The sequence below is a fragment of the Uloborus diversus genome, chromosome 4, assembly GCF_026930045.1.
Source record: "Uloborus diversus isolate 005 chromosome 4, Udiv.v.3.1, whole genome shotgun sequence".
In the NCBI taxonomy this organism is placed as follows: domain Eukaryota; kingdom Metazoa; phylum Arthropoda; class Arachnida; order Araneae; family Uloboridae; genus Uloborus; species Uloborus diversus.
Genome location: NC_072734.1, coordinates 146,144,244 through 146,216,332, shown reverse-complemented (window position 1 = coordinate 146,216,332; position 72,089 = coordinate 146,144,244). Strand labels below are relative to the sequence as shown.

The 72,089-nt window shown below is 32.7% G+C and overlaps 1 protein-coding gene across 1 annotated transcript; it reads left to right on the top strand.

Moving 5' to 3' along the window:
* Positions 1–40,038: 40,038 nt before the first annotated feature.
* On the top strand, positions 40,039–71,667 carry LOC129220906 (PTB domain-containing engulfment adapter protein 1-like). The gene is made up of 10 exons (XM_054855340.1): positions 40,039–40,174; positions 45,676–45,815; positions 48,302–48,369; positions 59,525–59,596; positions 61,817–61,915; positions 62,191–62,328; positions 65,357–65,473; positions 67,706–67,807; positions 69,418–69,558; positions 71,521–71,667. Exons 2-10 carry the CDS (start codon positions 45,752–45,754, stop codon positions 71,665–71,667), a joined length of 948 nt encoding a protein of 315 aa, XP_054711315.1. The 5' UTR covers positions 40,039–40,174; positions 45,676–45,751.
* Positions 71,668–72,089: the final 422 nt, after the last annotated feature.

The following is a 72,089-nucleotide window of genomic DNA, read 5'->3' as shown; positions in this document are numbered from 1 at the left end:
AAGAATATTATCCTTCTCTGCATTGTGTGTGTGTGTGAAAAATTTTCCTGAAATTTTAAGCTGAAAAGTATGTATTATCCAACAAAAGTCAGACTTTGTCGGATATCTTTTCATCCTTAAACTCGCTTATTTTGCACTGAAAAGTCGGTCTCCTTGTAACCCCGAAACATGTGTGTGCAGTAATCTACAATTTTGTGAAATTAAACCTTGTCATTTCTTATTTTATATTTTTTAGATTTATTTATCTAGACTGTCACCACTTTGCATCAAATAGTTTTCTAGTTTTTGATAGTGTCAACGTACGTGTGAAAAATCTCCTTTTTTTTGGCTGATCCAACGCATGAGAAACCAAGACAAGGATGATCTATAGAATACCTCTATGAAAAATGAAACGCTCTGATAATTTTGGCACCTTACACTTCAAAAAGAATGAATCAGGAAATAAAATGTCACTTCTAAATGTCGAGAATTGTAATATCTTTTCATCTGATTTCAAAGCATCAATGCCTTTCATAGTTGTGTAAATGTGAATTCATTCTCATTCGAGAAAAAGAACACTTTGCCTTCTATTAAAGCTTTGCCATGTCTTATCCATGTAAAAGGAAATGGTTATCCCAGTTTTTGAAATTGACTCACCACACCCTTTGAGTTTCATCGCACAGAGGTTAAGAACCATTGCCTCTAAAAGGAGCATACTATAGCTTAAAAGCTCAATTTTATGCAAAAATACTGGCCTTTTATATTATACTAATGGTACCCGCACGGCTTTGACCGTAGTAGAAAATTAAAAGACCTTTTTTTTCGCTTGTATATTTACAAATAATGTATGGTGAATTTCTCACCAATTGGCTTGCCCATGTTACGGTTCCACGTTATGAAAACTTGGTAATTTACTCGTCCGTTTTATGATAATTTTGCTTGGCAAAATGTTCTTAAAATTGGAATAAAAAAAGAACAAAATCGAATTTTCGAGAAATCGCTTCGAGGTGCACACCCCTATGCTACAAACTAATTTTGTGCCAAATTTTATGAAAATCGGTCGAACGGTCTAGGCGCCATGCGTGTAACAGACATCCAGACATACAGAGATACAGATATCCAGACACACAGACTTTCAGCTTTATTATTAGTAAAGAAAACAAAAAAGGTGTATTTCTGCATAAATTGAGTTGTTATTATAATTCTAATAATTATTTATTGTTTTACTTATAATTTATTGTGATGATAGAAGAAAATACTAACTTAGAACAAGTTATTAAGTGATGGACTTAAGATCACTTTTTAAAACAAGAAGTTCCGTCTAGAACTAGACGAGCCTACTTTCCCGTATACCCATACTACTTTCTAGTACCTGATCAATATTCTCAAAAATAGCTAAAATCGCAAATTTTTTCAAACATATTTTTTTTAATATTTTAAGCTGATTTCTAGGAATAAAATATTCCTTACTTTTCTTCAAAAAAAAAAACGAACAAATAAAATAGCAGCACCTTTTAAACAAAGCAGCTAATACACTTCTTTCCATTAAAAAAATTTTTAACAGCTTTTAAAACGAAAAAATAATAATAAGTTCATTAAAATAAATACATCATATAAAAAAAAAATCGTTTCTTTTTCCCCTGTTGCCGAAAATAATTTTTTAAACGAATTAATGCACTTACCAAAATTAAAAAAAAACAATAAAATGTCAACTTAAAGAATTAATTTTCATTGTCAAAAAAAAAAAAAAAAAAGAAAAATCGTCTGCGCATATTTTTCGAGTTTATTCACCGAAAACCAAATACCTAAATTAAAACTTTAGCGTGAAAATAAAAACAAATCATATCAACAATAATTATTTCACAGTTAAAACCACAGCAGCGGAGTCGGAGTCGGAGTCAATCTCATTTTGGGATAAAAGAGTCGGAGTCGAATATCCAAGAATCGGAGTCAGTCATTTGTCCTCCGTGTATAAATGTTTGCCAAAGCTACGAAGTCAGAGTCGAAGTCGGGGAGTCGGAGTCCGATTAATTGTCGGGAACAGGAGTCAGAGTCGGTGTCAGGTCCCCCTAAATTCTCGGAGTCGGAGTCGGGAGTAGGTCGTCAAGAGCTATTTCCAACAAAGTTTGTTTGAAGTAAATCCGCCTTCAAGTACGGAATCTACATTGACTTTCAGTTTCCCCGTAGGCGCTAATGTTAAGGGATTTGAACTGTTCAAAATTGAACGGAAAATTGTTCAAATTAAAAAGATATCTTATATACAAGTTTTTTATCAAAAGCTTTTTCCTACAAAGCTTGTTTGAAGCAAATTCGCCTCACAGTTCGGAATTGCTTTGAATTTTCCCGTAGGCGCTAATGTTAAGTTTTTTTGAACTGTTCAAAATTGAACAAAAAATAGTTCAAATCAAAAAGTGAAATATGGGAATGAGGTGTCCTCGCCGAGATCTTTCGAACAAAAAAAAGTTTGTTCGAATCGGACTATTCATTCAAAAGTTATTAGGGGGGGACAGACAGACAGACCGACAGACAGACAGACAGAGAGACCGACAGACAGACAGACAGACAGACAGACCGACAGACATTTTTCCCCATCTCAATACCCTACTTTCCAATTTTTAATTTTTCAATATTTATTTAATTATTTTATTTATTTTTGACTTTTTTTTGTTTTTTCACGATATTTTTAAGATGCATTAAGCCTTCTTTCATGCTTTTTTCTTCTTTTTCTGACTTTTACTGGGAAAGTAGGCTAAAAATGGTGAACGTGGGGCAAGGTGAAATAGCGAGGCAAAGTGAGATGGTGAAATATTTACTTTGCGTTTAGCGCCACCTATCTGGTAATATTTTACTTACGTAGTAACACATGTAATATATTCCAGTCAAAAAATTATTTTTGCTATTTTTAAATGATAAAGCTCTTGTTATTAATATTTTAAATATTAATTGAGACCTACTAATATTCGGTGCAGTATTTATTTAGTTAATACTAATCTTATTTGTATTTTAAATATTTTGCACAATTAGTCAAGTGTATGCGGGGTTAAGTGGATGGGGCAAAGTTCGTTTTATTTACTCATTCAATCATTTACTAAATCACTTACGTATTCAATTATTAATCAATTTATTTACATTCTTTCAGTTCATAATTCACTTATTTATTCATTCATTTACTTATTTTTTCTACATTACAATTTTATTCTCATTTATTTTCCCTCATATATAAATTAATTAATTTATTTATTTATTAGTTAATTATTTCATAATTTTTCATCTATTCATTCATCATTTTATTTACACATTCATTTGATCAAAAATAGTTTTTATAATCGAATAGAAACTTTTTCATTACAAAGAGATTTCTTTTTTCATTTTTCCCCCATGAAAAAAAAAGTGAAAATTTTCCACTTTTGTTTAAAGACACAAATTTACTACCAAAAGTAATAAATAATACTACTTCAATATGAGTTGAATTATAAAATACATTGTTATTTCTTTGTGTGCTTTTTTTCTTTTTGTTTTATTTTCAAAAAAAATCGGTTTGCTCATTTTGAAAAACTTAAGACATTTGAACTAATTCACTTTGCCCCACATTTCCCTATGTGGTTAAAAAAAAAAACTTTAAATTGATGACTTGAATCGAGGAAATCTTTTAAAACCTTGATTGTTTGCAAAGATGGATTAGTTTCAAAAGCGCGTAAATCCTCAGTTCTATACTGGCTTAAATTCAACATTGAAATTATTGCTACAATTTTATCAGCAATGAATTTTATAGTTACTATTTTTCTCTTCTTTTTAGCCTACTTTTCCAGTAAAATGTCCTGTCCTGAAAATGTCAGAGAAAGAAAAAAAAAAAGCATGAAAGAAGGCTTCATGCATCTTGAAAATATCGCAAAAAACAAAAACAAAAAGTCACAAAAATAAATAGATAAATAAATAAATATTGAAAAACTGGAAAGTAGGGTATTGAGATGGGAGAAAATGTCTGTCGGTCTGTCTGTCTGTTCCCCCCCCCCCCCTCTCCCGATAACTTTTGAGTGAATAATACGATTCGAACAATTTTTTTTTTTTTTTTGGTCGAAAGATTTCGGCGAGGAAACATCATTCCTATATTTCGCTTTTTGATTTGAACTATTTTAAGTTTAATTTTGAACAGTTCAAAAAAACTTAACATTAGCTCCTACGGGGAAATTCAAGGCAAATCCAAACTTAGAGGCGAATTTGCTTCAAACAAACTTTGTAGAAAAAAGCTTTTGATGAAAAACATGTATGTAAAATATCTTTTTGATTTGAACAATTTCCCGTTCAATTTTGAACAGTTCAAATCCCTTAACATTACCGCCTACGGGAAAACTGAAAGTCAATGTAGATTCCGCACTTGAATTAGGATTTACTTCAAAGAAATTTTGTTGGAAATAGCTCTTGACGACAAACTCCCGACTGCGACCCCGAGAATTTTGGGGCACCTGACTCTGACTCCTGTGCTCGACAATTAGTCGGACTGTGACTCCCCGATATCGACTCTGACTTCGTAGCTTTGGAAAAGATTTATATACGGAGGAAAAATGACTGACTCCGATTCTTGGATATTTGACTCCGATTCCGACTCCTTTATTCCAAAATTAATCTGACTCCGTTTCCGCAAACATTGGCAGAGTTGCGGACTCTAAGGGAAATGACCAATTCCAACTCCGAGTCTTTGAATTAAATATCTTCGGTTCCCGAATCTGACTCTTTTATCCCAAAATGAGATTGACTCTGACTCCGACTCCACAGACATGGTTTTAAGCTGTGAAATAATTATTGTTAATAGAATTTGTTTTTGTTTTCACTCTAAAGATTTAATTTATGTATTCAGTTTTCGGCGGATAAACTCGAAGTTCTTTATGTTTCGACATAAAGATATGAGCAGACGATTTTTTTTTTTTTTTTTTTTGACAATGAAAGTTATTTCTTTAAATTGACACTTTATTGTTTTTAAAGATTTGAAAAGTACATTAATTCATTTAAAAAATTATTTTTTATCAACTGGGGAAAAACAAACGATTTTTTTTAATATGGTGTATTTATTTTAATGAGCTGATTACTTTTAAATAGTATTTTTTCTTTTTGAAAGCGGTTAAAGATTTATTTAATTATTATATTTTTAATGGGAAAAAAGGGTTAGCTTCTTTGTTTAAAAGGTGCTGCTATTTTATTTGTTTCATTTATTTATTTTTTACGCATCTAGTTTTTTAGATGAGTGAGGTATATTTTATTCCTAGAAATCAGCTTAAAATATTTAAAAAATATGTTTGAAACAATTTGCGATTTTAGCTATTTTTGAGAATATTGATCAGATACTAGACAGTAGATATGGGTATAAGGGAAAGTAGGCTTTTTTAGTTCTAGATGGAACTTCTTGTTTGTTCTGGAAACCATATAAAAGTTTTTCCCGTCCAAATGACCGTGCAGAGCAAGTGTAACAAGTATAGAAGAAACAAGTATTAGCTACTAATTTGTTGGGCACTCTTGGCTTCCTTAAGAGGTTTTCACCTCCAGTTCAGTCACTTCCTATGCCGGACTGATTAGTGCTAATAAGCACGAAACTGCAGTACTCGGCTGGAATGACTGAGCTGGCGGTGTATTTCATGTATTTCTGTCTTAGCCCCGGCTGTAGGGCAGTAACTTACTGAATATAACTTAGTAGTTACTAGAGTGCCTTGAGAACAGAGTGGCGACAACAGCGGTGTTTTTTCCCCCCGGACAAGCGCGGCCGCAACTTTCGTCCAGTGCGACGAGAGAAAATTTTGACCGTTTGGCGATTTGCCACCAAGTGTGAATCGCTATCGCGGTTTTGGCAGCAGACGTGACTTCAGTTTCTGAAGCCTTTCGCAGAGGCTACTGAGTTTCTCTCCATTCTTTCTTTTCACTTATCCACCAAAAACAAATACATACATAAGATTTCTAAGAAAAACGAACTGAAAATGATAAGCGACATCACCATTTTCTTTACATATTATGTGTGCGTGAATGAAAACAAGGTAAATGACAAATTTCAACTTTCACAAGAGAAACGAATCAGAGAAGAAGACCATTACTATAAAAATTAAAAATTTTAAAAACCCCCGACTGAGTCGCAACTTTAGAATCAAGAGGGAAAATTTAAAATCCTTTCAAAAGCCTTTTATTATTAAAAATCAATGTCACGTATTTTTTTGCTATTGAATAGAAACTGGCAACATATTAAAATATCATTTTAAATCATTGCTTTTAATTTCCTTGTCGGCCAACAATGAATTCGTTTATCAATCGCGTGAATAAAGGCTTAGTAGTTATTAAAATCTGCTTTTAAAAAACGTTATAATTAGAATTCTATGAAATACGGAAGTTCCAAACACATTCTATCAGACGTGGGAAAAAAATTCTCTTTATTTTAGTATTAAATTAAAAAATTTTTAAACTATGTTTTCACTTCAAAAATTGCGAAAAACCTTTTAGACGGGTTTAATTAATATCTTCCTTAATTAATGTCATCCAAAGATGCAACCTTGCTAAGAACACTCTCGATCAGCTCTCTTTTCGAACAAGTTTTTTTTTTTTCAAAATCTTTCCATCCGTTTAGCCGCTAGAGTGCCACTGACAGACACACAGATACACAAATACACAGACACGTCAAACTTATAACCCCCTTCCATTGTTTGTCGGGGGTTAAAAATGAGTCTTCTTGAAAAAAAGAAAAAGCTATGATAATTGTTTTACAACGAGAGAAAATTCGAAAAATAAATAATGAATTTCCACTGCTTATTGTAACGTGCAATAAAAAAAGTTCCTCTTGAAGCAAATTAGGAAACATAATATATCTATAGCTGGGCGGTTCAAGGCAAATCACCCGATTCAAGATCGAAACTTTTGCACTATCTTACTCAACATTTTAAAATCTATTTAGAAGTTCAAGAGAAATTATATGCGAGGATTTCAATGAACTAATTTTCATTCTATAAGCTCATAAATGGCAATCCAATCGAGTAATAAAAATTATCAGAAAAGAAAAATTTCTAACTCGTCTCTTGGCTTTGTTTTTGTGACTAAATTCCCTCTCCCTCCCAGGTACAGATACATGCATACGAAAAAGTTTAATTAATTTCTGATATATCCAATTTTTACGAAAATAAGAATTGTAAAGATCATAACAAACTATTAGCTATAGATAACTGAAATGTACTGTTTTAAAAATGTTGAATTGAGAATTCTTGATAAAATAATTTATTTATAGTTTTCCGCTGTATAAATGCAGACACATTCTAAACAAAATAAACAATTCACTTCGAATGGTTATCGCAACGTATATTTAAAAAAAAAAAAACTTTTATTTCCGAAGAAATTAGAAAAAAATAAAAAGTACATCGTCAGCTGAATGCTACAACTAGATAACTACAAATTTGCGGAAAGTTGAATGTTTTACGAAATGGTGGTTTAATGATACATTAAATTCGTGAAAAGATACTAATTCCTTGAGTTTTTTTTCGAAACAGTATGAAAAATACTGAGTTGAATTTGCGTACTTTAAGATATACCCCACACAATGAATATGAATGATTTAAATTAATTTTAAACTTATTTAATTGTGAACATTTACACCGCGAATTATTGGAATCGAGTTTCATATCCACCCCCCCCCCCCCTTATGGATTCTATGTGGAAACAATAAAAATATGCACCAGTTTCAATTTTCTCTATAATGAATCATAAATAATAAGCAGCTTCATAGAATAAACTTTAAATAGTTTCCATATAATAACTAATATATACTTCTTTTTCTTACAAACAAGATGCATTTTATTCTCAGATAATTATTTCATTTGAGTAAAAATATTACCGTATGAAACCCATTTACAAGCATAACTAACTTCTAAAACCCGAAAATCAAACGCTCCTGAAGCGGAGAATGGTTGCCGCAACGTTAGTGAAGCCAAAAAGCCCGCCAACACTATCGGAATCCGAAATCCCAAGATCAATGCTCTATAATTAAATCAATTTCTCGCTTAGAGTTCCAAAAATGATAAAAATTGATAGCCTATACATTTATGCACTTGAGACATAAGGTGAAATGTCAGTACAAAACTGATTGTTCACAAAAAAGGCGTTTTTCTGAGACACATCCAATCTTCCTATGTTAAGTCTACGAGACTTTCGTCAAGATGCCCTCCGGCGGACAGAGGCGCTTCCCCGGTTCTCAAGGGGGGTGTGCTTGTCGTCACTCTGATCATTCAAGGCACTCTAGTAGTTACTAAGTATTCATTTTGGGTTTTGCAGCAATGATTATAAAGTTTGTCCCACCATCCAAGGACTAATAAAAGCTAATACCAAAGCTTCTAATGTATCCTTTTCTCATAAAATACTCGTAGATGAAAATAGTTGATTTAATATTAATGAGTAATAAATAAAAATTTCTCTCTTTTTTTTCCCTCGAACCTGAACATTTCAAAAAGACATAAAGTGAAAATGGGCCACCTTGGGTGGCTGGTCACTCTACCTGTTTAAAAAATTGGTTCTGCGGCATTTGCCGTTTTGTAAATTCATAACAGAAGGGTTACCAAGGTTGACATCATTAAAAAGTGTAGTAGTATTTGCTTCTTCAGAGTGAAAGATAATAAACTTTATGATAATAAACTTTAATAGATAATAAACTTTATGAGCTATTTTGTAACATACCAGGTATTTTGTACTTTAAAAATTGAATAAAAATATTTTTTTCTGTTGCTTTACTGCTACTCTTCTGAAGTGCAATGACGATGAAATAAAATGCTTATTTAATGAACCGTAAATGTGTGTGCACCATTTTGTACTTGGCCTGCGAGTGCATATTTTTTTTTCTTTTTCTTTTTTGTTATGTAATGTTTTACTGACAGTTTTTCGTTGACTGAGCAGCTGAAATGTCGGAAAAAAAACGATGTTTACTTCATTTTTACTGTGGGATAAGTCAGGAAGCAACAACTTGAAAGCAATTATCCGGGAATCACTTCTTTTATTGACATGCTGAATACATTCCAGATATTAGACTTAAGCATTCACAAAAATGTATTATTGAGGAAGCATGAAATAAAAGCTCTGAAAATAGCTTGGAAAAGGAAAATATCTCATTGTTTTTCGCTTCAAATCAAAGACGGATATTTTAAATTTGAGTTTAAAAAAATGTCGTCTAACTACTAAACTGGACAATATTGTAAAAATTTTTTTTTTCCTTAGCTTCTTGTTTCCGTTATTGCTACCGCAAGGATTTTGCTATTTTATTTTTCATGTTTCGCCTTTCTTTCCAGTGTGATTTCAATTTACCACTGATTCTAAAGTAATTTCAATTGGAACAACCTTTAATTCACCTTTATTATATTCAGATCCTGTTTCTTAGCCATAAATTCATGCTGGATCAAAGATGACTACTTGTAACGGAATAAATAAAAAAAATGTCGTATGAATTTACTGTAAAATCCCTAGATTACAATAGGTTGCTTAGTAGTTTTTAATTTTGCAAAATTTATCATTCCATCAAAATTTAGTATATTAATCGATGGAAACGGAGATTCAGCCATTAAATGTTTTTAGTAATGAGGCTTCTATCATCCCAGTTTTATGTTTTACTGTTTGGCTTAAAGCAATATTAAATTTCCAGAGAATTAAGTTAACCATTTTTGAAGAACTAAATTAATGAGAAAGAAAATAATGAATTTTTCATTAGATGTCTAGGCATGTTTTTGCTTCAACGTATAGAATGCTGCATGCTATGATAGAAATATAAAAACATGTTGCAAAATGAAACCTGTCCCAGGTCCCTAGCTCAATTAAAAAAACTTGTTCAAGAAAACATTTGCCTGTAATCACCCCATTTCTGAGAGTTTTATAGTTCTGTAAATCGGAACCGAGTATCTGGGTAAAACCAGGGCTGGAGTAGGAGTGAAAGTGACTGCGAATTTTAGAGCCTTCAACTCTCCGACTCCTTTACTTCGGAATCAGTCAAACTCCGACTCTGATTCCGACTCCAAAAGCACTGACAGAGTTGCGGACTTTGAGTGAAAATGCCCAACTCATGGAATTTTAACCCATCGACTCCGCCCGACTCCAACTGCTTTACCCCAAAATCAGCCCAATTTCAACTTTTCGACTCCGACTCCGCATCCCTGGGTTAAACTTTATATTTTTTCCAAGTTCCATCTTGCCTAATTTCAATAAAAGCGTCGTGGCGTAGAGTGATCTTTTTCTGCATCGACTGCCATCGAATGATCGATTAAGACTTCATTTTTCTAGATAGTAACTCTTAGCCAACATTTTATGCGGAAAGAAATAAATTCTTGAAGGCTGTTGAAGAAATATGCACTAAGTAAGCTCTAGAAATGACATTAAGAGCCTACATGTGGCAGCTATAAAATGTAGGGCAAAAATGCGATGTTTTTAGGAAATCATTTAAGGATGCTTGGACAGGTGTGTTTGACGTAACGACAGAGTCCAAGGTAAAAAGATGAATGTAAATGTAGTAAATGTGTTGACACACCTTCGTCTTCTAAGATGCAAACATCTATTTGAGGAAACGAATGTATTTTCCTCTGGAAATGAATAACATGCGTAGAAATATGAAAGCTCTGTCATTTTATGAGCTGCACCTATGTGTTTGATCACTTGAAAGGGAACCATTCAGACAACGTTGCTCTTGTGGAATGTTTAATAGCCAAGAACTGCATTACTGAAATATGTTTGATCATTATGACAAATGAGAACCAGAAATAAATTTAGAAATGTAGAGTTGTGTAATGTTTCTTCAAGAACAGATTTCTCTTTTCTCCTTTTTCTTCTCTCTTTACTTTTACGTAGCTTGTCCTCTAAGTCAGGGATTCCCAAACTGGGTACCGCGACCCACTGGCGTGCCACAGGGAGAGGAGAGGGGTGCCGCGTAGTGTCAATGATATCAATATCAATTTAAAGTAACTGAATTGTTTTTTCCCAATTACGTTAATTCGACCTTCAGATAAGCTTCTACACATTTATTTCAGAATTTACAAGTGCTTCATTTTTTTTAGACGGACGCTAGATTGCATTTTTACTTAGAACTGTTAAAAAATACCCTTTAAATGGGGAGGGGAACAATCTTTCCCCTCATAATCTACGTCAGAAGTTATATCCAATAAAGTTTAATTTGAACAAATCTGCCCTTTTCGTTCAGAATTTCCGCATGATGCAAATTTTCCCATTGGAGCTATGTGTAGTTTTTTGAACTGTTCAACATTTGCTGAAAAAATTCTTTCAAATCAAAAAAGGAAACTTCGCAAAAATTGTCAGTTACAGGAGTAGATCCAGGCCGTAGATAAGATCCAACTATTTTTTATTTAAGCTAAAAAGAGTTACCCCAAAAACGTTTCCTATGTCTAATTATTTCCGAACACATTATATGGTATAGTTTTATTTCTTATCCCGCCACAAGGATAGTGTAATAATGGGAAAAAACTAAATGGGTAGCAATCGAAAGAGAATATTCAGAAACATTTTTAACACAAAAATAATCTGCCTTCATGCCGAGATATGAGGTCGTAACGAGAAACAAGGTCCTAAAGTCTGCAGAGATTTTTTAAAAAGCGCCAAATTTAAGGAGTTGGCAGGAAATGGAAAAAGCCCCACGAAAGCAGGACATCCATCTGCAAAGCGTGGGGAAAATGTCTTCCATTACTCAACGAATTTCAGCAGACTTTAAAACCTCATTTTTATGAATTGTTAGGCCCTCAAATTTAGACAATGGATACATGAGAGCAGATAACTTATGCGTCTAAAAACATGCTTTACTATGCTCTTTTGATTACTACTTATTTAGATTTTTTACTTCCTTTTACAAAAAAGGAAGTATTGTATTCGCAAAAAAATTTTCACTCAAAAATCGATCTTAGTTACCATTTTACTCTTTTACTCTACCCCGAATGAATGATGTTTTTTTTTTTTCTGACTCGACCAGACGTGGATAAGTGCCTAAGAACGTATAGACACGCGAAATATCCATTTTGACGATTCCCTAGTTACTTACAACGAGTTTTCTCGTGACGTCTGTATGTACGTATGTGCCGATGTGCGTATGCATGTCGCATAACTCAAGAACGGTATGTCCTAGAAAGTTGAAATTTGATACGTAGACTCCTAGTGGGGGTCTAGTTGTGCACCTCCCCTTTTAGTTGCATTCAAATGTTTCTAAAGGGGTCTTTTGCCTTTTTTTGGGAGGAAATTATTTTTAATTTTGATGTTTACTCAAGTGGTGTTATAATTTGGCGGACACTTGGCAATATATCGCCAGTCTTTTGGTCACTAAGTTTTGTCACCAACTTGGCGTCAAATTTAGCGATTTTTTTTTTAAATCCGATTTCAGTTTGGCCACTGTTGGTGATATTTAGAGAGTAAACTATTGAATCACATTAAAATTGCCAGTAATGAGGAAATGACATTAAATTGGGGTAAAAAAGGAAGTCATGTGATGCACACACACATCAGCTCGTTTCATTACTATACAACAGTTAGGCTTCCTGGTTAGTACTTTGCTTCCTTTTTGTGATACCAAATCAACTCAATTCATCGTCTGTCAATCGTTTGAAGTAATTTCTTTAAATTAGTTTTTGTGTGTATACAGCCTGTATCCCCAATTGTGGCCTGTATCACCAATTGTGGTGCATGAATGTGGACGGCCGATTTGGAGAACTCGCATGTGTCCTTGACGCGTTTTGATCTACGACCTCCGTGATGCTAATATAGAACTTTATACCAAAGCTTTATAGGCTTGCCAGACATCCTGGTTCAACAGGGACAGTCCCGGTTTTCATCCAAAATCCCGGTGTTCCGGTCGGTTTACTTTTCGTCCAGGTAAAAGATAAATTTGATTACAGGTGGCAAAAAGTCTAAAAATAATTAATTGTGCAGGATTACTTAGGATAATTATTTTCATTGTGCAACATTAACTTTAAAATTAATGGATTAGCTAGTGAGGATTTTTGTAACAAAATTAAAACTAAAAAAGACTTTCTAAAAAAAGGTCTTAGTGAATAAAAAGTACATGTTAATATTGTTTAAGTTTTTATTCTTCATTCAAAGCGGTTTTTTTTCTTACCGAAGTAGCTTATAAATATTAAAACGTAAGAAATAAAATGTTTAAATTTATCTGCTTGTGTCATTTATTATATTCCCTTGGTTAGGCTCACAATTAGAAAACATTTGTTTAGCATTAAAAGTAAACTACCCTTTAAAACACTCTAAAAACCAGCTGGGGGGGGGGCATTCCAGTGTCTCGGTTGAGTATTTCAGATATCTAGCAAGCCTACCTGATCCAAAAGGGCGTCAAGACCAAGGACATCCCAATGTTAACAAGCTGTGACCTCAAGATTTTCCTTACCCAGCAAATTGTGCAGATGATTCGGAAAACTTAGAGACTAATGCATTTTTACGATAAAAAAAAATAATAATAATGTTTTTTTTTTTTCTGTGGTGCCTCATCTCCTTCTTACCTTCTTATTAGATAAAACCAGAGCTTAAATTTGATGGGAACTCTTAGGAACTGTGAGCTCTTTTACTTCTTTTCAGTTTCAAGTCAATTTTTTACATTTTAGACAGAATTCAGGCTATTTTAGCATTAAAAACTCTAGGGTTCCTGAACTTCTTTTGCTAAAAATTAAACACTAGATTTTATACAACGATAGTATGGCCGCATGTTCGTTTCGTATCATTAGGTAAAACTCGGAATTTTATTCGGTTAATTGAAAATAACAAAAAATACCCCGTCCAAAAAAAAAAAAAAAAAAAAACACTTTAGTTCGGGGTGTCCATCATGCTCAAGGCTCGGAGTCAAAGACAAAGTTGGATTCTGTGCTCTGAGCGTACGACGCAAGCTTTTGAAAGAAAAGCAGTTGTCATGAAGCTAGTTTTCCATTTAATTTTCCTATTCAGACCTGCAAAATGACTGTATAGAAACATACCATCCGTAAAAATCTGTTCAACGATATTTATTAGCACATAAAACAGCACATAAAGTTAGACTATCTTACATTAAAATGTTCTATCCTTTCAGCTTATGTTTTCATTTTATGTTTGCACAACCTACTACAACATCCAGTTTCCTTTCGTCAAATTCGCTTCTTAATTGCGCTAGTAGTCATCAAAACATGTAGTAAATTGTGCAAAAAAAGAAGACTGAATTTTCATTTCCCTTCCCACGGAGACAAATTAGCATGTTTGTGTTTTGTAAATGAAGCCAGAACCTCCCCGCTTTCTTGCCTACTCTTGACGACGAGGCTGCTTAAATGAGGTCACGTGTCAATGCCAATTTTAATATTATTGTGAATGATGAAACTTCAGTGATGGTCGGTAGCAGAAGATGCACCTGTAGCAGGGCCGTATTTAAGGGGTGGGTTTTTAAGGTTCAAATCCCTTCCGAATTTTTTCAAAACTGTTCCAAAACATGCCTTTTATTATATTTCTTTGCTGAAAAAATATTATTATTATTTCGTTTTTTATTTTTTTATTTATTTCCTAATTTTACTTGAAAAATTCCAGGCATCTATTCTTTTAAGTTTTTTAAAAACACATTGAATATTTAGCAGAGTGAAGCTATGCACACATCAGATTTGTTTCCTTCATTTAATATATTCTGTATCATTTACATTTGCTCATATTAATGCCCTAAAAACAAAACCCTTCGTTTAAATAACCTTTATTAACAAAAATCAGTAGAATATAGAAATGAGATCAAATTTTATTGATGATATAGATTTGAAGAGAAATGCGTCTGGTAAAACCCTCTTTGAAAAAAATGTCTGATTACTGCCCTTACCATTAGTAATTATTATCTCCTGTAACAAGTAATCACTTCACATTTCCTTACATAATAAATTTGATGCCATACATAATGCTTCTGTTTTCTTTTAGATCAGATGTTTTCAACTGGAGAATCGGATGCTCCGAACCTAAAGTTTAGGTTGTGTGTGTGGGGGGGGGGGGGGAGGGCTCAACTCTTACCGAATGAAACTGAATTTTGCCGAACGATTTTGAAAAAAAAAAACACCTTAAACACGCATACATGCAGACCTCCATCAATAATTAGAGACATTAAGTATTATTTAAAAATGTAAAAAATAATTGAAGTATTAAAATATTTTCCCCGACTTTTCCGAATCAACAGTAACAGTTTGCCAAATAAGAAACTTGTTGAGGTCACAGTAACACCAAGATGCCCTTGCCACGGAGCTCTAGGGCTCCCTGAAACTTTGTCACGGGTTCCGCAAGGGATTGCTATTTGCTAAAGCAAATCGATGTCCTAAAGTTACTAGATGAGCTGTGAAACATCTGATGTCATGGATTCAACCAACCTATGAATGCGCAAATTCTTTCCCTTTATATGCAAAAATTAAAATAGAGGAACAGATTGAATGCTGAAGATGACTGGGATCTTGCACATGCCACATAATCGTACAACATGGAAGATGTCAATTTTCTAAAGCCAGGTCAACCTGCGCCTTTGCTCTCAACAGGTCAAAGCCGAACTACTACAACTTCACTCTGATGATATAAACGTAACGTTGGCATAAACTAAGTTGGAAACTGTGTATTCCATATTTTATTTGCTTATATACTTCCGGGTGGTGGAGTTCTTGCTCATGCAGAACACTGTTCAAAGCTTTCTACAGACTGTAAACCATTTATTCTGTCAAAGTATTCCATTTTTAGTGACATATTTTATGTTAGAATATACAACCACTTCAAAGAGGCATTGAACAACATGCAAAAGCCACCAAATAGATATTTCACATTTGGTGACATTTCAATAAAATTTAGTGAATAGTAGAAGTAGTTAGAAATACATTCAACGTTTGGCATGTTTCGCATTTTAAACTTATCAAACTAATTTTTCCGCAGTAATGTAAGACTTATTAGGGGAAAAGGGGGCACATGTGATCATAGTATGTTTTACTAGGATAACGTCAAGCAAAAAATCTCAAAAAATTCTTAAGCGGCACCATCCCTACTATTTAATCGAACTTTCAGAGCAAGGAGCCAGTTTATGTTCCTGTGGTGACAGCTTCTTTGTTTTAAACAGATGCTGATGTACTTTTATTACTGACTACTTTGTGTAAACACATATTTTAAACTAACTAATAATCTAAATTTAATTATTACAAACCATTATAAGAACATTTACGTAAATTTATGTCAATGTTTAAATTTTGTAAGTAAACTACAAATTCTTTATTTTTGAAAATTAGTTCTAAAGCCGGGGCACTTGTGAACGCAACATGTAGGGACACATGTGAAGAGCTCCCACATCCTCTCCGCAAATATAAATATTAATGTAGGCTTATTATAAGTGTTAAAAGAGATGTAGAGATTTATAATTATTGTTTTGCTGCAATCAGTTTGTAAATTTATAGTTAATTATTATTTATTTTTTTATTTTTTATTTTTTTTAATTCGTTAATTGCTAAATAGTTGGCTAAAAATTTAGCGGTACATAATATTTGCACGAAAAATAAAGACAAAATATTTTCCTTTAACTAAAAATAGAAGTTTACAAAAATTTTAAAATTCATCATCATATTCTGTATGAAGCTTAAACGTACTATATATCAAGAATATACTTTACATAATAAAATATTCTTTGTATTGTTTAGTTGCCTTATAAGATTTTTTCTTGTCGATCTATTGATTAGAACATGCTATGAAACTTTAAAATTTGACAGTGAGCAGAAATCTGTAATTCAGAAAAAAAAAATATTTTCTTAATAACAGCTACTGTGCAATTCAAACTGACAGTATAGGTTACAAGCGCTAGAATGTAATTAGTATATACGTAATGCTTCATTATGACGAGTTTTTTGTTGAAATATGATACTCGATGCATTTTTCAATCGTTTTCACAAGTGCCCGAAGCTTGTTCACATCTGTACCTCCATAGCGGCACATATGAACAGTTGAAGACATTTTTAAAAAATTCCATAAAGTAAAGAAATAATTTTTAAAAAAATCTGAAAAAATCCATGGCACAAAGAAAAGACCATTCAATCACGGGGACCCTTTTTCTGTGAGAAATTGAAAATATTTTTTGAGAAATTAAGAAATGAAAAAAAAATGTTCACATGTGCCCCTTTTCCCCCACACCATTAAAACTTAATCAAAATACTGTACACGTCCTGTTTACACAGATAATAAATGTAAAAAAGATATCATTTTCATTTTCATTCAAAATTTTCAATGACTTCCTGCATGTTGTTCCAAGCGATTTCAAACAATCAAAGCTATCAGTTCTAATCTATGTTTTTATTTTTTAACGAGATTAATTTCTGAAGAGAAACGGGATCTCTGTATCTTTTATTTTATTGAATTGATTTCGCATGAAAATATTCTCAAATGTTTTCTATACACGATAGATTTTAAAATTAATTACGGAAAAGGTAGTCAAATTGCTAAAACTTCTGCGCTTCTAGCCACGTAAATGAACTAATTAATACGTATATAAACAATGAATGTCTACATACTTTTGCATGGAAGTGGGCAACTAAAAATAGGCAACTGTATGGTTCTAAAAGATACTAGTTCCATAAATAAGGAGTAGTTAACCTATTTTTCGGAGACAAACCTAACCTGGAAGCATTATGAAGGGTGAAGGCTAGGCAAGTCATAATTACAGCATTACGATGTTGCCAGGTTAGGTTTGCTTCAACCATTTTTTTTCAATCGGGTTTCAATCGAAACTATTTTATTTAAGTTTAAAGTCGCACACATTGAAGTGTGACCGTTTGTGACAGAGGACGCAGTTATATCTGTTAGGAAAAGGTGTGACATTTATTGACAGCACAGGAGCGCCCCGAAGCAAAATTTTTGTGAGGACGAAAATTCCCAATTTGCCGAATGTAACTCCAAATTTTGCAGAATAAGATATGCACACATAAAGATAGCTAATGAAAAAGGACATTCCGGAATTTTAAAAAATAAAAAATATATATATGTGCTTAAATTTGCCGAATCATTAGACAAAATTTTACGGATCAGGAAAATTTTTGGTAGGTTACAGTGACCTAAAGCAACCTCCCATTTGAGTGCTCCTAGACAGCCCCTTAAATAGAAAATAATCCCGATATTTTTGCTCACTGGTTTGTACTTTTAGCTTTTACCTCCTCCATTGCCATAAATTTTGCAGTTTTGAATAAGCATGCGGCAGAATTGAGTTGATAAGCTGCGATCAGATATTTTCAACTCCCTGTAAAGCCCTCAGCCCAGAAAGTAGTGAAAGGAGTGATATTTGGAAGCTGAACAAAGTGCCACACAAGTAGAATTTTTTTAATTTAGGCAGCATGCAACACTTTTTCAAAAACTATACTAAGCGACTAGAAACTCTTCTTTTTCTTCAGGAATCTAATAGTAACACTAATGTGCCATTAGGCGTGTTGAAAACTCAAAAAGGCTACATATGTCCATCAAACCGCAAAATAGTTCACCCTCGGGGTTTTTTTTTTTTTTTTTTTTGCGCCCTTAAGGGGGTCCGGGACACAAAAATCCTCAAATTTTGCAATTTTTTTTTATAATTTGAAAAATTGCTCCGTTTTTTTCTGCTTAAGAGGACGTTTGAATCTTGTTTCTACCTTAAATAGAACGAAAGTTATAGTTATTTTTGTTGCATGCATCTAACGAATGTGTACATAACTTTAAAACTTTAAACGCGTTTTTCTCCATGATGCAATTTTTCCCGATTTCTTGCATTCAAACTCTTATAAGTCAGGAACCGATAGAGATAAAGTAATGAAACTTGAAGCATATCTTTTTCAAGCAATTTACTTTAATTTTTATTCGGCGAATTTGAAAAAAACGTTTATTTCAAAAATTATGATTTTTTTAAAAAAAAGTATCTTCGAATTTTTCGAAATTTTTCTTCAAATATTTTTTATTTTTTATTGAATCAATATTTTTAAAATCGCCGAATAAAAATTAAAGCTTAGATATTTGTGCATACTTTTTTGAAAAAAAATTGAAAATTGACCAACAATATTTTGAGTTATAGCAATTTAAAGCAACCCCATTTTTTTGAAAAAAACTAATTAAATTTAAATAAAAAAATAATTTTTTTTCATATTTATGTTATGATTTTGCTTATTAAGTAAATGATGAATCAGTTCAAAAAATTTCAAAACTCTAAAGTACATAATAAAAAATTTTTCAAAATGTGTCCCGGACCCCCTTAAACCTGCGTGCCTTTGTTTTTTTTTTACCTGCGCCCTCAAACCGAAGCGCTTTCTTTACTTATTTATTTATTTATTTATTTGCGTTCTCAAACCTGTGCTCATTCGTTCTTTTTTTTTTGCCCTCGAACCTGTGCCCCCCCCCCCCCCCCCCCCGATGTGGGCCCTTTGGAAGTCAAGATTGGCGCACACTTGGAGGACCCAATCCACCTCTGTTCCACATCCCAGAAATTAAATTCACTCTTTCTAAAAATCAAAAATTGCGAAAAAATTTCTACCCACACAGGATGTTGATAGTGGATTCTACAACAAGTCCACCGTGCATTTTAATGCTCCAGCCACAAGACCAGGAATCAGTTACAAAAAAGAAATGGCAATTGAAATGCTTAGGCAGTGATGCATAACGAAATACAAATGTTTTCAGCCAAAGCTGCGGTTTTGCAATCGTATAATAAACGTTTCGGAAATGATATGAACAAGAAATGCTTTAGAAAGCAAGGGATTTTCCTTTGTAATTACTCAAACAATGTTTTTTCTTTTTCTCTTACGTTGACGAATCTGAACAAGTGCAGCACTGTTTTAAAAAAAAGGAAAAGCAAACTATTTTCTTTTATTCTATGATTTCAAGATGTCTACTTCAATGATTTGTATCATTTTTGTTTGTTTACAGTGGTTTACTCAGTAAAAATAGATGATATAATAATTATGATTTAATAATCATATATTTTTGACATTCATGTCCTAAAACAATGTTTTAGACGATCTTTAATGGCGCTGTTGTTGGGAGGAGGGGGGAATTTGAATTGAATTTTTTAACATTTTGTTCAGATGAAAAACTTAATCTTTTTCTTTCTGGGAAAAATAAGTTTTCCGTTTTTTCCCCCCTTGTTTTTTTTTGCATTTTTTTTCGAATATATTTTCGGGGGGGGGGGGGGTCTAGAGATTATCTGGCTTAAGTTCAGTGGCGGCGATTCGGGCGGGCGAGGGTGGGCAACCGCCCCTTCACTTTTTATGGGATTTTTTTTTTTTTCTAATGAAGGAACCAAAACTAGAAATTATAAAAACAAAAGCAAAAATTTCAAAATTTTTAGAACATATTTATCTGTTTCGCTTTGTACATCATTTTACAAAACATTCCCCCCCCCCCCCACACATTTTTTATGATAAATTTATTTTATTTTCCAATCAAGAGATCAAAACTAGAAAGAAGAAAAAAAGCAGAAATGACAAAAATTTTAGAACGTAATTATTTGTTTTAATTTGTACATCTTGTTTACAAAACATTATTTAGCACAAGCAGTAACTTTTAGTTTATGTATTCATTGTTCAGATATTTGTAAATCAATTGTTTTATTTAAACAAGCCATATTTCGTTTAATAAAGTTCTCACCAAGTGTTTGTGACATCTCAAAATACTTCGCGAAAAATAATGCAAGTCTAATTCATGTCTAAGTTTCTTCGAAGTTATTGTGTACATAATTCATCAAAATCTTAAGAAAAACGTGAGTTAAGTTCTGATATTTACATCAATTTCTATTTATCTGCTCTCAAGTCTAGAGCGCTTCCAAAATTTTGTACTTTTTGAGCAATCACATTGCTTATTGCTCTCATTTGACTGTTTTGAATTCCTATGATTTTGTTTTTCTCCCGCCTCCCTCTGCAGCACCACCGTCGACCGTCCTCACGATGCTGCTCCTCTTGCGAAAACCGTCTCCAGGTTGCATCCATATCCTACACACACACGCATACATACACACACCTACAAACTCACACACCTATACACACTCACACCTACACACACACATGCCCCCACACACATACACACACACATTCACACTCTCTTACACACACACACACCTTCACGTACACACACATACACATACACACATTCCTGCCTGCACACAGACACAAACACACACGCCTACATACACACACACCCGTGACTGCGAAAAACATAATTTGAATTCCAAATGTCAAAATTCAACTTAATTTTTAATTTTTTCTAATTTTTTTCATTTTTTGCTGCCATTTTTTTTTCATTTTTTCCAATCCTTTTTTTGCCCCCCCCCCCCTTCCTTTTGAGCCCCAATCGCTGCCTCTGCTTGCAGCCATCTCTTGGGCTGCTTATTCACCAATCTTGTTGCCAAGCCAACGAGTACAGGACCAGTAGAGACGAGTTATTCATCATTCTACAAGTATATAGGTACCAATAGCGTGCGTAGATTTCGGTGCGTACCCCCTCCACCTCCCAAAAAAATTTATAAGTGTGCCCCCAACATTAGAATTTTTTAACATGGTGTTTCTTCCGAGTGTGGGCCCTCATACCTCTTGCACCCTCCTCTCAGCTCCATACCTCTTGTGGGGGGGTGGGGGTGCTATGTACGCCACTGGTATGAACTATCGAACCAACTGGCAACAATCTTGAACAAATTTATATCAGGGCAGAAAACGAAACTTGTGTGCTTCAATGCCAGATCGAGTATTATTTTCTAACCGTGCTAGAGGTGGTCCAACCGTTATTAATGTATTCATGTTATTGAGATTTTCTCGATTATAAAAAAATCTTTTTGCTTTGGAATTTTAATCATTTACTTATTCTGACAGCGCTATCGCAAGCGCAACTTTTATTCCGTTTCCCCCTCCCCCTTTTTATCTTTTTTCTTTTGCCGAGGAGTGTAAAGTAAATGTTGATTTCCCAAAAAAACTGATTTATTTTAAAATGCATAAATTTACATGGGAATATGCTTAATGGGTGGATTAAACCACATTAAAAAAAAAAACTTTTTACATGATTTTTCTATACTACTAGAAAGTTGCCCGCCAAGGTATGAAGGGAGAAAATTGCTTCTACATTTGAATGAAGCCATTGCCTGTTTGGTGATATTTTGATAGCTGAAATTGTAACCCTAACTCCAGTGGATTAACCCTAAACTCTAGTAAGTATCGTTCATTGTTGACCATTTTTTCCTTTCTTCATTCCCCTGAAATGACAGTCTTACCAATAAAACAGTTAAGTTGCCGGATCGAGTTCAGCCTTTTCACAATAATGCATTTCCCTGCATGTTAAAGATTACCAAAACATATTATCAAACTATCATGCCGTGGTGCGAGTTTCATTGTTGAAGCACGCGGTCTACTCCATCATCGGCTATTATTTATATGAGGATAATTCAATAACCATTGAATGGCAATGACATTAGTTGGATATAAATGCTTTTTCGAATAGAAGAGAAATTTTTATCTGAAAGCGGATTCAAAAGTTAAGACAATAAAGCCGGAAAACCCATCTCACAAATGCGCTGCAGTAAAAAAAATTCTCTTCCCACATACCGAACCATATATTGTGAATTCTGATAACGATATCGGTTTTGAATGAAAAATGCCGAAAGATTAAGCCTTTTCTTGCATATCTTTTTTTGATAATGAGATGAAAACTGATAATGTTCACACCTTCTCTGTTAGTGATAACTATGTAAACAGGTCTGCCCTTTCTCAGATTAAGATATCTTTCATTTCAGCCTCGTGTATCTCCAAATATCGTTTGCTGACTTTTTTTTTTCTCCTCTGTACAAAATGAACGATAAATAATTTCAAAACTTTTTGTCGTAGTCATTGTCATTGTCTTTTGTCATTGTTTTAACAAATACGAATGATCAATGACGCAAATTGCATCACAGTTAGGGGGATCTTTCAAGCTGCTCATAAGGTGGTAAATGGGTAAGAAATCTTGTTCCGTTTTAAATTAATTTTATTTTAACAGATCTTAAAATATTTTTCGTCAGCATTTGTCTCAACATCGATATTAAGGTTGTTGTGATGAATTTAAATAACTAATATTATTTCTGGCAAAAATTCCATTTTTTATGTATTTTATGTACTGTATTAAGCTGTCAAAAACTCTAGCTTTGCGACTCACTTTTGAGAACTCTTTATATTAAAACATAGAGTATGCAACTATGTTAGGGTGAATTTTTTAATACAAAGATCGGGAATTACAGTGAATATTGAAAAAATTTCAAACGCTCAGGAATTGTAACAAAAAACATTTTACAGTATCGTATAAAAAAGGATCGCAAATGTTTACCGAGTGACTTGCTCACTAATTTTAGTGTAGTCACTACGTTTTAATAAAAGTAATGAACTTCTTTTTCTCTTCCCTTCTTCGTTTACCTCTTGTACGTGCACAAAAGGATTATTTTGATAATATGAACTAAATTGTAAAAATCAATTCAGTATTTATTGATTTGTTGATGCTCTCGAGTTTCAAATATAAAAATAAATAAATAGCACTCCTTTTTTGGCGGAAAGAAAAAGCCTCAACACCAATTTTAATTTCGAAACGTGCCTTTCCCCCTTCTTTCTGATGAAAAACAGAACTAAAAGGTTTAAATATGGAATATACGAATAAAAATAACGAATTTGGGGTCGTGAAAGTGATTCGTTTCTCGTTTGAACATTTCAAAGAGAACTTTCGAAAGTTGTTTTTTGTAAATAGAAAGATGGATTTAGAAGCTTCAATGAAGAATAAGGAGAGAGTAAAAATAATCATCAGTTTCAAAAGCGTAAATTCATTTTTTGCAACTTTTCTTAGATTCGACCGAAAATAAAAATGTGACAACAGTTGAACCAATTTTCGCATCCAACACGAAAGTGGAGCGTATTTTTTTATCGTGATATTAGGGCAGGCGAAAGAAAAACTTTCGCTGAATTAGTTCACCCTCAACTTTTTATCTTTAATACTTCTTACAGTTATACAGATATCAAAGGCATCAAAGTATCACTGAAAATAAAGAGCATCTTAAAGTTGCATAGTTATGTTCTTAAACCTGTACAGTCAAAGTATATAAGTATTAATAAGTTTGAAAAATAGCTGTTAAGTTTTAAGAAAAGGTTGCACAATAATTGAGTTTATTTGAAGATTATTTACTCTTTTCTCAAAATGAATAAAGAAAAATAAATGCTTTATTCATTTATTTTTTTTAATGTCCGTACCGTCATTTAGGATAATTTTGATCCCAAATTTCCGTTATTTTTAAATGCCTTACTTATATTTTAATGATGTTACCCTTACCTATTTCCATTAAACTGAAGAAAAGATTCTAAAGCATAGCATGATTTTGAAAAGGTGAGGAAAAAAAACTATTTTAATGGAATTACTGTCCTTATTCAGCGTCATCTTGCCACTTGGGTGCCTTTGAGCCCTTTTACTTGAGTAACTTTAGGAAATCTGATATGAAATAAATTACTCTAATAAAAGAAGTTGAATGACAAAAACAAAATTCCCAAAGGTTGAAAAATTCCCAACTTTTATTTCTAGGATTTATCTCTACTATCTCCACTAATAATAAAGCTGAAAGTCTCCCTGTCTGTCCGGATCTCCGTCTGGATCTCTGTGACGCGCATAGCACCTTGACCGTTCAGCCAATTTTCATGAAATTTGACACAGAAGTAGTTTGCAGCATGGGGGTGTGCACCTTGAAGCGATTTTTCAAAAATTCGATTTTGTTCTTTTTCTATTCCAATTTTAAGAACATTTTACCGAACAAAATATCATAACGTGGAACATAGGCGAGCAAATGAACATAGCAAATTGGCGAGAAATTCATCATCCAATTTTTGTAAATATACAAACTAACCAAGTAACCTTTTAATTTTCTACTGCGGGCAAAGTCATGCGGGCATCACTAGTTATATATAAAATGTTACAACGTAGGAAAAGAGATTTCAGAAACTTAATATAAGCATTCAAGAGTAGCTTCCTAACAGTAACTTCAGAGTTATTGGCGTTTAAAATTAGCTGTCCACAGAGTTGCCAATTTATTTTGTAGCTCAAAAGTAGGAAACTAACATTATAACCTTTTCCAGAGAGTACAGCAATAAGCTTCAACATTTTTTTTTCTGAGCAATCACGATTGCTAATTGTTTTCACTTGACCGTCCTTAGCGTTGTGGTTCCTTTTTCAACCCCACCGTCCTTTGCAGGCGCGACTTCTCCCGACAGCCGCTTCTCCTGGTCGGTGGCGTTCATGTCTTACACACACGCACGCTCATACGCACACGCACGCTCATACACATACACACTCACACACATACACACACGCACGCTCATACACACATACACGTTCACACACATGCACACACGAGCCTTTACACACATACATACACGCCAACGTGCATACACACAGGTCTACGCACACACACAAGCCTACATATACACATATACAACTACATACACGTAACTACTCAAGAGGAGGGGCAGGCATGAAGGGACAGTAGCTGTTTCTAGAAACAAGTGAGTAGGGTAGTAACCAATGAGTAGGGTCCAGTCGCAACTCGTGATTGCGAAAAACAAAATTTGAATTCAAAATTTCAGAGTTAAAATTATCATTATTACTATTATTATTATTAATAATATTATTATTATTTATTTATTTATTTTATTTATTTATTTATTTATTTTGAGCAAGCACATTGCTTATTGTTCTCACTTGACTGTTTTGATGTCCTATGATTTTATTTCCCCCCCCCCTGCCTCCCTCTGCAGCACCACCGACGACAGGCCCCTCCCGATGCTGCTCCTCTAGCGAAAACCGTCTCCAGGTTCGTCCATATCCTACATACACACGCATACATATACATAAACACACACACACACATACACACACTCATGCCAGCACACAGGCACAAACACACGCATATACACACACACATGCATGCACACAGACACAAAAACACGCATACATACACACACTCATGCCCACATACTCATGCCTGCACACAGACACAAACACACACACGCATACATACACACACACACACACACACACCTCTGCACAAACACACACCCTTTCCAAAACACACACTTATTTTATTTATTTATTTATTTATTGAGCAATCAGAATTACTTGATGTTTTACGAGGCCTATGTCCTACCCTTTTTGAGGTTCGCGTGCTGGCGCCTCACCTGGGCGTCACCGGTAACGGTGACTCCTCCGGTTCTTCGCCCTCATCCATATCCCCAGAAATCAACTTTATTAATACTCGACCCTTTCGACTTCACACAATCTTCTTAGACCAAATCAGCATATCCAACTCACAACATCCAGCATCCAGCACACAACATCTAGCGTCCAGTCTCCGGCGTTAATTTGAATTGTCACATCTTTGAATTCAAATTTGTTTTTCGCAATCACGAATTGCGATAGGATCCATTTATAGCAACAAGAAACCCAACGAGTAAGTTCCTATCGCCATTCATGATTGCGGAAAACATAAGTTGAATTCAAGATGTCAAAATTCAAATTGATGCCGGGGGTTGGCTGCTTGATGTAGTGTGCTGGAATATAGACTTTTTTTTTTTTCTTTGAAGTCAAAGGTACCAAAAGATATGATAAAGATCTGTGCCAAGTTAACCCTTTGGTTAAAAGAACCGAAAAATCCTGCTTGCATGGAACGAAAAGTCACTCATTAGAGATATTTTCGAATCACGATGAGACAATTCCCTATGCCAGAGAAAAAATCGAATCACTGCATTGAGAAATTTCGACCTTCCCCTTAACAGATGGGGAGAGTCATTCAAAGGAGATATTACTCAACCGCAGGTTGCAGTGAAAACGGGTATTGTCAAAAAACCCTACTCCTTGCTTGAAGCCGGTTCTTTTCACTTTCTATTTAAACTAACCCTAAACAATTGTAAGCTTTATCCCACTGCAACTTACGTTTCGTTTCTTGTTTCATCTAAAAATAAAATATTGATTTCAAAACCTGCATAGCCAGAAAAAAATTTCACCGGCCTTCTTTTCTATCGCAAAAAATTAAAAATTCTAAGTTTTTTGCCCTCTCCACTGGCGCGACTCTGTTCTAAGAGATAAGAATTGTGAGGATTATAAAACTGGAGCATCCTTTAATTTACATAAGTAAGTAATCTTGTTAGTTTTTCTCATGCTGTCATGCGCCCCGAATTTAATTATTTGGGAGGGTGAAAATTCTCAATTTGCCGAATTTAACTCCAAATTTTACCGAATGATAAAATAGTAATATGCACACACAAGTACATCGAATGTAAAGGAACATTTGGGAATTTATAAATTGCAACATTGAAATTATGTCTCCAAAGGTGCCGAATCATCAGACAAAATTGCTGAATGAGGAATTTTTTGGAAGGTCACAGTGACCTCTCGTGACCTACCAGCAGGAACTGCAGGCAGGAATGTTTTTAAAACCGAGCTTCTTAAAGAAACAAATGAATGATACAGCTTTTAAAGAATACCTCAACGTCTCATCTTGTGTAGTAAGTTTATATTAGAGATGAAAATTTCATTCCCAATTGAGAAGAGTATATACAAACACTCTAAAAACAACAATTTCAAAACTCACAAAAAAGTACTCAAATTTGAACATATCGCAGAGTTAAAATGACCGACTATGTAGTATTCAAATTTGAAACATTCAAATACTTGAAATACACCGCCAGCTCAGTCATTTCCAGCCGAGGACTGCAGTTTCGTGCTTATTAGCACTCATCAACCCGGCATAGGAAAGTGACTGAACTGAGACCGGAGATGGAAAAATTTCATGTATTTCTGTTTTAGCCCTGGCTAATGGGCGGTAGTTTATTGAATATATTCAAATACTCATCAAATACTCAAATCAACATGTGCTCATTTTTGAGTAAGTAATCATTTCAAAATTGAGTATTAACCGAATTATATAGTCATTTTTGAGCATGAAACAATTTAGCACACAATTTGAAAACATTAGGACTCATATTTGAAACAAAAGGTTTTAAGAGAATTCGAAAGTATGAATGTACTCATTTTTGAAGAGTTCATTTTTCTCTGTGAAGCGAACGCCAATGAATCAACTTTCGCTTCACCAACATCATAGAACTGCTCGTAAGGTCTAAGTTACGATCCAGTAAAAAAGAAAAAACTATTGTTTTTGTCCAAAGAATCCATTCTGGTCAGAGACGATAGAATAATCCATTAAGCAAGGTTGACCTTCACCGTTTTTGAATTCCACTTGCATTTAAGAAAGGATTATTACACAAGCGCATTCATTCACGGCACAGCGGGCTGATGAATTCCCTTCATTAGAAACACAAAATAAGTAAGTAGATGTGCTTCCGTTGAGAGGTAGCGTCAAGTTTCTTCTGCGCCCACAGATATTATTCTAATGAAGATTCGTGGTGTCATTTCTCGATTTTCTTTGCTTCCTTTGAGTTCAATGAGTTTGAAAATGACGAACATGAATGACACGGCGAACTGATTTGGGGACTGGGAGGGGAGGGGGGGGGGGGTCAATCACAAAAGAAAATGTTGAATGCAAGGAATCCAGCTTCTGGTCTTGGTGGATCATTATTAAAATATGAGCACAGAAATCGGAAGCGGTGGGGGTCATGTGTGTGCAGGGTTTCCTTGAAATGAAGTAGAGGCGGGAGGAATTGAGTCGCCCCGAACTTAACTTATTTGGAGGCAGAAAATTATTCGGCAAATCAAAAGTTTTCAATGATTTGCCCTCGCCACGGGCAGCAAATTTACCATATTTCTGTGTTGTTTTCGTTGAAACTCGATGTAAAACGTGAAGAAAGGAGCGTATGGGCGACAGTTTAAAGATTTGCCTCCGGCTTAGAAAGGTCGAAGATCCGGTGCTGTGTTTACGCAATGTTTTGGTATGAGCAAAAAGTTCCAAAAATAATGAAATATTACCCGTCGTAAACTGTATTTTTCAACAACAGTATTATTCAACTTTACTATGCGTTTTTTTTTTTTTTTTTTGAAACCTTTCAAGGATTTTTGAAGTGAAAACTTCTTTTGGCTCGTTGAGCATCTTTGAGGTGGGGGAAAATCATTCATTTGGCGACACCGTCACCTCACCGACATTTGGAACACAGCGCATGCGCGGCTTCTCTCAGTTCCGAGGGAGGAGAGCTCAGCGACCCAATTGACAAGGGGCCCGCCTTGGCTCTCGGCGGCCCTGAAGGGTTAGCAAGACTACGGAACTGGTATGTCAGCCTTTGGAGGAGGCCCAGTTTGAATTGAAGTAGTGCATAATAGAGTAAAATCAGATAAATGGGAGGGGATGACAAAACTGACATGAGCCCAGCCTGATCTCTCTGCTGTCAGTTGAGATTAATTGCCTCCCTTCCTCTCTCCGGTCCTGAAAACTTATGATGTTAAATTTTTGTTGTTTTCTGATAAAATTTGCAATGCGAATACACCCTTTGCTGCCTCCCCGCCGGAAAAATTTCAAATGAGGGCCTTTGGCGTGTCGCAGTTCATCCCGCTATGACAGCACCCTCGATGCACCGCATTTTTCGTTGCATCTTTTTCGAATGATATCGAAACAAAAACATTCCTTCGCAGTTCTACGAGGAGAAACTGTCTGAGCGCGTGTCATAAATTGCTTTTCCTGAAAAGAATACAACAAAGCTCGACTTTTGTTTTTTAACTAGAGGACAAAGGGGATTGATTTACGAATAGAGCCATTTCTTTTTCTTGTCAGCGGGACGAGAAAATACAACGGGCAATGTGATGACATGGCTGTTCGCTCTTTTGGGTCAAGGCGGATGAAGTATAACATTTACTTTCAATTGTATTTATTTGATCCAGCTGTTTTTACACAACATTTTTAAACATCACTATAAAAACCCAGTGTTTGCAAAGAGGGGTTTGATATTCAAACCTTTTTATAGCTTGGCATATTTTAGATACATTATGTATTTGGTTTACATATTAAAAAAAAAAAAAAACAGCCCAGAACAAAGCAGCCATAACCAAGAGGCAAGGGCATCCCGAACTTAATTTTGAAGTGGGCGAAAATTCTCAACTTGCTGAATGGAACTCCAAGTTTTGACGAATGATGATAATTTTGGCGAATGGAACTCCAAATTTTGCCGAATAATGATAATTTTGGCGAATGGAACTTCAAATTTTGCAGAAGGTTGATAATGTTTCCGAATCGGCGGACAAAATTTGCCAAATAAGGAAATTTTAAAGAGGCCACAGTGACCTCCCGTGGTCTTGTGACCTTCCGTCGGGGCAGTGGCTTAGCAACATCAAAACTGAGTGTGGACAACTGAATTTTGCGAGACCCCTGATTATAACTAAAAATTACATTTATTGGTGCGGAAAATAATTTTATTCATTTATTTACTTTGTATGCCAATACAGGAAATGCTTAAGCTTGTAAGGGCTTGAAAGGAACTTAAATCTCCAATGTTGACCCATAATTAACATCTTTCTTTGCTTCTCGAAAAACAAAAATTAATTTCTTAAGATCCATTCTACAATCTTATCTCTGCAGTCGTACGTTTCGAGTTTTTAAATATTTTATTTAAAAACTCGAAATTTTCCTCATCTAGATCGATCATAAGTGAAAGAACCAATGGCTGGCTGTTAGTTACTAGATTATTATGCATTAGCACGACAAAACTTACACTAATGAAATGTTCTGCTTTTAGTCTAACTAAAGTAATCTTTAATTATTGTATCTTAATCTAGTTAGCCGCTTTAGCAAATAAAAATAATACAGCAGACAGCCTATCCTGACCCCAAGACACTTTTCAATTAAAATGCCTCAACCTCAAAGCCGAATACGTGTTCAATGAATAATTTAAATAGTAGGGTAGATCGGAGCACGTTTACGCATGGGGCACATTTACGCAGTGCCCTTTTTACTTTCTTCTATATTTAATATATAGAAGAAAGTATTGGATTCGGGCAAATTTTCGAATTTCGAATTTTGACGGATTCGAACGTTTTGAGGTGTGCTGAGTTCATTTCGACTATTTTTGGAAAATGTCTGTCTGTCTGTGTGTGTGTGTGTGTGTGTATGTATGTATGTGTGTGTGTATGTATGTGTGTCACGTCTGTGTGTGACCAGTTTTTTGTGGCCGCTCTACAACAAAAACTACCGCATGAAATCGAACGAAATTTGGTACACATATGTGCCCCTATGTGAACTTGTGCCCATTAGTTTTTGGCGCGAATTCCTCCAAGGGGGGTGGAGCAATGGGACGTTTTTCGAGTTACGCGTGCTTGCTATTCCTCAGGAAGTAACTGGCGGAATCAAACAAAATTTGGTCCATATGTTGGTATTAACAGGAACAGGTGCTGATTCAATTTTGGTGTCAATAACTCAAACGGGGGTTGAGCTATAGAACGTTTTTTGTCGTCAATTGTGACTGCTGTATCTCAAGAAATAATGAACGGAATGAAAGAAAAATTTATCGGCAAGTAGCCCTTAGTGGGTATAAGAACTGATTTTATTTTTGTGTCAACAGCTAAAAAGGGGGTAGCGCAATCACCCGTTCTTTTTTTCCATTTTGAGTGCCCTATCTCAAGAAGTAATGCTACGTTCTGGTTGAAATTTGGAATATATGTGAATCCATATGTAAACAGGCTTTGGTTCAATTTTGACGCCGATCGCTCCAAGAGGTGTTGATTTTTTTTTTTTTTTTTTTTGCGAATAAAAAAAATATTTTTATTAATGCAACAATAAGAAAGATAAATCGTAATAGATTGTCGTCTGCGTATTTCTCGTGATTTTAATTGTATGAAAATGATAGGAAATATTATCTCAATGATTTAAAATTTTTAACTGTTGCCATCTTATGTTTGTTAACAAATAAAATATTTGTAATTAATTCAAGCAAGGCTTTTAAAATAACTTTCAATTTTCGCTCTTTGCTTTGCTTTTTCAATAATTCAGACATTGGGATAGTCGTCAAGTTTTTGCATGTGTAATTTTGTTTCTGTTAGGAATATTGCTTCCTCGTCAAGCATGGGGAGGGATCAGAAAAAAAAATATATAGAAGAAAGTTTCGTGATGGCCACAACATACTAGTTGGAAAATGTCTGTCTGTCTGTGTGTGTGTGTGTATGTGTGTGTGTATGTATGTGTGTCACGTCTGTGTGTGACCAGTTTTTTGTGGCCGCTCTACAACAAAAACTACCGCATGAAATCGAACGAAATTTAGTACACATATGTGCCCCTATGTGAACTTGTGCCCATTAGTTTTTGGCGCGAATTCCTCCAAGGGGGGTGGAGCAATGGGACGTTTTTCGAGTTACGCGTGCTTGCTATTCCTCAGGAAGTAACTGGCGAAATCAAACAAAATTTGGTCCATATGTTGGTATTAACAGGAACAGGTGCTGATTCAATTTTGGTGTCAATAACTCAAACGGGGGTTGAGCTATAGAACGTTTTTTGTCGTCAATTGTGACTGCTGTATCTCAAGAAATAATGAACGGAATGAAAGAAAAATTTATCGGCAAGTAGCCCTTAGTGGGTATAAGAACTGATTTTATTTTTGTGTCAACAGCTAAAAAGGGGGTAGCGCAATCACCCGTTCTTTTTTTCCATTTTGAGTGCCCTATCTCAAGAAGTAATGCTACGTTCTGGTTGAAATTTGGAATATATGTGAATCCATATGTAAACAGGCTTTGGTTCAATTTTGACGCCGATCGCTCCAAGAGGTGTTGATTTTTTTTTTTTTTTTTTTGCGAATAAAAATAGTTTTATTAATGCAACAATAAGAAAGATAAATCGTAATAGATCGTCTCGTATTTCTCGTGATTTTAATTGTATGGAAATGATCGGAAATATTATCTCAATGATTTAAAATTTTTAACTGTTGCCATCTTATGTTTGTTAATAAATAAAATATTTGTAATTAATTCAAGTAAGGCTTTTAAAGTAACTTTCAATTTTCGCTCTTTGTTTTGTTTTTACAATAATTCAGACATTGGGATGGTCGTCAAGTTTTTGCATGTGTCATTTTGTTTTTGTTAGGAATATTGCTTCCTCGTCAAGCATGGGGAGGGATCAGAAAAAGGAAAAATATAGAAGAAAGTTTCGTGATGGCCACAACATACTAGTTTCAAAACGAATTATAACTGGAGGGTCAACAGTCATAACAGATTGATGCTATGCTTGCATAAGTTTTTAAGCATCAGTCGAGCTTCGGTCTAGCATGCAGAAATAATAATCTGTTTTTTACCAAGTTGGGTAAGTTTTGTGTTGAACGCTTTGGAAGAGCATTTTGTGAATAAATAATAGTTAAAAAAGAACAAACACATAAAAATTAGCAGAATTTTAACCTTTATTGAGATTTGTACTTGTATGAACTGAAGTGTTATAATTTTTTTTTTTTCACGTTAAATCCAAACTTGGCAAGTTTATGCGTCGACGTCGGAGCACCTTCACGCACGTTCTTACGGTGTTTTTACTTCCAAACGTGACCTGACGCTTTTTTCGCTCCGAACTGTCTCAAACCTTTTTAGTACTTTCAGGCTCTTTAGTTTTAAAAATAGCCATTTATTTTTTAATTGAGTTACAGATTTGTATCTTGTAGGTTACAATCATGTAGTGCTGTCTTCATGCCCATTCAGCTTTTACTTTACACACTATTCAGTCTGCAATAAATGTGCTTTATTTTAACGATATTAAGACATTAATTCGCGCAAGAATCTAGTCTAGTCAATATGAATAGAAAAGGGGAGCCCCATCTAGCTCTGAACCCTGCCCGACTGGCACTCAGAAATAAAGACTAAAGGCAATTTATTGTTTTGAAAATAAAGTTTGTAAAGAATAAAAAGCATCTAGGGAAACTTTTTCAGGTGTATACGCAGGTTAAAATTTGACTCAACTTAATATATAAGAATTCAACCAGTGCAAATGAGAGGCCATGTCGGCCTAGCCGAATGCTAAGGGCCGACCCTTGGAAGAGTCCGAGTGTCCGAGTCGGAATCGGAATTATTTAATTTTGTTTTATGTAGGGAGGGGGCCCGGCGACCAAATTTGACTAGGGAATTCGTATTGGTTCTCGCCAACCCTGAATTTAAACATAATATAATCATTGAAAAAAATGATCTTTTCGAGCGTAAAATTGAGGATTTTCTCATAAACTGCAACGTTATACGTTTGTGAGGAATGGTGCGTTGCATCCTACCGCATAAATGCTAAAGGAGATTAAAAACACGGCATAGGATATATCGTATTTACCCCGAATTATCCGGCCTGCCGCAAAATTCGGGGGTCACCAAATTTTCAATAACACTTGCCTGGTCCTTTCCAACATGCCGGAAAAATCGAGGTTAGGAAATAAAAATTAATACTGTAAAAATATATGTTCAGCTTAAAAATGAGTATAAGTTTCTATACATAATCTTATTAGTATTAATAAACAGCTTAATTTTGTAAAAAATATTTAATAACAATGTCATTTGTTATTTTAGCAAGCAAAATATTGTTTAATAACAAATAATTTTATAAAAATCAAATTAAAGCTAAGTAAGCAAACATTTAAGCAGTAAGTTACCCCCCCCCCCCCATAAACCAATGCTAAAGAATTTACCATAGCTGTTCAATAAATAAAAATTAAACTTATCTCTCTAAAGGGAACCTAAAATAATTTGACAAGAAACATCCAACGTTGTTTAGCACAAATAAACAGATTACAGAATACACGTGTTTCAGGGTTTCAAGGAACCCTTTTTCAATTCAAAGGTGTGAACTTCTAGATGTAAAAGCATCAAGTAAAAGCCTGTAGAGTAGCAGTCGAATTATTATTGAAAAGTTTTTATATAATAATAATATAATTCAATAATAATTAGATGCAGCAGTAACGATGATTGTTTCTGAATTGATTACTTTATTGGCAAATAATTAAATCCATTAATAACAAGCACACAGATTTTTTTTTTTTTTTTTTTTTTGAAAGAAGGTTACTTTCGGTATTTATTTATTTTTTTCCTTATTGTGGTTTGCTTTCTGATTGGAACTGAATGGGGAAATTTACTTGTTTCGTTGCAAAATAAACCTCAAACTATCCGGCATGCCGGAAAATTCGAATTTCCCGGCATGCTGGTCCTCCTCGCTATTCTCTGGCATGCTGGATAATGCGGCGTAATACGGTATTGTAAAATAGTACAAATGTGTTAAAAGGAGAGTTAATTTATAAAAGAAAGAGAAAAGAATGTTACAGAAGAAAATTACAGGGTTGACTGCAATTTTCACAGATCGACCACGTACTAAAACTAGCCGTCCGGGAGTGTCTTTAGAACAGTGGCAGATTTACAGATTGGGGGGGGGGGCGTCTATCACAGAACAATGAAAACACTTATCCTTTGCATTTTTATATCCCCGTGACATGGTAAATCCGCCACTGGAGTAGACGATCGTCTTTTTTTCGACGGCCAACTTTCAAAGTTATGATGACAAAATGACTCGATTCTTTTTTTTTTTTAGAAGAGTGGCAAACTTTCTAAAATAACCCAGGTGATTGAAATGCCATGGATCTTGGCACTTATTCTCATAAAATATTCCAGTGATTTTAACTCAGACAGAGTAAATTTTCACTCCTTCCCAGTTTCGAAAACGCACTTTTCTTACAGAAGTAAATTTAATTCCTTTTGCGAAGCGATTATTTTCACTCCTTTTGGTAAGTTACTTTCACTTTTTTAAGACTCAATCGATGTACTAAATGAGTAGTAGCATTCCGTTTTGAAAAGCCGATATTTTTTTTTTAGACCAAAATGGGATCTTTTCAGAAATTTCAAAAGTATTTTTTTCTGAAAGAGCATGCTTTAAAACATAGGATCTGACCACTTTTTAAATAATTCGACTAAGTTTAATATTTAAAAATATATATTTTAATCGGTGCGCATTTATCATTCTGCAGATGACATCAAAAATGATGAAATTACATTCACTGATGCCATTCGCAGATAACAGTATTCAATTTGGTTCTTTACTCACATGTGTTGCCAACGGCAACAATATGGTTGATGGCAAGCGTAGAGCGCAATATTTAATTCGCTTCTTGATTATCGTAACGTGGAAAGGCGATAGACAGATGCGCCAAAGTACATCATGTGTGACGTCATAAAAACCACGCCTTATTTTCAAAATCGGACATTGTAAAAAATTAATTAAAAACTAATCGTTGGGAATATGAAAGTTTTTTTCGCTCTGTATGTGTGTGTTTTTTTTTTTTTTTTTTTTCTGCTTATTCTATCAATTTCAGCGACTAAAAGTAGTACTTTTGAGTAGAGGAAACAACCCCATTGGTAGAATGATTTCACTCTCATTCGGAGAAACTTTTTTTAAAACGTATTTCCAGAAAAAGGTGCCAATTTTAAAAATATAAATTGGTTTATAATATATTTTTTTTCTTTTTCTTAAAAAACATTTCCTGTGTACTTGGATCTAAAACTGTTTTTAAAAATTTTACTTTATTTAAAATAAAATACTTCAATTTTTAACACAAGAAAAAAATCTTATGACATAAACACATAACATTTAGTAATCTTATAGTAAATAATAATTGGTACGGAGTTATTGATATTATGTTATTTTTTACAAAAGGAAAAAAATGTCAGAACTTACATAAAAAAACACATAATAATTACTTTTTTTAATGTCATGCATCTCTGAATCTATAGACTGGAATAAAATGAAATAAGAAACACATACGGTTCAAAATAAATAGACTTAAAACTTTGAAACGATATATATTCCTGGTGTGCCTTTAACATTAATATTTTAAAAATTACATCAATCCAAATTAATAAAAAACAATAATGATACGTATGAAAGTTGGTTACACACATAAACATATTTGATTGATTTAAAAATACAATAGTACACACACACACACGCACAAAAAAAAAAGGAAAGAAAAAGAAACAAAGAAAGAAATACTAAAAATAATTTTTGCTCCAATTATTCAATTTTCGTTCTTCAAAAGCAAATCTTGATGGTTTGAAGCGAAATTACTAGACTATTTAAATTAATTAAAACACGTTTTGCGTGAATCTTCCAGTACTTTACTTTAAAATATATCACGGGACCTCATCGTTGCTTTTAAGAAATGAATGCTTCACTCTCTCTCTCTCTCTCTCTCTACGTTTTATCTATTCTCAATTGACATTATCACAGTAAAAAATTTCATTACAAAAAACAGAGCTGACTTTCTTATTGCCCTTCGGCAAACGGGCTAAATATTTATTTTAGTTCTCGCTCAACAATAGGTTAAAATAAGTATTAATCATTTGGGAGATGTAACCTTCCACTGTTTAAAGTAATTAATCAATTAACAAAAACATTTCCGATTCAATCCATCGCGCTTCGAGAAACCATGCTTGCCACAACTTAATTACACACAAAAAATTTGATCAAAATCAGTCCAGCCGTTTAAAAGCCGCACAGTGACAAATGTCCGCACAGAACATTTTTATATATTAAGATAGATGGTACAATAAGCAGATGACAAAACAGTTGTGACATGTAGACATAACTCCTTTATTATGTTAGGCAAGGGTACATATTACTTTTCATACGGTCTACTGACAGGAGGACAATGACCAGATTCGAACTGTGAGGGGGGAGACTATTTCATTAAGCTCTTGATACGTTTAGTTATATCACTTTATCGGTATATATCCATAGGCAACAAGCTCAAGATAGATTAAATATTTTAATTTTCAAAAACACATTGAAAATACACAAAAAACAAGTCCTGACCGCATTTGTAGAATGGGGTCGTTTCCAAAATTTTAAAAGTATTTTTTTTCTGAAAGAGCATGCTTTTAAGCATGCTAGGATCTGACCATTTTTTTAAATAATTTGTTTAAGTTTAATATTTTTAAAAAAATTACTTAAATCGGTGCGCTTTCATTCTTTAAGCTTCTGCCGATGACATTACAAATGATGATATGCCATTCACAGAGCAAAATATTTAATTCTCATCTTTACTCACGTGTATTGGCAACGATATGGTTGATAACAAGACTCGACGTTAAATCCCGGTTATCACAAATTTGCCATTTCAACTGCGCTTGCGCGCGGACTTTGCTGATTTCGAAACTCTTGCTCAAATTAATGGAAAACATTTAAATTTGTTAATATAAGATAAGAACAGATAAAAATTAGAAATTACAAAGCTGTCTTTGATTTAGTTTTTACGCCTCGGTAAAGATTGAGTTTTGCGTCTTAATTATTAATGGATTCGGAGCCTGATTTTTCTATCAAACAAAAGGCCCTTTTCAGGGCCAAATTTTTAACCTCAGAAGAGCGTACTCGATCTGCAGCATCACTTCCAATACAAAGCGGAACCCTCAACCTAAATACAAATATATAATACTAAGCTGTTTACGCCTGACGTAAAATATCCGCAAAAGACGGATATTTGTAATATTCCAATCATTTCTGAAGTACATAACGTGTTTTACGTTTACGTTAAATAAATATTTCCAAACCAATAAATATTGAAGTGTAATTTTTCTCTTTTCTTTATAAAGATTATCAGTTATTCATATCCGTAGTTTCATATAATGTATCCCGAAATCGCTGTGAAAATACTCTAATCGCATTCATTAATTTGTTGAGACTCAAGCACAACCTAAATATGGACAAGCAACACGAAAAAACAGAAAGCCCAAAAAAGCGAAGTCCGCGCGCAAGCGCAGTTGAAATGGCAAATTTGTGATAACCGGGATTTAACGTCGAGTGATAACAAGCGTAGAGCGCAATTTAAATTCGCTTCTTGATTATCATAACGTGGAAACGCGATAGAAAGATGCGCAAAAGAGCATCATTTGTGACGTCAAGAACACGCATTGTTTGAAAAATCGGACATTTAAAAAAATTAATTAAAAAATGACTATTGGGAAATGAAAGTATTTCCTGGGTTTATGTCATTTATTTATTTTATTATTATTATTATTATTATTATTTTGCTTATTCTATCGATTTAAGTGACACAAAGTACTACTTTTTACTGAAGGAAACAACCCCATTGTAGAAGAGGGATAGTGAATTTCGATAGTGATCCCTGATGCGGTGTAAAATATAAAGAATAGATATCTGAATAGGCAAACCAGATAAGAAGCTATCGTGACATTGAATGTTTTCGTTATAAGCCGAATTTTAGAAGGCCATCACTTTTTTTCCGTAAAGTGCTGCAATATGTCTGCCTTAGCGTGCAGTCCTTTTAACTGAGTGAGCGATGCTCAAATGAAATCCGAAAAAATAAGGTCTTGTTTTTGAATTTAGTTTATCCTTTGAGTTTTTCCTTCAGCGAATTGAATTCCCTTGCGAGAAGGAGGAGCAGGCAATGCAAAAAGAGAGCAAAATATAACAAAGAAAAGAGAAGGAGAGACTCTCATTGGTATGGAGGCAGTTGACCAAATTTGAGATAAAAGAACAACAAATTTGCAAAATAGAACAGAAAATGCAATGAGTATGTTATTGCAACAAGAATATGCGTATTTGTATGCTGCAAAATTTAAAATTGTACTAATAACTTTTGTTTTTAAATTTGTCGAAAATTATGCTTTTGGTTCGCAGTCCTCGTCTAATATCTGAGCTGAATGGTTCATAGGGACTCTAATCAGATAGATAGATAGAAAAATATGCTTTTGAATTTTCTTCTTCTTCCATTGTTTCATATGCTTCAGAACGAATAAAAGTTAATGTCTTTATGTTTTCGAACAGCATTTTTTAACGACGACAACACCTGTTTCCATTTTACTCAGCAATGAAACTACTCAAACCATCTAAAAAGGTTGGAGGAGTTGCAACTTTTAAGCATTTATCGCTTTTGTAATTTTTAATGAAAATAAACTATTAAGAAATCAATTTAATTTTTTCTCTTGAATCATTCGCATAGATTGACTCATTGTAATAAAAACTAAATTTATTTCAAATTATAACTACAGAGAGGCTATAGTTTATTTTTTTTAAACTTTACTTCGCTTTCTATTGGCGACTTTTGCGAAACAAGGAAATGTTTTGATGCCAACTCTATGGAAGTTTTGATCTTTACGTTGGTGCTTTCACCGACTGGTACTCACTGTCTGGGCGATATATCTTGGAACTTGTTTATCAACAACATACACCTCCCCTTTTGAAGTCTCAAGTCAAAATGTTTTCTTGGATATTAAATTGTTTTAGCTGAGCGTAGTTGGCTTTCAAGTAAGAGTTTTGATTGTATTATTACCCTATTCTGCTCATATTTTGTAAGGTGAAGAGTTAATTTGTTCTTTTTAAAATAAATCTTGTGATCATAGCTTGACTTGACGAAATTGATTGAATGATTTGTAACAATTAGCCTTCGGGACTCATATTTTGCAATTTTTATGAACTGTATCAAGGAAAAGTGTTTTTCTTTGCAAGTTTGGTAGTCAATAAATATTGCAGATCAAAATATCTTCGATTCACATCCCTATTGTGCATTCTATTTGGTATATTTCATACTGACTTTTTTTGCTACTACCTCAATTAACTTTGCTTTTTCTTAAAGTTTGCCACCTGTTTTTACCCAATGTTTCTTCTATTCATCCTAGTAAGCTGTTTCTAGTTGTGTATCTTGCTCTTACAGGCACAATTTTTGATGTCTTGTATGTTAATTGAATTTATGTTCCATTGAAGAATGTGTTATTGAAGCATTTATTTTTCATCCTAGTTTGTAAAATTTTCAACTTTATGTAAGTTGTGGTGATCAAATCTTTATCTTTAATCATTCGGCAATAAAAATATGTTATAGCTGTGTATTCTAATTCACATTCTAGCATTTTATATAACTTCATTAATGAAGCTCTTTATAATGAGGGTTAGAAGCAAAGCAATTATTAGTTGTATTAACCTAAACATTTATGTAAAATTAGAAATAATGTTTAATTGCACATAACTACGTTCGGGGTTACAAGTAACCTTTCCTTTTTTAGTGCGAAAAAAGTGCGATTTGACCCAAGCTTGGCTCTAAGATTGACTCCTAAGTTTGATAACTTAGTTAAAGTCACATAGAATCTCTTAAGATTTTTTCCCAAAGGTATTGGGGATTTGGTCATTTAGAACTTTCACATGATGCATTTATAATTCTTACTCCTTACCATAGATATTTTTTGATCTGCCTTCAAGCATTTTTTACTCAATAAAAGTCAAAAATATGCCTCCAAAATTTAGTCTGGTGTATTTTTATGCAAAAAATTTAGGTCTCAACATTTGAAGTGTTAAAATTTGAAAGATTGTATGTGTATTCTTTCCCTGTTATCTTCTATTTCATCTTTGAAAATGTGTTTCTCTATGGAATAGTAGATTTTACTTTTTATGCTTTTCACTATTTTCAAACATTTTATTCCACTAAAAAAGTTTTCAGTGTTTTCTTGCTTTTAAAAACCCCTAGCGATATCTCTGCTCCTGACTATTTTTAACAGCTCATTTCAGTACTGGATCTAGGCAGAAGCCAAGCTAGACCTTTGCTCTGGACGGTACTATCATGCTATTTATATGTTCTTGTCATTAAAGCTTGATGTAAAAGTTTGAAAAAAGATGGTTAAGGGCGGCAGTTCTAAGATTTCCCCCGGCTTGGAAAAATCCAAGATCCGGCACTGGCTTGATTAGATCATATTCAATTTTAAAACTGAAATATCTTTCGAAATCTTCTATTCCCCTTCTTCTATTCCCCTTTTGGAGAAAAAGTTTCCCCGTACAAGACAAATTGTCATGGCTCAAGCAAATAATTTCCATAGTGAGCTTGGTATAGAGATGAACTGTGAATATGTTTGATTTGATTTGATAACACACTTTGAGGTCTTTAGCTATTCTCAACAGAGAAGGTTTATACCTTCAATAATTCAATGTTTTTCCAAAGTTTTTATTCTCAGAACAATTCAAATGAAAGATTTACAATACATGAGAATGAAAATACACCCAGGGCGGGGTAGGAATTGAACCCACACCTCTGGCTTAGAAGACACAGCGTCTACCATAGCGCCACCGAGGCCCCACTGTTAGTACAGTGCTGGATGGTTTACGCATTTCGAACAAAGGCACTGCATTAGATTCATAAGACTGTGGCGAAAAAGCTTCAGCAGATATGGAAGCTGCAGAGACTTATGTGGAAGAAGTTTTGTACCTAGTGCAAACTAAAGATTGGACCGTAGACCAAATAACGTTGATGAGACAGGATTGTATTTCAAATATCTTCTAGAGACTACATTTCAGAGTTACTTCAGAAAAAAATCATCCAGGTGGTTTCAAGGCAACTAAAGACAGACTTACATTGTCAGCTTGAGCAAACATAGTGAGCAACTGTAAAGAAAAAGTCGCAGTAATCTAAAAAATCCCTGGCCATTGAAAGGCATTAGGTCTAGCCGGTCAGCAAACAAGAAGGTCTGAGCTAGACTGGAAATTTTCACAGAATGGTTCTTGAAGGAATTAGTACTTAGGGCCCATGCACACTGTAAATTGGTAGGCTTAGCCAATGACTCTAAAACAGGGTTTGTGATTTTTTTGATTTAAATCGGATTTTTTTTAATTCAAAAATTTGTAGATATTTATTTTCTTTACATTTTCAATATAATATACTTCATATTAGATGAATCCATATAGCTTACTTTTAAAATTAAGATACATTCTCTAACTATTCAATAAATTTTTAAGACTTATAAATATACGTTATTATGCTTAGATAAGATGTAATTTTGTTTTAGGCTTTCCGTAAAGATAAGGTTCGATCATCATGTATGTTTTTAGTGTAAAATAATGTGTTGAACAATTACTTTTCTTAACTATATTAATCACGGTAAGTAAAACTGAAAATTTTTATTTTGTTCTAAATTCATTTTGGAGTAAAAGCAATATTGCAAAGTGAAAATCTGTCGCACACAGAAAGAGGGATCTATGTAGTTTTACCTGTTGAAGTTAAGATAGTATGGTGCAGTGTAGTTAAATTTAGAGCCCAACACATTCTAAAAATGCGAAATTAATTCATAAAAACAAAATCAACTCATTCTGATGTTAAAAAAAAAAAAATCACTTGACTCAAATCAATTGATTTAAATCATTTATTTAAAAAAAAAATCACTTGATTTTAATCATGATTTAAATCAACAAACCCTGTTCTAAAATTGTGCTTTCTGGACAATTGCACCACCTGCCAGCAGCTCTCCTAAGCTCTGACAACGTTAGCGTTGAATATCTTGTTATCAATGCAGCAAATGAAGGAAAACCATCCAGGATTTTCAGAAAGCTTTCAGTGTTGAAGAAGCAATCTGGTTGTCCACAAAAGAATGAGTTTGTGTTTCGCATGACACTTTAATTCGTGCATGGCACAAGGGCAGCCATATAGGTTGGCAAGTGGGGGCTCAAGCCCCCCCCCCCTCCCCTGTGAAATGAGAACTTCTTTGCTTGCCTTGCTTGACTCTTTTCTTTGCAAAAATGTAAAAAAAATTCTTTTCCACCCATTAATGAATAAGTAATTAAAAATGTCAAATTTTAATATCTTTAATCTGTACTGAAATCAGTTTCCATGGGGAAAATATTCTGCTAAACCATGGGGAAAATTTCTGAGCCCCCCCCCCCCCCCCCCCCCCGTTAAAATTTTGCATATGGGCGCCCATGGCATGGCATAATCTAAATAGTGACGTCTCTCTTTTTTGAGGATGATTCCGATGAGCCTTCTTTAAAGGATTTAAAAGAACAAAAGAGAAAAAGCTTCAAAGTGTCCATCATGCAAACTCTCGGAAGTGGTTAGAGTGGGATCTGTTTTCAGAAACTGGCATTAAGGAATGTTTTGATGTCAATAAGGATACTCCTATCATTAGTGACATGACTAATCCTGAAATAATTCAGACAGTGCTACACCTGAAGACATGGAGGAAGACAAAAGTGAGTGTTACGACGTTGTACCTATGCTATCCATCGAATGTTGCGTTGAAATAACCGATAGCAGACATGGAGCAGAAGTCTTTCATCGACGAATCCCACATAAATGGGGTGCCCAAAATTCAGCAATTTTTGTTTATTGAGCCTAAACACAATTATTGCCATTTAAAACTTGTTGAAAATTTCAAAAAATATGTTTTATGGGTAAGTTTTCAGTTAAAAAAAAAGAAATTGTATGTCTTATGAATAAATTTTTAGGTTGATAAATGCTTTTCTTTTCATATTTCTGAATTTATACGCAATTACATAGTATTTTTGTTTCATTGTGAAATGCATTTCTAGTTATTAATGTCATTTGCTTTTTATAAACTATCAATAAAGGATGTTTTTTAACAATCCGGAAAAACATTATATAGTACCGGCCCCGCTTAATGAAATATTGTGGGTTCTAAGAAATATTATTCAATTAAGCGGGATATTTGATTAAGCGAAGAAACTTTATTTACCTTTCTAAATTGACAATATTTGTCTTAAAACATATTAATAATAATAAATCTATAGCTATGTAAAGAAAATAATTAATGTTATTGGGAAAAAGTTTTTGAAACAAGCTAAATAAATAACAAAAATAGTTTAATAATTAGTATATATTTATTACAAGTACATATGAAAATTATAAAAAGTAGCTTACAACTTAAGTTATCAAATCATTCTTTTGTCGCCGTTTTTCATTACATTATTTTTTGAAAAATTCCATAATAAGGTTTTTTTCTAACTCCCTTTTCCCCCTCCTTAACTACTGTATCTTTCATTTCATTTATCGAATCATCATCAAAAATGTGCATATTTATTTGTGTTATTCAAATTAATTATTGACTGCTCTTTTTTTTCCGTTTTGACGAAGACAAAAGGAATTTGATAGAAGAGTGGAAATGTTTTGATGGATTATAACTGTTATTTTTCTCACGTGTGGGGGATAAATAATACTTTATGTTTTAAGGTCAATTGTTCTTATTTATATTTTTCTAATTTATTCAAAATTTTTCTCACTAAAAATATATGTGAAAGCTGATCAATATTATTCATTATTCGGGGAAATTATTCGATTGAGCGGGAATCTATAACATTGCATCTATGTGGAAATACTCGGTTCCAGGAGGTTTAGCTGGGTATTGGTTTTATCTGTTACCCGATTAGCTGAGCTGACAGTATTCAATTATCTGGAATCGCAATGGTCCCGAGTATCCCAGGTAATTGGTTCTCTACTTTAGTAAGAATGTATTGACCTTTTAGAAGGTGTTGTATTATTAAAAAAAAAAAGAAAAACTTCAATTTTTGTGCAATTTCCGAGATTTTTCAAACTTTAAAAAGACATTTGAGACACCTCTAGATATTGTCCAAATGAAGTGAAATTTTGTACATCTGCTTTTTTGTTCATTGGTACAAGATAAGGGGTGAGAGCAGCAAAGTTTAAACTTTCAGAAAACTCCCTATTCGTGTCACATTATTAAATAATATAGAAGTTGATTCATATATATTTTCCCAAAACTCAAAATGATTGTGTAAAAGTTATTATTTTTTTCTTTAATTTTCTTTGCTTATTTTTTTTTTTTAAATGAACCAATTTTTACATGCAAAAATACATGTTGAGTACAATGAGCCAGATGCCTCACATTTTTGTTATAATATTTAAAATTTATGCATCTTCAAGGATGATTGATTTATTCTTAAATATTTAGCAAATAATATTTTCTCTTTGAATGAACATTATTCATGTATTTCATTTATTAACAGATTTTTTTTTCCAGAAATTTTTTGTGCCAACTGTCTGCCATGATGTCAGTATCATAAAATTTGTTAAGGAGAAAAATCAGAACTGTAAATATGATGAAGCAATCTAATTTACTGAAATGGGCTCATAACAGCAAAAACAATGCCAAAAATGGAAGTAAGTGTATCTTTTTCTAAAGTTTCGAGTTCTCTCTTGATAAGTTTCAAAATTTCGCTTTTAATTCATTTTTTCACTGCTGTGTTATATTGTCACTTTTTTTTCACTGTCATGTCAAAAACTCAAATTCCTTCAATTTTACAATTATTGTAATTGGTTATAACTAGTATTATTGTCAGCTGAAACAATGCATTTAATAAGAGTAATACAATAATAAGATAAATATAAAAGAAAATATAATGTATCTCTGTGCACTCAAAAACAAATACAATGGGAAACTAAGATTTTTCGTAAGAATACCTTTTGCTTTCAATCATGCATCTATGAAAGCAAGATATAAACTTTTTTCATTAATTTATCTGCAAATTTTTAAGCTAACCAATGTTTAATATTGATATTAATAAAGGATTGTTGTATGATTCACATATCTGCAGAAAATGTATCTGAACAGTAGTGGATGTATCTTTGCAAAGCATGCATGCGTGCATCTGTATTATCTAGCAATGTTAATAAGATAATTATTATAAGAATCTGGTCAATGGAACTTTTCTAGAAATAAAATTTTCACAAGACTGAGTTATTAATATGCATGAAGTTTTTGCCATTTCTAACTGTTGGCACATTTTTGCCAAAGGTGAATAAAACCAGTAAAAACTATCCTGGCAAAATGCATTTTGGCAATATTTGCCAAAGTGGCAAAAATTGATGTGCTATCTTTACGATGATCAAGTTTGAAATATTTTGTAAGACTTAGATTTTCATGTTTCTGACGGGCTCGGGAAAATAAGTGCTGTTACAGTAATTTATTCTCTATAATGTTTTAAACTTGAAATACTCAATGCATCCCTGAAACAGCAATCTAAATGTTATTTTTTTATTATTTTAATAAAAGGCTGTTCAGTTAATAAATTTGGCCATAGAGCTCATACCATCACAATTGACTCATGTCATACTCATTCCAAAATTATGCAACATTTGTTGTCCAAGTCTTTAAGTTTTTATGCTGTGCAAATTTTATTCCAAAATTAAATGTAAACATTAAAAATGATAGCTCTTTATAAGCTTATAAAAATACATTTTTTAAATTTTACAAGAACTATATTTTTTTACCTTTTCATCAGATTGTTGAAACTGTGTTCTATAAAAAAGTTTATTCCAGCAGCACTTTTTTCTAAACCATATTATTTTCTTTATATTTTTAAAGATGTGTTTTTTGACTTTTCAACTCATTGTAAACTTATCCCCTTACCGTTACAAGACCCTGACCGAGGTCAGATCAATGTCAATTTGGGAAAAGAAGCTCCAATGGTCAAATTTGGCAGTGTGCCAAAAGTGCTTTCTTTTTGGCTGTACGAACATCCTTGGGAATAAAAGTTTCACTTAAGATCTCCAATAATTAAAGTCACAGAAAAATAAACCCATCCTTAACATTATTCTAGAAAAATTAAGAATCTATCAGTACCTGCTTCAAGCGTCAATCTTCTGCCGTACTGAAGAAGTTAGAGTAGCATAGATAGATAGATACAGGACCGGATTTGGAAGTGTGGAGGCCCCGGGGCAACGAATTAGTGGAGGTCCCTAATCAGGGTTCGAAAAGATCATCATATTTTCGAAATTATACGATACTTTGATATACACCTGAATATTTTGATATATATGCATATATCCGATATTTTCTATTTTTTTTTGATCCATGAAAGTTAGAATATTTTGTAAAAAGTAAACTGTGGGGGCCCCTTTGTTGTGGAGGCCCAGGAGCAGTAGCCCCGTCTGCCCTCCCCTAAATCCGGCCCTGGATAGATACATGCATACATGAGACGGGCCAAAGTCCTCAACCAGCAGCCTCCCTTTTTTAGACCAGGCTACTAACTGGACACTACTCTCTTAATAGGCACCTTAATTTGAGGGGTGTTACTCATGGTCCATCATGTAGAGTATGCCAAAGGGCTGAAGATTGCTTAATCCATGTGCTGTGGAACAGTGACCATTTTTCTGCGCTAAGATTTGAACATTTTGGAGGCTACTGTGTGGACCCCTGGGAACTGTCTAATATGTCAGTTTGACAACTGCTGAAATTTGTTTTTGCTATCAGGCTCTACTAGAGGTCCTAGTGAGGATAGTACAATAGATCAGTGGTCAAGGTGCTTGCAATCTTTCTGAGCGCCCCCTTTTCACTTCATTCATTCATAAATGGATACACTCAGTTTTTAATAGTATTTAAAGTAGTGGTTTTTTCATGTTAAAACAAAAATTTCTAGAACTGTATGTTAGTGGCAAAAATATTCACTTTTGTGCTTTAATATGTATTTTTTTAGATATTCATGTTTAATCTTAATTCAACTATCAGACATTTGTTTGTTTCTGTTAAATTTTTAATCATACATACAGGTAATTTTTGGTTGGTTTCTAAATAGATTTTTTAAAAGTTTTAATTGTTTTTTGCCATTTAATCCCTTTAAAAATACTTATGTTTGCTCTTTCTTTAGCATCAAATAAAAGTTGGATCCATCCACCGGATGCACTACAACATGGACATGTGGCATACTTGGTTAAGGTAAATGCTTTGTTATTTGATAGAAAAATTTATCTCACTAGTTAAGTAATGAATATTATTATTTAATTTGAAAAAAATTCAAGTAAAAACTTAAAAAATAAATAAAAAGAATTATTAAGTAAAGTGGTCATTGTCACGCCCTCTTCAGTTCACCAAGAAAGCTTTGGATAAAAGAGGGGATTTAAAATGTTGCCAGCCAGGAACTCTGGATTTTATATGCGTACACACTACACAGGTACAAAACGATTACTAAATGTAGTACTGTAGTTACACATCCCAGAACTTTAATTATAAAAAATAAATGTTTTCAAAAAAAGTTGCACAAATCAGAAAATATAATGTATATTTAATAAGGTATGTTATATGTACTTTATGTACTTTGACATCTCCAATCACCTTGAGATTAAGTCACCTTGTTATTAAGGTATTACAGTAAATTTATACATATGTATATAGTTAAAAAAATTACTTAGCGAAACAAAACTTGATACTTTCCAATCCAATCACATTTGAATTTAATAGCATTTCAAAAGCTTGATTTATTTACATTGTTCCAAAACTTTCCTGGCATGTGTGTGTGTGGGGAAGGGGGGGGGGACAAAAAAGATAGGAATGTACAGATTGGTATCTGCAGAACAACTTACTCCCCTAGTATTATCTTTTAAGGCCACCCTTTACAAAATAATATTGGCAACGTTAAATATTTCAAGCGCAAGACTGTAACTATAACCATAAGGATTAATGTAATTCGAACAGTGAAAAAAATAAAAGCCGAAAACGGAATCTTTTGTTTATGACGTTTTATTTCATAGAAAGCTTAGAATTAAGCTTACGATTGTTGTAATTTTACGCTTCAGAAGTGGGATAAACAGCGTCTACAACGATAGTGACATGAGTACATTAAAGTTTTTGAAAATAATTTACATTGCGTAATGTATTTACCAGCTAGTATGTACGGTAATAAACTGTAAAACTTTTAATATGCTATTAGAAATTAAATAGGACATTTTACGGACATAAATAAAAAAATAAACGATTCTGCATAGCGTATGTAACGATTAAAACTTAGGAATACGAACTGATAAGATACTAGAAATTAAACTGACTATTTTCACCTATAGCGATTTAGTATGACGTACTTAGTTATGTTGAACTCGCAGGCTACGGTGGATGAAAATACCCAAAGTTCGAGGAACTACAACGGGTCAGTGCAAGCTCAATGGAAAAATTGTGGAGTGATCTGCTCGGGGGAAAAATGGAATTAAAAACCCATATTTAACAATCAAGAACAATTTTATTCAATAACAATAAATATATCTTAAAACTTGTAATATCAACAAGGGTAACCCACAAACATTTTGACTGAAAATAAACTCACCAAAAGAACATTCATAGGAACTATTTTCAAAAATACAGTATCATTCAGTTTTCCAAAAATTCACAGACTAGTCAACTGCTAGTCCACCTTGAGTCCAATGCCTAAAAATAGAATAGTCCTGGTAAAACTTAAAATGTAAGTCCATACCACTCAGTATATTCTTTCCTTAATACTTGGCATATCAAAACGTAAAGGCCTGATCCATCTAGATTATCCTACGTGAAAGTTGATTGCAGCCTGTACCACTTGTGGCCAGCTGCCATGCTGGACCTCCCATAGACTTAACCTCTCGGACACCAAGAATCGCCACATCTGATGAAGAACCCTCACACTCGGACATCCAGTTCAGCCAGACTTCAGGACACCTTTTAATTCAATCCAGCATGAACCTTCAACTGTCTTGTAAAACCTACATCCAACAACATCAACTTCCGTGAAAGAAGTTAATATGAAATTTGCACTGACCAGACCAACACTGAAGGGGGCGGTAACTTACTGAAAATACCATGTCTTACCTTCAATCTTTGAGTTGAACCAAACCATTGTTTCGGTCACTCATCTGGTCAGTGCTAATTCCGTATTAGCTACCAGCTTGTTTGGCACTCTTGGCTTCCTTAAGAGGTTTTCCACCTCCAGCTAAGTCACTTCCTATGCCGGGCTGATGAGTTCTAATAAGCACAAAACTGTAGTCCTCGGCTGGAATGAATGAGCTGGCTTTGTATTTCACATGTTTCTGCCTTAGCCCTGGCAGTAACTCATGACAGTAGCAGAGTAGCCTGTAAGAGCAGTAACTTACTGGATAAGAATAGTTCAATCCCAGAAATATTTACTACTACTATTTTTAGCTGCACTCAATGGTTGTATAATGATATATAATCCCCAACTAAATAGAAAGTATGACCTGCAACATGTCTTAGATAGTTAGGTTTTTCTATTAAAAGTTTTGGAGAGAACACAGTAACAAAGTACCTCTACAAAACTTGATTTTGAACATCAGGAGTGAGCAACAAAATTAAGTATTAAAGTACTCCTTTATTTGCTGTTGGGAATTTTATGCTTCACTGAACTCCCTTTGTGTCATTTAATTTGGTATAGGAATTTTTATGACCATTTCCAACTGTTCTTGGATCGCTGTAGAACAGTGACAATGGAACCACTAACCTCTTGCTCAGATACCTTTCCTGGGAACAAATTGTCAACAACGGGTCATTCCATGTCAGTTCAACCACACCCCAACACCCACCATCTCAGATTTCAATGAAACCTTGTATACTTCTACTTTTCATAGTCCTAAGTAACCTCCTAAAGTATTTCTTCTCTATTCAAAATAGTTTTTATTTTTTGACCCTTTAAAGTTTTGCAATTTTGCGTTAGTTGTCATTTACAGTTCTCTCAAAATGAACAGCAGATGTTTGCAAAAAAAAATTATTTCTCAATAACTAAAGATTAAAAAAAATTTAAAATTTTTATATTATATATTAAGATTTCAAGTATTTCAGAAAAAAATATGTCAAAAATCTAAATTTATATTCAGCAGTTTAAAAAAATTAACAAATTGAAAAATTTAAGATTTTTTCAATAAAAAAATGATTGTCAAAATTTTAATTTTTTGGCATGACGGTCTAAATTAAAATAATTCATATATATTTTTTAATGATCATTAACATGTGTGCTAAGATATAAAATGAAAATCTTTAGGGGACTTTGAGGGATTCTGCCCCCCTCCCCCCCTATTTTGATAAATGAAAAAAAGTTGATCACAGCATTACAAACTTAGTTAACCCATTCCATGACCAGCCCGAAAACCCTTAACGCGCATGCCGCAGATAACGAACGGAGTTGCTTTTTGCTACGTTGTAGTAGCACTTTTCTCCCCATTTTGCTATCGGGATTTTAATGTTGTTTTTGCTGTTCAGCTTGCATTCGAAAATCGCTTCGCTTTATTAGTTTTTAGGCACTGAATTAAATAGTGCAATAAAATACAAGGTTGCTAATATGTGCTGAAATAGTCCTTAAATTTACAGTACATAACGGGAAAATAAACAATAAAGGATAGGACAAAAAGCAATTATTTTTATAACACTAATTACTTTATTCAATTATTATTATTATTATTATTTTTTTTTTTTTTTGCTTTTACCTCAGTATATCATTTTTTTTTCTTTTTATACACTTAAGAAATCTTAAGAACTGTTAAATGTAAGATGATCTATCTTTCAAAATGGCGCAACAAAGCATTCTTCAAACAATTGACTGATCGGTACAACCTGTGAGTTGGACCTGTTGAATGGACAAAACGCTTTAATAACTGTGGGAATGATTTTCTAAGAGGATAAAGAGTATTCTTCGGTGCCTTTTGATATATTGTAACACTTCAAAACGACCCATAAACACAGAGACAGCTGCTTCTTTTATTGTAACACCGATGACTTTTAAATCCGTTCTGAGTGCCCAGATATCAGTTGCTCAAGCGTGGAAAGTATTTTAAAGATAAATGATTACAAAAGATCAAAACTTGCGGCTAATCCGCTATTTCCCTAAAGGGTACTTTTGTGCATGCAACTAAAAGCCCCCAGCTGAGAGAGGAATAACAGAGCGGGTCTGGGAGCATTGTGAGAGAGGACGATTCCCTAAGGAGGTGACCCCCCCCCCTTGGTGTCTTGTGGTCAACCCTTCCACGTTATTTTCAAAGCAAGCTTTTATGCTTATATGACGGAGCATGTCTTCAGAAGAAAAAAATGAAATCTTGCTTGAAATCGAGTCGGATTTTTTTATCTTTTTTTAAACATACTTGAATAAATTTTAGTTAGTTTCATAATTTTATTTACTAATTATGGCAATTTGATTATTGAAAAGAAACCAAATATTTAATTTTTATTTTTAAAATCTCATAAAAGAAGGTGCAATTAAAACTTCGAGCTGTTTTAAGACAATAAATAAAATCTGAAAAAGAATGGAAGAAAAGGAATGTTTCATTTCGTATGAGTAAAGCGTACAACAAAAGAACTCAAGATATTATCATTTCATTTGTACTGTCGTATCTATTTTATGTTTTGCATGGTCAACTTTTACGTATAGTCAATGCGATCGTCATAATTTTTGTTTCTGAAATTAAAAACATTCAAACCGTATCACTAAAAATCCATCAAAGGGTGCCGGGAATATAAAAAGTTATAATTTACATTTGAAAATATCGTGATTTAAAAATAAATTAATAATAAATAATAATAGTATACAAATAAATAAAAAGCGTAGTAAATACATTATAATTTTTTAAAAAATTAAAAAAAAAAATACTCGTACAAAATTAAGATATGTATTATAAAATTTGAGGATTATGAACAATTTAGTGAAGGATGCTTGTGTAAGAAGGTGGATTCTTGGTAACAAAAAAAAAAAATATATATACATATATACATATATATATTTATATTTCTGTTTATTTGCTTTATTCAGGCATAGAAATGTTCGTAAATGTGGAAGGAAATATTTTCACACTTGTTCATCAGGAGTTCAAATGCCAGAATGCTAAGAAACAAAGCTTCCACGAAAAGATAAAAATATAATGCCTGATTATTTGAAGCATTATACGTGTCCCATCCAAGAGTACTTGAAAGGTTAATACCTTAGTAAAATAAAATAAATTATAACAAGTTTCGTGAAATACTATAAGTTACATCCCATTTGTCTAAGGAAAAGAGCTTGATTACCGCTCCTCTAAAAGCACCAGAACCCAACAGAGAAGCGCAATAACAGGGTTCTGCCCCTGGAAGGATCGCCGACACATATTCGGACGAAGCAAAAACTGCTAGAAACGCCGTGACGACACAGGATCGTCGAAGGCAGTTAGGAACCATTTTCTTGCGACGAGCCTGAATCGGTCGGGGCAGTTTTAACACAAACTGCGCGGCCGATCCTGTATCGGCCGGGGCAAAGAATGGGTTAATAATCATATTAAAGAAAATTTAAATATTGAAATACATTGGTGTTTGAATTTAAATGTAAACATCTAAATACTCAAGTTTTTTTATGAATTGAAAATAATTAATAATAAACAATAAAAATAAGATATCGCGAAATTCAAAATTTTCCTACAACAATTTATGCATACTAAAAATTATTGTTGAATTTAGGGCAACATAGAAATGAAAACTTTTCATCTAATTCTAATTTATAATTAGGCAATTTATACAAAGTATTAAAAATCCTATAAATACCAGCTCATAGTTCTTAAATTCCTTTTACCTTATGTCCGTTTTTCATCTTTTCTACTAAGAAGATTATAAAAAATGTGTGTCATTCTAGTTGTTGTGTGGTGGTTCTACAGTACATCATCAGATCTAGGCTAAATACAAGTAAAAATTCCATATCTGTTCAGTAATGATTTCTCTTAGCAACTGGGCAAAGAACAGACTAAAAGACAAATTCAAAGCTAGAGGCTACTAGTTTGCAGAGCTTTTAACTTGTTTCATTAATCTAATGCCATATCAAAGTGAAACTTGGATTTGTTTATGTCTCTCTCATCTAATGGAATAACCCAAAAAAGTTTTGGTTTAACTTCGCAATTTATTGGGTGTGAGTTTTAAAATGGTTACCATTGCTCAAAATGTTTACAATTAAGACTTTGCAACAATCTCATTTGACCCTAAAAGTGTGTTTTGTTATCTTGAGTGTTTCTATGATCATAAATGGATCCTAATAAACTGGCATTTGTACAAATGACAGGTATTGTTATTTTACACTTCATTAGTAATTTTTTTAGATGTTTTGTTTCTTTTTAATATATTTGCCTGTCACCTCCCTAACTTTATGGTTACTTTACTAGCTCCCCCCCCCCAAAAAAAACAGCTGGTATTAGATGGCAGCTGATCAGCAAGCTGTATGGTTTACATTTATATTTAGTTGTTTATATTATGACTGTGAGATTGGTTACTACTTTTTATTTAAAAGACTTTCTTTTTTTTTATTCCTCTTTCAACTGCTGCATTAGTTTTATCAAGGGCAGTATGTTCTTTTAAGCCAATTTTTATTTTGTACAATTGATTTATAAACATTATATTCTAAATATACCTGTTTAAGTACAGTGAAACTTCAGTAACTGAACACACTGATAATCCAGGTAACTCGACATTTATTTTTCTTAGGGTCTGCCAAATGCTAACTTCAATGGCCCAAAACCTTTCTAACTTGACACACATTTGCTAGAATCCCTATAAGTCAACATCCAATTGCTATTCTAGTACAATTCATTCTTTCATATTGACCTTTACTCAAAATTTCAGAAAAGCTCTTTTATAGAATTCTATCTTTTATCCAGGGGAGTCAGCAACCACTCTGTGCTGTTAGTGCAATTTTAAAAGGGCAGGGTAAAATGTACCACATGGGAGGTCTGTAGAGAAAGAAGGCACCAATACAAGTTTTTTAAACAAGTGTGAGCAGGACTTGTTATCTTTAGCAGACCTGATTTAACAAAAGCTTTTATCTCTTTTCAACAATTATGTATTTATTCCTCACAAGATATTCAAATCTATTATTGATTTTATTATATATTTTTCAAAGAAAGAAAACAAAAAGAATAGAAAATTCATTTACTGGAATTAATTTTCATAATGTGAATGTTAAGTATTAATAAGTATAAGTGATACACATAGAAAAGTTTTAGGAATTAAAATTTTGGAACTCCAGTAAGTTGAGAAAAAGTTGCGAGTTAGCCGTGTCATTAAGCTGGAGAGGGGGGGGGGGGAGAATCTGGACAAAAATTCCATGCACATAATAATTTGCTTTCCAATTATTAAAAAAATATAAGAATCCATTGGATATGAGAGGCGTATAAATACTAATTTATTTCTTCATTTACTGTGACAGGAGAGGGGGGGGGGAATAATTTACTCTATTTAGAACATATTATTACTAAACAATCAGACCATTAATTTTTAAAGGGTGTCAAATATAATTTCAAGAAATTTAAAGGATGAATTTGTGGATGTGCAGCAGTAAAACTTCAATGTAAGGGGGGGGGGGATCCTGAAAGTGCTAGAAACTGCATGATTATGAATTGGTATTAAGACTCTACTTTTGTTTTAAGTTGTCTGGACTAAAATGTAGTAATTCGTATGCAGATATTGTGGTCTGCAACTTTTTAATTTCATGATATCTTATTTTCAGAATGTCTATATTTTAAACAATTTTTAACTATTTCAAATTAAAAAAAAAAGCTTGAATATTAAATTTATGTGTTTGAGTTCAGTATTTAACACACTTTATATTAATTTTTTTAAATAATTGCTGGGAGCTCTGTTTTCAAAGAAATGGAAGAATGGAAGAAGGAATGATGCTTTTGTTGTTTTTAGGGGGGAGGGGACAGAATCCCTAAGAGACCCATAACTTTTTTCATAGGAAAAGTTAGAGCACATACTCATGATCATTTTTTCTTTTAAATCATGATTTTTAAAATTGACCCTGACGTTAAAAATTTAAAATTTTGACAATGGTTTTTTTTGACCAAAAATAAAAATGTTTAACTTTCTAACTTTTAAAAAATTCTCAGTATTAACTAAGATTATTATAATATTTTTTTTATAAAAATATTCAAAAGTCTTAAAATTTTTTATGAAAATTTTCAAAAAGGTAATATTATAAGTTGCTGAGAAACATTTTTTTCCCCATTAACAACAGCTCAGTTAGTGTCTTTGAAAATGACAAAAAATGCAAAATCGAAAAATTTCAGAAGTCTATAAAATCAAAATACCCATTGAGATTGAAACAAAAAAAACCAGGGGTTGCTTTTAACCACAAAATAAGGAAGTATACCAAGTTTCATCAAAATCCGAGATTGTAGTTGTTAAAATCCCATTTTTGTGGTTGATTCTTCATATATTTTAAACTATTTCAAATTAAATAGAAGTTTAAATATTATTTTTTTTTTATAGTTGAGTTCCTTATTCAACACACTGTGTATTTGAATTTTTGTCATAATTGCTGACAATTCTGTTTTTAAGAATATGGAAGTGATTGTATGATGTTTTACACTTTTTTTCCAGAATATGGGGGGTGGGGGAGGGGCAGAATCCCTTAAAGTCCCCTAATGTTTTTCATTGGATAAGTTAGAGTACTATTCATGATCATTTTTAAAAAAAATCATGAATTTTAAAACTGACCCTCTTGTTGAAAACCAGAATTTTGCCAACACCTTTTTTTGAAAAAAAAAAAATCAAAATTTTCAATTTTCTTTTTTTTTTTTTTTTTAAATTGTGTAAACTAAGATTATTAAGATATTTTTTTATCAACATGTTCAAAGTCTTCCTATTTTGTGTAAAAATTTTCAAAAAGATTATAGCATTAGTTATCAAGAAATAATTTATTTTTCATAAACAATAACATCTCAGTTTGAGTGACTCGAAAATGACAAAAAATGTAAAATCGCCAAATTTCAAAAGGCTATAAAATTAAAACGCATTGATACTGAAAGAAAAAAAATTAAGGGGTTGCTTGTAACCATAAAGGGATGAAGTATACCAAGTTTTGATCAAATTCCGAGACGGTGGGTGTTAAAATCCCATTTTTGTGGTTGATTTGACGTGGAATGACCCCAACATAATTTCGAAATCGGTGTTAATTGTATTCTTCATTCTCTAACTTTTTTTGATTTGCATTGTTTGTTCCTTTAAAACTCATCTTCCCTGTCGAAACACATAACTTCATACATCTTTTCTTTTCTTTTGACTTGTTCTTCTCTTGCTATCTTTTATTAAAATCTGCAAGAAATGATTCCAGAATGCTGTTTTTCATTTCTGTTGTCTAGGCTAGTTTTAAGAAGCCTTGTCAAAACTTGCTGTTTGTTTAATAAACAATTCCTGTTTTGTGACTATCTGCATCTGTCACATAATCATCCCTATTGAACTTTCATATTGTGGTTATGTCTGTATAATATTTAAACAAAAGAATATATTTAATATTTTTAAGATGATTGCTGATTGCAAATAAACATGGTTACACTAGTCAACAAAACAGAACTTTTTATCTGCATCCTGGTTTTAAATAGCACTGATTTTGGGTCGAGAAAAACAAATATGGTAGTTAATTTTTTATTAGTCGTGTTTTCAAAATACATCAAAGCCCACTGTAGAAAGATGCACCGCAACCATACATTGATTTTAAAGGTAATATTAAAAAGGGAAAAAAATCCTTTGAAATAAATGTTATTAAATAGGTTCTGTTTTATTACAATTACACAATGCTTATTTTTTGGAAAGCAGTGGTTGCTTTTGGCTTATTGATGTAAATGCTTCATTTTCAATTGCTTTTTGTATGTGAAAAAAGGACCATCTCTTGTACTAGTTCAGCACCATTAGGTGAGCATTAGCTCAGTCCAATGACCCTGATATATGCGTTCCTTTGTAAAGATATCTTAGTGAAACCTTTCCTCATGCTCATTGCTCATAGCTTCAATTTTTAAACAAAATATCCTGGAAGAAGTGAACAAAATGGAATTTCAGATACACATCATTCATCAATGGTCACAGAACTTCCGCAGGGGTTGTTGGACCAACTGTTTATAGTTCTTGTCTTCTCTGCTGCATAGAAATACTTGGAATGTACCTTTAAAGGCTTCCTGGGTGTTTTTTCTCCGTTTGCATTTTTTTTCTTCAAAAATGCCATATTTGAAGGGCAATTAAAATTTCTCCCCTTAACCTTAGCTTCAATATATCTTGGAAATTTCCCTCTAAGGTATTGGAGAATTGTCTTTGTTCACAGTTTTCACGAAGTTCTTCATTATTCCCAGCAAAATGAGCATGGGCGGAAGCGAAAATGGGTGGACCTACCTAAAACTCCAAATTTTGGCTGATTTTGGGCATTTCTCTTCACAGAATTTAAATTTTTAGTTGTCCATTTCAGTTTTCATGTTATGAGATTTTCTATCCCAACCTAGGGTCGAAGTTTAGAGGGCAGTATATCCAATGGGAGATGTTTCTATCTTCCAAGGAAAAGAGCATTAGTGAGAATTCACAATCCTAGTTTTCCTTGTATCTTGAAAACTAGAGCTCAACTATTTATGGAGATTTTCGTGTTTAGCGAGGCTAAATATACTTCAGAAATAGCTATTTTTGAGCCGGATGGGCATTTTTGATGTTGACTAGTGTTATTGATATAATTACTGTTAAAATGCCAAAGTGATGACCAACGAATAGCTGCACTTTTGCCAGGTACTCAGCACAATCATTTCTAGCCCAGTAGCAAACAGAAAAGTGGTGCAAAATTTTAACCAGTCTAATAAGTTCACAAGTCACCCCCTGTAGTCACAAAATCACCCCGTGTGTGGAATATGAAATAATACATTTTTATTATGAAATTTCACGAATGCCATGGGAATGTAAAATGCAGTATCTTCATCTGCTCATTTTTTCTTGATATCTGTTTTACTTTAGCTTTATTGTACAAACTTGCCTACTTCCTTTCGCCAAAATAAAACTCAAAAAAGACGTCAACTTCTAACATTTCCCTGTCATTGTTAGTATGGAATTCAAAACGTGTTTCTTCAATTATCTCAAAAACTAATTTCTGCAGATACTGCATACTTTCTCATGGAACATACATAACAGTAAGGGATTAAATGTGGATTGATCTAGTCCCCCTGTAAGTGAGAATTGCAAAATTTAATTTGATGTTTTAGGTTTTTATCCATTTTTTGACAGTAATTTATAATATAAACTAGTTTAAAACTTTATATCAAATGTGTTGAGTTTATAAGTAATTTTTGGAATTGCCTTTTATTTTCAGTTCTTGGGATCCATTGAAGTAGATCAAGCAAAAGGAATAGAAGTTGTTAAAGATGGAATTCGAAAATTAAAGGTTTGTTACAAAAAGTTTTGATTATCTATGTTTTTACTACACATATTTTTGTTTTAATGTATATTTACTTTTTAACATTTTATTTTGTTCTTCATTTCAAGTTTTAAGTAAAAGTTTGATTTTCTGTGTTTTATTATGATTTTCAAAATAAATTTGTATTTCTTATATATGAGTTTTTGTCATATTTATTGCATAACATAATGTTATTGAAAGCAGAACCATTAATGTTTTGCTTAATTTAACTTGTAACAATAGTTTGGTGCATAGTTTCCTTGCAACAAAAAAAATTGTCAAAGAATGTTATGTGTGTGTATATATATATATATATATATATATATCACATATTTATCTAAACCTGATTTTAAATTTTTGTTCTAGCTTTTGTTAAAGAGAAATAAACTTTGTTTTCAGAAATATTTGATTAATTTTGCCCTTAACGAATGGTTACAGCTATAGATAAAACAAGCTCCATATTTTGCCAAATGCTGTGTATTCCGTTAAAATTTGATTGATTTTCAAAAATTAATATTTCATTTTATTTTTATTCTAAAGATTAAGAATCCATTGAGGTATTGGTGAGAATATCAGCATTTCAGCTCCCATGCTTCTAAAGATAGCGAGAAAGTCCATATCTGCACCAGCTAGCAGCTCTGCTAGTGAACCTCTATTTTCAGAAGCAGGAAATCTTTTTGAACTAAAACGTTATAGGCTAGCTGTAACCTGAGAACACACAGTGCACCAAATGTTCCTGCACATTACTACGCCTTAATTGAGTATTATTAAACTTTAATTGCAATGATTAATTTCATTAGTTAGTTTTTGAGCAATATTTAATACTTCATTTGGCGTAAAACTTAAGAACTTTAAATGTTTCAAAACTCAATATCCATGTGTTTCCTTTTATCACCTTTTTAAATATTTGTGAAACAATACTTTTTTTTTTAAATAATTTATTTATTTATTTATCTTTTTAAAGCTGCATATTTTACTTTAAGAAAAACAGTTAATTGACTTTGCATGTTCATAAACACTTAGTGTTTTGAGTATTTTAATATTATTTAAATTAAAAGTATGTATTGTAATAAAATTTGAATTTCATCGCTGAATGTTCTCTCTTGCATTGAAATTACTTTGAATGTGATGATTTACGTAAGTAATGATGTGAATTAATTTTGTTCCATGGTAACTTTCATTCATTGCACAAAAACAAAATGTTTACTTGCTAATTGTTGAATATTTAAGTTTGTTTACTATTCAGTCTCCAAATATTAAAATATTCGGCCAAACAAAATATTCTGTTTGTGTGCTGAATATGCAGTATACCAAATATGAATGAAATATTTAATATATCCCTCGTTAAATCCATAATGCTGATATTTGTAACCATTACGGCGGTATTCTCCACTCTAAACTCAACGCTAAGCTAAAAAAACTAGAAGCAAAAAAAAAAAAGAAAGAAAAACCTTTATTCTCCATTCTGGTGAACCCTGTCACAAAATGCCCTCTTAACAGCTCAGCTTGGAAGAGAGTTTCAGCTTTAGGGCTTTGACAGTTTAAACATAGGTTTCCCTTCCTATCATCCCTTTGTTAACAGACAAAATGGACGACCGTGTTTGGATAGTTTTAAGCCTGCCGATTACAAATGCTCGAAACTATTGACTTAGGTCTGCACTAGATTCTAGCTGTGAGAAGCAATTATTTAGAAGATTTAACTTGATTTAACAATATAAGTTTAATAAGAAAGCGCTGCCAAAGACATTATTGCAATCAATGCTCTGGAGAATAGTGCAAAAAAAAATTAAAATTTCTATTTTTAATTTGCTATAGTTAGGAAAAGCGATTAGTTAAAACTTAAAATTAAATAATAAATTTTTGGAACTTGATGTCTTCCAGTTGCACAACAAGACTGAAAATTCGACAAAAACGAAGAATCTCGCCTTTTTTTTTTAGGAGGGGGGGGGGGGGGGGTAAGAAACTCTTGCTTCAATAAATGACAAACAAAAAGGTTACAAAGAATATTGCATCGAAAAATAATTATTTAGGGGGGGGGGATTTGAAGTAGAATCACTGAAGTTATAACACTGGCTTACGTTCCTTACTCATCCTTTTATTTTTTAAGTATATTTGCATTGGAAAGAAATGTAAGATATTAAAATTTAATATTTATATGATTGTGTAAAATCATAATGTTTACCTTTTTTATTTGTGTTTTTGAAATAGTTCAATCAACAGTTGAAGAAAGCTGAAGGGACTAAAACACCCAAAGTAGAAGTAACTATATCTATTGATGGAGTAGCCATTCAAGACCAAAAAACCAAAGTAAAATTTTTAATATTTTTTTAAATCTGTGTTTTACAGTAGTTTAAATGTAAGAATTTTTTTGTAAATATTTACTTTTTAATACAATTAAAACGATATTTATTTAATAAACTAATAAATGTTAAAACTTTGAATGAAGTTTAAAGTTTAGATATTTAAAAAAAAATTTTTCTGTACAACATGATGCTCATGTTTTTCATTTTTGGCACTAAACTTTTATTTAATTTTGCATCAAGCTTTAATATACATGTAACTAATTATGTTATCTTTTGCAGCAAATTTTACATCAATATCCTCTTCATCGCATATCTTATTGTGCCAATGACAAATCTGACAAAAAGTTCTTCAGTTTTATAGCAAAAGAAGATTGTGGCGAAAAGCATATGTGCTTTGTATTTGCTAGTGATAAATTGGTAAATATTTATGTCAACATTTTTTAATTTTTCAGATGAGATATAAATTTTCCTTTTATGTTCTTATTCAGTGACGGATTAACCTTGTCACAATTGTCAGGGACCGACGGGAAATTTTAACATCTTCCTGATAGATGGCTTCCTTAGCTTTATGATAGACTAAGAGGCCCCCAAAAATGCACTGACATGCCCCAAAACATTTAAATCTGTCACTGTTCTTTATGTCTTTTATTTTTAGTATAAAACATATTTATATAATGATACTGATTTTGAGACTTTTCCATAATCTATATGTTTGTATGAAAAATAAATGTTTTTTTAATTTTAGGAAAATTTGTTGGATGTTTACAAGTTTTAAGTGCTCGCTACTGATTGAAACTCTTGTAGTTTAAATTTGAAGTAGTGTGTAGGGTAATTCAAAACAAATGGAAGTTTCATAAGGCTACCATTTAAAAAATATTGGCCCATATTCTCAAGCTCTCTGCAGGAGCTTGAATGAAAAAGCAAGTTGTAAAGCTTCAATTGGCTGCTGCCTGGGGTTCGAGAATATCTGATATTTTGATATGTATCCGATATTTTCAATCAGTGCAAACTTAAGTCATTAAATAGTAATTGCTTCCTCAAATCACTGTTTATTTTCTTATGCTATTATCATAATGCATCAATTCTAAAATTAATGTTTTTTTCATTATTTACATTCACAAATATACATTTTTTAAAAATTTACATACTTTGAATGGCATTTAAGTATAAATGATATTTACAATCATTTGTAAAATTTGATAGTTTAATCTATTGAAAATAAAATGTAGCATAACTGATACATTTCTATTAATTTTAGTAGAATTATTTAAGCATTAGATGCTTTACTCATTTTTCTTTGGTTAACTTTTACAAATTTTTAAAAAATATGCATTTGTCATGCTACAGTGTGTATGGCAGGAGCTTGAGTACAAGTGTGATATTGTTCAGGCATCAGGAAGAGGGTACGTAAGACGTCCTCAGAATGCTTAAAATGTGTTTGAAAAATGTCGTTTTGTACCTTTTTACTCTTAGAAATATACATGTTTGAAACCCACCATTATTTTTGAATCACCCTGTATATATTTTTCATCACTAAACCTTGATTCTATAACTTTTTTTGATGAACATTAATTGCAGCTGCATACTATACAATATTATTAGAGCTCAGATTATACATACTAAAAATCATTAAAATATGCAAAAGAAATATAAGCACCAATAACCTAAAATTTTAGCCCCTAAAATTTTAAAATAAGTATCAATATTTTTTTTATTTGTTTTTTTTTCTTTTTGTTTTTTATTTGAACAAATACTATGTACATTAAGAATTGAATACCTTTGTGCTTGAAAAGTAAAGGAAAACAGAATGAAGTTAGCTCTCATAAGCTCTCTTCTTTTGCATTGAGAAGGGAGTTCCTAGTGACCCCGAAACAAGTGTACACAGTTTTCCTACTAATTTATGCCTATATATTCTTTCACTGTGTTCAATCTGTTTCAACTAGAGATATCATATGTTTCTTCTTTCAAAAGGCTGCATTATAGCTCTGCCTGCAATCTCATAAGTTTTGGTCACTGACGACCCACTAAAACTGTCTTAGACAAAGTTGTTCAGTACAAGCTTTCCCCATTAATTCTTTGCCTTTTCTAATTGGCTCCTGAAGGCACACCCGTCATTTGGGCAATCGAGCAGGGAAGGGGAAAGGGCAATTGACTCTTTTAAATTTTAAAAAAGTAATTAGGCATTTTGCATATGTATTTTGAGTTTTTCTCCTTTAAATGCATTGAGCATTAAACCCTTTAACCCCCCCCCCCCCCCCAAAAAAAAAAGCTTTGAAATGATGGGCTTGTTAATGAAATGAGAGGGCACAGTTTCAAGGTAATTTACTTTCTTTAAAAAAAGAACAAAAAGATTTTGTTTATGTTTTTTAAAAGTAAAATAAGCAGATAGATGTGGAGGAAAAGCAGTAATATGCATTTATTTTAAGAAATTGCTGCTTTTATGTATTTAAATGCACTAACATCAATAGAAGGAAAAATATGTTGTTGCATATGCACATAATCAAGGCTCTAATTATTATATTAATACTTTGCGTAAAATATATTTAAACAAAATTAGGGCAACCTTTCCAAATATTTGGATAAAAAATGCTGGATAAGGTTGGATGTCATGTTTACTAATCATAACTGTTCTAAAAGTCACTTATTTGAAAATAATATTAAAAGCAACAAAAAAATTTACAAAAATTAAGACATCTATGTGCAAAATGTTCCATTCAATTATTGGAAAACCTATTTAACTCTGAAGATTCAACATTTTCTTTCCAAGTTGCTAAGCATGTGAAATCAATAAAATAAATGTCCTCTCTTTTTTTTTTGTTAAAAGAACTTTTTATTTAAAGAAAAAAAATGAGAAATAAAAAAAGAAAACAAAGGAAAAGGATCCATTTCTTTTTTAGATGCAGTATTTTTAAAATAATCATATCAGTGCTTTTTAAAATTTGACTCATACATGTAATATGCATAAAGCTGCTTGTTTCAATCTCAATGCATTTTTATTCAACCCAACTCCAGTGACATTCATAACTAATAATCATATTTAATAAATTTATAATTTATCTTTTCAAAAATGTTCCACCTCCCTTAATTTTTCAATTTTTATCTTAAAATAGTAAAAATGTGAAGCAAAACTCATCAAAAATGGTTTTTACTGATGTGGTGCTTAAGTTCTTACTTTTTTTCCTCCTGAGATTTTTTTTTTCATTCCCAATATATATATATATATATATATATATATATATATATATATATATATATATATATATATATATATATATATATATATATATATATATATATATATATATTTTATTTTTTTTTTTATTTTTTTTTTTTTTTCAAAAATGTTTTAACATCCAGAAGTACTTATAAATATTATATGTTATTTTTCTTCCCTTTTCTTTTTTTATTATTCTCAATTTAAATGTAATATTTATTGAATTTTTAGGCTGAAGATATTACTTTAACGATTGGTGAAGCATTTGATTTAGCATATCGTAAGTTTTTAGATACTTCAGGAAAAGATTTGGAAGCTAAGAAACAACTGATGATTCTACAAAAAAGGGTATAATTTTTCTTTTGTATGCATTTTCTTCTTTAAAATAGGACCTGTACTTTTTTTTTTTGGCAAAATTTTATTTACAAATTCATGTTTTTTCTGTCATTTTGATAGCAGGCATATTCGCAAAACCCCTTGTACATTTTATCTTTAGATAAATTGTCCAGCATACATAGCCTTATTGTCCAAAGTGCAGTTTGTCCCTAGATCAATAAATAAGATTGACCTAATAACAAGCTTCTGTACCTAAATGTAGCTTTTATAAAATGCATTTAAACATAATAGATATATTTTTTTCAATTTTATGTACGAGTAAAGTAAATCAACAAGAGGAATTAATTTAATGGAAACTCTTCTAATTTTTAAGTAAAAGATCTTTTGTGGATTTTATATTGTTTGAATACTAGGTAAAAGATGGTTTTTTTAATGATTATAATGCAACATTAAACTCATAGCTGACATAATTTTAATCAAATTAAAAGTTATTAGGCATTGTTGTGGATTGAAGATATGAAGTGTGTAGTTGCAAAAATAGGTATCGCATTTTATTTTTGCAAATGCATTTTTTTTTTCTTCTGAAATTGCAATATTTTGGTAATTCAAAGCCCTGAGATAGTTAGAAATTTTCGGAATGGTCCCCTTAATGGTCTAAACTAAACATGAAAATTATTTTGTCTCGTATCTTATTAACTTAGCAGATATATGAATTTTGTTTTGGAGATGCCAATTTATGCAGCTATATGCTTCGTATACTGTAAGGAAATTTCCCGAATCTCCTTATGGGAACCGAAAAATTCACATTTAAATAATTGGAAAGCCACCAGTGTGTCTCTAAGACAGAATTCCTTGTTCTCAATGACGCACCAAACATGGTCTACAGTCACATTTTTAAGACGCCAATTAGGAAAAATTTCAAAGACAAGGGCCCAAATGCTCCGGTAAGAAATCTGAAAATGAAAAAATTACAATTTCGAAAAATGTAAGGGAGAGAGCTTTTGAATCATTCATCATTGAATATCGCTTAAAAACTTCGTTTTCTAGGACTTTAGTTTCAAAATATCTTTTAGGGAGAGCCCCAGAACCCCACTGCTCGTAGCATCATCAAAGAAGTTTGTCTGTAACTGCGTTTTTGGAACTTCAATTTCAAAAAATTGGGCGGAGGGGTGATCAATTTAGATCTATTTTACGGAACAATCGGGGGCAGCACCAAAAAGTCCCATTCCTTTTCCTACCATCAACAAATATCGCCTATAATAGTGTTTTTAAACGTCCATTTTTAAAAGAAATTTGTAGAAGGCCTGCCAAAATTTCCTCCCCGTAACATCCGATACCGTCAAACTGATTTTCCCCATCAATTTTTCTGAGGGTATACTACCAGTAATCCATTATTCACAATATGTGTATGTGATCATATACATAGTATGTCATAATATGAAAATGTATGAAGCTGGAAGGTTTATGCTGTAGGTCTGAAAAGTATTTGAGAGTATACGGCGTATATGGGTATATCAATACCAATTCTTCTATTTTGAAACAACAATGGCTAATAAAATCCAAAAAAAAAAAACAAAAAAAAACATGGCTATTGCAAGAAACTTTATCAATATAATCTACACCAAAATCAACCGAAAACCAAAATTTTTAAGGTAATCGAATCATTCGGATGCAAAATTTAAAAATGTAAATTATTCCTATTAACTTGTTTTCCTCTACCCCAACTAACCCATGACTTACAGATTCCTTTGTATTACTTAATTTGGAAATAAAGAACTTTTTTTAATTCAGACTTTGACAGTTCAAAAATTTTAGCCATAAATCTAATAAATATAGGCTGTGAATTAATTTCTCCCATAAAGCCTTTTTTAAAGGTTACTATCTATGAATATTACTATAATTAATTATTATTTTTTAACTATATTAATTTCGTCAATGTTTAATTTTTGACATTGATATTTTAAAACATCGATGTTTCATCATCAATGTTGCATTTCTACTTGATGATATCACCTCTCATTGTTTTTAAATTAGGATGTTTTTTAGTGTTCTTTTTTTAATATTTTATCTGTAGAATAACTATTTTTGTGTCCTCTGAGACAATTCATAAGTGATCAATACTAAATAATTTGGGTTACGTAAAACTGTTGCAAAGTCTTTAAATCCCTACTTGTAAAAACTGATCTGTGTAAATTTTGTTGAGAAAAAATTTTTAGTTCTCGATAAAATTAATTTTTAACTCAGGTTCAAGAATTAGAAAAAGAAAATATGAGGCTGAAAAAGAGGTTGGATGAAGTAACCAATGGCAGTTGTGTAGAAAATAGAAATATTACAAATGGACAACCTGTAAGTAAACTGTTTTTATAAAATTAAAATGACATTTTTGTGTTTGTTTAAAATATAAAATAGTTTTTCCTACTTAATTTCTTGAAAAAGAATATTTTGGAAGTGTTTAAAAAATAAATGAGTTGTATGTAATAGATGCATATGTGAGTATAAGAACTGCTAAATTTGTTTAAGTAACTGGATAATTTACTCAATTTTAAGTTCACTTTATGTTAAACAGTAAACTTCCAATTATCCGCCGAATAGGGAGGCAGGGTCTGCGAAAAAACGAATTCACGCATAATCCGCAAAATAGGTGAAAATGATACTAGTGTATGCAATAGCTTAACCAGGGGTGCCTACTCACCCCTTAGAGCTAGGGCCCACCCCCCATAAAAATCACAAAAGCCTCCCAAAAGCAAGACCCCCCGCAAAAAAATTACCCTTAAAACACCCCCCTAAAAATTTCAATGCCGCAGTCTGCGCCATGACCCCCTCCCCCCTCTAATTGGCACCCCTGGCTTAACAAGATCGATAACACTCCCAAGCATTTAGACTATAGCTAAAATGCTGACTGTAGGTGAAAAAAATGTAGGTATAAGAACTAAGCAGATCACTCATTATTGCAAATGGATGGCATACAAATGGATAGATCAAGCTAGGTTACATCACAGATCACTCATTATTGCAAATGTATTGTGTACAAATGCAAGCAAATGGATAAATCAAGCTAGGTTACAATCAAAAACATAGAGGAGAGGAGGGGAATTTTTTCCAAACAAGACTGGTAAGATCACTCGTATACACGCATAATTAATGTAAACCTAAAAATCGGTTAAATTGTGTAGATCTAAAGCTGTAAGTAGTGCAGATCTAAAAATCAGGTTTCAACTACTCAGGTTTCGGTGACCATGGAAGGTTTGATGTCATTGAAAGGGATGAGGAAGAAAGGAACAGAAATGTCTAAACATAGATTTTGCACTTTGAAAGTAAAACTATGTGAATTAACTTATTTACATTAAATTAATCATTAGGGAGATTTTTTCTTTTTTTTTCAAGTTTGACAGGCGGCAAATAATCCGCTTTGTGGATAAACTGCCTATGGAAAATCAAGAGTTTATTGTATTTTGAGCTAACTTGTTTCATAGAAATGGATCAAGTTACCAATACAGGCAGATTCAAATGATACAGTCCTTCAGGGATAAGGAATGTTAACTAAGTTCATTTGATTTGCTAAATCCTTTAAACATTAGCAAATATTTTTTGTAGATGAAAAATTTCTAGTACGAACAAAATGACTGGAACTTCCAAGTATAAACGTTTTGAAGTAGTTACACATTTAATTTGTAACATTTTTTAAACATGTGAAGAAGAAAGATTAATTACAGTTAAACCTGTTAATCACAACACCTTTAGGACTTAGTAGATAATGTTGTTAAAGGCCAAATGATGTCTCTACCAGAATTATTTCAAAATGCAGAAGTAAGGAGCTGATAATGTAATTAGCAAACTTGGAATATGAAATAACTTGGCACTTCTAATTAGATTCAATTAAAGTAGTTTCTTACAATTTAATTCAGGCAAAGTTAATTTATCATTAACGTATCCAAAAAATTAACTTTTTTTTTCAGCCGCAAAACCTATTGCATTTAAATGGGGAGACACCAACTATGCCTCGTCATCAGTCAGCTATTGAACCAAATTTTAATGCTGCATTACATCAAAATGTAAGGAATGACATGGCTAAATCAATGCCAACATCTCCTTCAGAGGTAAATTTATACTTTTGCTATTTACTACTATTATCTAATTTTTACGTACACCAATAAGGAATATTTTGTTCAAAATTTCACACCTTCTTCCTTTTCGTGTTACAAGGACAAAATTCTTTTATTATTTCAATATGTGCTTTTCTTTTTAAAATAATTTTTCACCTAAAAGGAAATAATGTATAGTTGCATACCTGAAAACTCTACTGGTTTTTCCTACTACTTTCAGTCTCCTAATTTTAATCAAAAATCTACTGAATTTTGTACATCTTAGGGAGAATCCCTTTATTGAGAGAATTTTATAAAAAATATACCCTGTAATATTATACCATGTACTACATGGTTTAAACACTTCCTGCAAAAATTCAATCTTAAGTACATGGAAATTTAGCAACATTATTAGTGCTTATTAAGTTTGATGAAAAATAAGTTTTAACTGTACATTAAGGATTAATTAAGCTTTGTTCTTCCTTTTCAATATTCAATAATTATTTTATGCATATATAAAGTAAAGAATGATTGTACTTTAAGGGATAGTAAAAAAATCTGAATTTTTTTCCTTGAAAAGTTGGAGGTATGTAGTTGATTCTTTGGATAACTCTTGTTTTTGTAGCGATGACACATAAATTCTGTTCTGCATAAAAAGCACCAACTCTATTTTAAGTGTCCATGTAGTTCATTCACAAAGTCTTTGATAAAACTCTTGTTATAAAATCTGTGATCATCAATTTAGTTTTTACTCCTAAATACATTTTAATGAGCTTATTTGTTTTTGAATAGGGTAACTGCAGCTTTTTTACTTTCTTCTATATCTAATATATAGAAGAAAGTATTGGATTCGTGCAAATTTTCGAATTTTGACGGATTTGAACGTTTTGAGATGTGCTGAGTCCATTTCGACTATTTTTGGAAAATGTCTGTCTGTCTGTGTGTGTGTTTGTGTGTGTCACGTCTGTGTGTGACCAGTTTTTTGTGGGCGCTCAACAACAAAAACTACCGCAGGAAATCGAACGAAATTTGGTACACATATGTGCCCATTGGTTTTTGGCGCGAATTCCTCCAAGGGAGGTGGAGCATTGGGACGTTTTTTGAGTTACGCGGGCTTGCTATTCCTCAGGAAGTAACTGGCGGAATCAAACAAAATTTGGTCCATATGTTGCCATTAATAGGAACAGGTGCTGATTCAATTTTGGTGTCAATAACTCAAACGGGGGTTGAGCTATAGAACGTTTTTTGTCGCCAATTGTGACTGCTGTATCTCAAGAAATAATGAATGGAATGAAAGAAAAATTTATCGGCAGGTAGCCCTTAGTGGGTATAAGAGCTGATTTTATTTTGGTGTCAACAGCTAAAAAGGGGGGTAGCGCAATAGCCCATTCTTTTTTTCCATTGTGAGTGCCCTATCTCAAGAAGTAATGCTATGTTCTGGTTGAAATTTGGAATATATGTGAATCCATATGTAAACAGACTTTGGTTCAATTTTGACGCCAATCGCTCCAAGAGGTGTTGATTTTTTTTTTTTTTGCGAATAAAAATAGCTTTATTAATGCAACAATAAGAAAGATAAATCGTAATAGATTGTCGTCTGCGTATTTCTCATGATTTTAATTGTATGGAAATGACCGGAAATATTATCTCAATGATTTAAAATTTTTAACTGTTGCCATCTTATGTTTGTTAACAAATAAAATATTTGTAATTAATTCAAGCAAGGCTTTTAAAATAACTTTCAATTTTCGTTCTTTGCTTTGCTTTTGTAATAATTCAGACATTGGGATGGTCGTCAAGTTTTTGCATGTGTAATTTTGTTTTTGTTGGGAATATTGCTTCCTCGTTAAGCATGGGGAGGGATCAGAATTATAAGAAAGATATAGAAGAAAGTTTCGTGATGGCCACAACATACTAGTTAAACTTATTCATGTTGAAAAAAAAGTACTAATATGTTCAAAATATATTTTCTTACAGGAATTATTTCATTTAGTCACACTTCCAATAGCTCCAACAGTAGGTACCAAGCTAGAAAACCTTGTTTTAGATGATCTTGATGATTTCAATCCAAGGGAGAATAAAATTACAAATGGAAATAAAGGTAATATTTCTCAAGTACAGTAATACTATACATGAAGCATTTGGTATCAAAACCAGCTCAACCCACTTTTCAAAATTTTATTGGAGGGACAAAAAAACATTTGCCAAAATAGCTGTTATCTAAAGAAAGCCGTTTTTTTTTTTTTTTTTTGGACAACAATTTTTGACCTGATTGGGCTGGATGTGATCCAAGTGACTTCGTAGCATGATAGTATCCACCATAGTGGCCTGATCAGTAAGGCATACGACATGAGACTGAAGGGTCCCAGGTTTGATCCTTGCCTGGGGAAGTTCTTGTGTCTTCATTAATGGGTGACTGGAGGACGTTAAATATATCGTGGTTTTAAGTCCTCCAAGTGAATCAAAACCTCTAGGGGTGCTAAACCAGGAGTTGTTCAGCTTCTGGTTTGGTTTTAAATTATCAAAATGTTAATAGATGGTGCTGC

What these genes read in the sequence shown, in the direction of transcription:
- LOC129220906 (XM_054855340.1), top strand. Translation starts at nt 45,752, where the DNA reads ATGATGAAGCAATCTAATTTACTGAAATGGGCTCATAACAGCAAAAAC. An exon ending in ATGGAATTCGAAAATTAAAG is followed by an intron (nt 59,597 to 61,816) that starts GTTTGTTACAAA and finishes TTTTTGAAATAG; the next exon opens with TTCAATCAACAGTTGAAGAA. An exon ending in TTCAAGACCAAAAAACCAAA is followed by an intron (nt 61,916 to 62,190) that starts GTAAAATTTTTA and finishes TATCTTTTGCAG; the next exon opens with CAAATTTTACATCAATATCC.